General features: G+C 37.6%; 1 protein-coding gene across 2 annotated transcripts; it reads left to right on the forward strand.

The window, feature by feature from the left end:
- The first annotated feature begins 14,999 nt into the window (after nucleotides 1-14,999).
- Nucleotides 15,000-48,021, forward strand: LOC145672065 (uncharacterized). 2 transcript variants are annotated; one of them, XM_081741299.1, is made up of 6 exons: nucleotides 15,000-15,197; nucleotides 27,900-28,090; nucleotides 31,808-32,014; nucleotides 39,363-39,786; nucleotides 43,688-43,795; nucleotides 46,749-48,021. In XM_081741299.1, exons 2-6 carry the CDS (start codon nucleotides 27,905-27,907, stop codon nucleotides 47,030-47,032), a joined length of 1,209 nt encoding a protein of 402 aa, XP_081597425.1. In that variant the 5' UTR covers nucleotides 15,000-15,197; nucleotides 27,900-27,904; the 3' UTR covers nucleotides 47,033-48,021. The 2 variants fall into 2 exon arrangements, with proteins under 2 accessions (XP_081597425.1, XP_081597424.1); XM_081741298.1 differs by having other exon boundaries at nucleotides 15,001-15,255.
- Nucleotides 48,022-72,089: the final 24,068 nt, after the last annotated feature.

Below are 72,089 nucleotides of genomic sequence, written 5' to 3' on the forward strand. Positions count from 1 at the left end.
GAAGAACACGCAATATCACACGCATCACATTCAAGAATCAATTGCTTGTCAGGCAGGACGGTTTTGAGTACTACTTCCTCCTGGAAGATCTGCTTGATCCTGTCCATCGCTGCCTGATGTCCTGGTTCCCATTTGAACCTAACATTCTTCTTTAGCAGTTGGAACAACGGATGGAGAACTTCCGAGTACTTCCTACTAAAGCAACGATAGTACTGGCAGTAGCCAATGAAGGAACGCAGTTCCTTTACGTTCCGTGGTGTCCTAAAATCTAACACCGCCTTCACTTTCGCCGGATCTTTCCCGATACCGGATTGCGAAAGATGGAAACCAAGTATGTTCAAAGATTTTCTCGCAAAATTGCACTTTTTCAGCCTGAGAGTTAGGCCGCCCGCAGTGAGTAAACCCAACACTCTGTCGAGGTGTACTAAGTGATCATCGAAGCTCCTGTCGGCTAGAATTAAATCATCAACATAAGCGCCGCAGTACTCTCTAGCTTCTGATCCAATCAGCATATCTAATGCTCTTACGCAAGAAGCAAGGCTCTGTTTTGTTCCAAAGGGGAGTTTTTGAAAAACATACGAAATTCCTTCATGTAGGAACCCAAGATATTTCTGGTCACTTTCTTTCACTTTAATCTGTAAAAACATCTCGGTTGCATCTACGCAACTGAACCAAGAGTTGTCGCAGATGTCTTGGAGAACAGATAGGGGTGGCATAGGTCTGTCGGAGAGATCCCCTGAAATTTTGGCCAGAGCTCTTCCATCTATACAAACTCGAATGCGTCCGTCACTCTTCGGCGTCACTACCAGAGGGTTTATATAAGCTGTAGGCATCTTCTTAATCACACCCCAGGCTTCCCAACGCGAAATTTCATTCGATACTAAATTCCTGAATTTCTTTGGGTAAGGATACAATTTAGTTTTTATGGGACGTTCGTCCGTTACTCCAACCTCGTGCTCGTAGTTAGCTATGCAACCTGGCTTGATATCAAAAAGCGCCTGGTGCTTTAAAAGAACAGCTTTCAAACTCTCTCTTTGTGAGGCTGAGAGATCTGACAAGTAAACCTTACGTTTGGGTGAATCGAGTTGCTGACTGAGACACATATGAGAAAGTAGTACTAAATGTGGTCAGTATTTCAGTGAAGTTGTAGGTGCGAAGCTCCAGGGGTTTAGGAGATACAGCTACCAGAACATCACATAAAAGTACAGAATAGTCTTCATACAGTTGGAGGTAAAAGCCCTGTAAGACCTCTTGTAACAACAAAAGATGAATAACAAATATATGGGTACATATTAGAACTAGGGGGAAGTCATATAGTAAGGGTATACCTGACGGCGGCCATCTTGAAATCCGCCATTTTGAACTAAGGTTAAGTTTTTAAAATAGGAATAGAGTCATGTGATACATGATTTAAGGCGCAAATTTAATCAGAAGAACAATGGTGACGTTAATTTTGATTTACGCGCAGTTGGTAAAAAGTTACAGGGAAATTAAATATTGTTGCAGCATATGTATTAGTCCTTTACCTCACCTTGTAAATTTTGTGTTAATGATAATAATTAAATAAAAAGCAGGTGGATAAATATTAGGTCTATGGTAAGAGTTGCCTTGATGGCGGCCATGTTCAAATCCGCCATTTTGAATCAGACAAAGAGTTTTAAACAAAACGCATAACATTGACACCTTATTAATAGCAAATTTTACCCTAAATCCAACGGTATAACCATTTTTGCTTTATCATTAACCAGCATTTGTTATCGCATAAACAAGTTGCTAATTTAAGGAAAAATGACCAAAGTGGAATTGAGTCATAATTGAACTTGGGTCTTTCCTCCAGAAAAGTCCTCAATTAGTACAATCAATATGTAGTTCAGAAAAGACTGCATGACTTGCACAAATGCTCTGCTCACAGTGAGCACACCTGACAAAGTGAGCGAGTTACATTTGACACATTTGTCGTTAACAATTCCGTCAAAGCAGTAGTCGTAAGGAGCGATCCATTTAATTTTGTGCTGGTTAATGATAAAGCAAAAATGGTTATACCGTTGGAGTTATGGTAAAATTTGCTATTAATAAGGTGTCACTGTTATGCGTTTTGTTTAAAACTTTTGTCTGATTCAAAATGGTGGATTTGAACATGGCCGCCATCAAGGCAACTCTTACCATAGACCTAATATTTATCCACCTACTTTTTATTTAATTATCATTAACACAAAATTTACAAGGTGGGGTAAAGGACTAACACATATGCTGCAACAATATTTAATTTCCCTGTAACTTTTTACCAACTGCGCGTAAATCAAAATTAACGTCACCATTGTTCTTCTGGTTAAATTTGCGCCTTAAATCATGTATCACATGACCCTATTCCTATTTTAAAAACTTAACCTTAGTTCAAAATGGCGGATTTCAAGATGGCCGCCGTCAGGTATACCCTTACTATATGACTTCCCCTAGTTCTAATATGTACCCATATATTTGTTATTCACCTTTTGTTGTTACAAGAGGTCTTACAGAGCTTTTACCTCCAACTGTATGAAGACTATTCTGTACTTTTATGTGATGTTCTGGTAGCTGTATCTCCTAAACCCCTGGAGCTTCGCACCTACAACTTCACTGAAATACTAACCACATTTAGTACTACTTTCTCATATGTGTCTCAGTTAGCAACTCGATTCACCCAAACGTAAGGTTTACTTGTGAGTAGTTCGAGACAAAATCTTCTATATCTGAATGGGAGGCACGTGTGTTCACTTTCAACCACTCTTCTGGTGGGAATACATGAACTGCCATTTCTTGGGCACTTGGGAATCTACCATCATCCAAGTTCGGGGCACGAGCTGCCTTTTCTCTGCAGGTCTTATGCTCATTCTGTGCGCTAACCCGTATGGCCTTCCGTCCTTCATCTGACGGGAAAAAATTACACTCAACAGTATCTACTTCCTCTATGAAACTATATGGTTTCTCGCACTCACCATTCAATTCTAAACAACGAACTACTAGATCCTCAGTCTCGCAATCTACTGATCTAAACTTGACTTCTACATCATGAGGATGTTTGAGATGTAGAAGGCCGGTGTCATAGTCTAACACGGCACGAGATTCTGTAAAGAAGTTGGAACCTAAAATCAAAGATCTATTCAGACCTGAAATAATGATGCCTAATGTATGAAATTCCTTCCCATGTATCTGAATGACTAACAGCGTCTGGCCTATGATCGTCGCTGATTTACTTCCGAAAGCAGACGTAACCCGTATATTCTTAGCACTCAAAAATGCGGGTGTGGGGTGGCTATTTGAGACGGAGTCCCAAATTTCTTTAGAAATGGCGGAGCAGGCAGCCCCTGTATCTAATAAAGAATTAACTTCCTTTCCAAACAAAAGTACATTAATCTCTGGTAGTGAAATGACGTTATTACTGGGTAGTTCTTCATTACTTGAATCAAATAAATTCCTAAAAATGCCATTGGCCTCTTCATATACAGCCCTATCTAAATCGATGTGTTCTCCTGTCCTACTTAACAAGGTTAACTTATTTTTGAACATGCCTTCACTGAAATGCTTCTTTGCCTTAATTTCTAAACAAATTTTACAATTTTCTTCTTCTTTTCCTTCTACATTTTCAAAAATTTCCTTAACTGCGGTTTCACATGAATTTTCGTATAAGTGTATATTTTCTACATTCTCTTCTAAATTTCGCACATACTTGGAATTTACATTTGTCAACTCAGATGTACTCGTATTCTCCATAGTCATCTTACCGTTGTTCCAAGCACATGCGGACAATCCTCATTCTCTGGGAGCAGAAGAAGAGGATTGGTTACTCCTGGTAATGTTTTGGTTCTGGCTGGTAGGAGGAGGCGCCCGGTCATAATGTTCCAACAGCTGGATTTCCTGGTCCTCGTGACGGAAGGAATTTCCCTGCGGTCTATCCGTGTGGCGCATTCCTCCCCTCCTACCGCGGGCTCCACGAACGTTGTTGTTGTGAGAGGAGTGGGAGTTCCCCCCACGTGACCAGCCAGACGACCCACTTCCGCTGCTCTGGTGGCGAGGCGGGGATCGCTGGTGGTTGTTTTGATTCGTGTTCTGATGTCTCTTTCTCTGGTAAGGACGCTGGTTTTCTCTCGTTCTATTCTTCTTACGAGCAGCGTGCTTACCACTGTGGCCAGAGGGGTTATTGTCCTCATTTTCCACGCTCACTTGGAGCATGTTGACCCCTTTCCTCTGGTTACTCTGGAAAAACTGGTCGCGATTCGTCATCGACGACTGCAGTTCCTGTACTAGATTTAAAAGTTCTGCTATTGTCTTTGGGCGAGAAGAGACTATCGCCCTAAATAGCCAGTTCGGGAAATGACGCGGAAGTACCTTCAGTAATGTAGCATCAGACATTCTAGGCTCTAATATGCTATTTTTGTGTAACAAATCCAACAGATACTCTGTGGAGGATTTGTGTACACGATTGTCGAAGTGGGAGGTGAGAATTGTAGCCCGTAGGTTTGCCAGCCGCTCTTCGCTAAGGTAACACTGAAGTTTTTCACAAAATCTTCGTAGGTGTGGATTTTGTTCCGGTTAACTTGAAACCACTGGTAACAAGTATTCCGAATTGCTCGCGGTATGAAACTGAGTCTCATCTCGTCCGGTACTCCAGTGACCTCAAAGTACCGGTCGAGATCTTGGAGAAAGTTATAGGTTTCTGTCTCAGATTCATTTCCTGCATACACAGGTAAAGTAACATCCCTGTGTATGAGACCAAAAGCTGTTGCGAGATGCTGTCTCGTCTCATGATTACATGAGCGAGACGTCGACGGGACAGGTTCTGTCTCGCGGGAAGTAGCGAGGTTCCCAGGTTGAGAACCAGGCAGATCGCGACTCGAGATGTCGTTCGGAGATGGCGGTCTTTCTTGTGTGCCGGAGACAGAGATGTTAGCGAGTCTCCCCTCTATCACCTCGCTTGTCTCCTTCTGGATGGAGCTCTTCCACTCCTCCATTTTCTTCTCGAGTTGTGCACACACGTCATGAACGGTCTCTTGCATCTGTTGGATGCTACCGTTACATTCCGACCTGATCTCATCGAGTGGCGTTTCCTGCTCTAGTTCCCCCCGGATCCTGGCTAGTTGGGAAGCGAAATTCACTTCCACTCGCCTGACCTGATTATTCAGAGTAAGTGTGGTCTGTTCTACACGAGACGAGACCTGTCTAACACTCTCAGAAAGCTCTGAGTAATTCTCTTCTAATCTCTTAGTGGTTTCCGTGACACGAGAATTTAGATCTTCCCGAGCGCCTTCAATCTCCCCCCTCAGCTCTACGGTAGTAATTTCAAGTCGCTCTGTCAATTCCCGCTCACTCTGCTCCAGTCTTGACGTCATGGATTCTAACCGCATTTCAAGACGAGCATTGACCGACTCTATAGCCTTTTCTACACCCTGTGAGTTTTCCTCTAATTTCTTTTCTAACTTTCTTTCTAAACTTTGTGCATTTTCTACTAATTTACTTTCTAACGTTTTCACATTCTCCTCTTGTCTTCTCGTACTTTCTTCTAGTTTTGAGTTAAAATCTTCCCGTATACTTCTACTATTCTCATCAAATTTTGCTTCTAACCTTTTCTCTAATTTCCGCTGACCCTCCAAAAGCTCACTAAACATGGCTGCAATATCCAAATTACTCATGTTTACCATAGCACTACTTATGTTACCGGCTGGGCTAACACTTTGTTCTGTAGTTTCTGTGGATACTTCCCTGTCCTCCCGCAATGGTACTTCCGGATCCCTACTGGTGACTGGTGGAACTGTATCTACCGCATCAGCGTCTCCCACAACGCTGACTGAACGCTCGCTAGCGCTCTGCGCGTCATTAACACTATTCTCATCGGAGAGCTCCCCAGCTCTCTGAGCGAACTCTTCAAATACAAACTCTGTGTCCATATTTCTTACTCTTCGAGCCTGTGCTCGCGTTACCACCATTTACAAATACAAACGGAAATTAAAAAGTTTCTTCCCCCCAAAGTTCTAAAAAACAATTATCTTAACACAGTAATGGTTGTCAAAATATTCAAGACACAATTAAATTTCAAACACAAGACACCTACGTTCTTGGAAATTTTTTCGGGAAGAGAAACAAAACATATACCGAAATTTTAACACAAACTGTATGTTGACCAGCTAGTATATAACATATACTTCATGCCCTTTACGCTGATGGCGCCACTTTTATTTGTGGCGCAAAAGCGTGAAGTATCGTGCCCTGCAGCTGGGTAGCCACTTTTATTGTGAGGTGCTAGGTAGCCAGAGCCGAAACTACTGTTTACCTAAGAACACCAACACAAAATAAATAAAAAAAATAAAGGAGAGTGGCTGGGAATATTTTAATTAACTGAAATATTTTCATAGAATGCAAATACAAATTATGAAAAGATTTATTCCCTCTTGGAGATAAGTTTCTCTCCTGTAAGGGCCGCCACTCCCTTATGAAGTCGGTAGAGCAATATTATTTATGTTTTGTGGAACAGCAGATCTCAGGGCAATCTGCATAACAGCCATGCTCAAAGATGCTACAATAGTGAGTTAGTTATATATTTCAAATAAGGTTAAAAAAAAATTTTAACTTTTTAATTTTACAGGTAGCAGCCTGTATTTGAGCTCACTATCTCATGGCTGTTATTTGGTTCCTTGGGCAGAATTCTCTCTGAGCCCCATACAGAGAGGTGGTCAAACATACACAATCAAGGGGAAAATGCCTCCTTGAATCACACTCCTGAAACAAACATATCATTAGCACAGGTACTCACCATACAGCAAATTGAATAGACAGTCGTTCTGGTAAGAGCTGGCAGTTTTATTTTCCAACATGGAATCAGGAACATAAAATAGGATGGATGTGTTGATATCCAAACTTCAATACACTAATAATTATCACCATTTCGTAGTGCACTACACACACACTTTTTTAAAAATATAGATATACTTGATAATTTTAACACACTATTTCATGATTATAAAAATAACAAAAAGGAGAAGGTAGGATAAACCTGAAGTTATAAAGGTCTGTCTGACCTTTCAAAAAAGAAAAAAAATATATATATATATAGAGAGAGATATTTACAACATTCTTTTATCTCCTCATAATTTTGAGTTTCTTGTCTCTAACAGTTTTTAGAGGAGAGAGGTATTCCACTGAAACATATTTCAAGATATGTGTATATAAATACACAGATTGAAGATAAAAATAAACACAATTTAATATACTGGTTCACTGTTCCGCTATTTACTCGCTGTTCACAAGTTCTATGTTGTATGACACAGTGTCCTCCTAGATTCCCATTCCACTGAAATGTAAAATGTTCTGTAGGAGATATGATAAGCTGGATTTCACACGTTCAATGAAGGAACTTTAGTAGCTCCTATAACTAAGCAAAATAATTGCTGGAAGCCTTGTACTAAATGTCCAAGAACAGGCACGGCTTAGAGACGTTACCGGCCTAGGTTTTATATCCCTAACTGAGATATCGTAAAGTATGTATTTCTTCCATGTTTGAAAAACTGGGTTTTCCCATATTAAAATTGGGAGGTGCGACGAGATTCAAATTATGTTGTCTCTATTGAGCGTCCATAGCACTCAGAGAATGAACAATTATAAACTGTTGATCTCAAATTTTATCTTCCATTGTCACTATGTGTAATAAGCACCACTGATGACAAACTGCAGATATGTGTAGGTCTTACACATTTTTGTAATATGATTATAGCTTCATATAAAACAAACTGAGTTCTACACACTCGCGTATTCAGTTGTTCACAGGACAAATCCAGGGGAGCCGGAAAACAACTTGCTCACACCTCGTCCTGGGTATCAAACACTCTGTCAGAGAAGTCAAGTGACTTCCTTCGAACCGAAAAACTATATGTTGTTGCTTCACGAATCTGACTTGAACTACCTCGTTCTCTCAGGAAAACGAGTATATGTTTCTGGTAAAACCAAGGAAACGAAGAAACTCGCTTCCTCAAACAACCTTTGACAAAAGGTTCTCTGCCCTGAGGCGATTTGCGTGTGGTCCGACCTGCACAATGCACTTGTTCAGCTACCATCCGTAGCCAAATTCACCCTTTCTTGGCTGACACATGCTGCCCCCACTCTGAGGAACGGCCAACACTGAACTTTTTGCTCGCAGCAGAAACTATGAAAGTTTTTCGCACACTTGTTTTTCTTCACTCGTTACATACAAATAAAATTGAGAAACATATGATATTATACATCAAAAAAAAGTAAACATACAAAGAATACATATATATACAATTTATGAACTGTCATCTCTCTCAGAAGCAGCAGTGACCCAATTTCTGTGGCTGTCGTTCAAAACTGTCTGCTACTAATGCAGCCATGTTTGCGTGGAGAGAGATTGAAGGAAACATCTTTGTTAATCATTTATATTTCACAAATACAAGATCCAAGTGTCTTGTTCGATAAGGGAAACACGCTGTTACAATTAATCATAATTTTGTGCGGTATTTCCAAGAACGTGTTTAGCTTAGTACGTAAATATTAATATTAAACACAGAAAATAAGTCAAATCAGAGTATACATTTTCAAATTGGTGTTGCATTTCGGGAACTAACTAAAAGGCTCGCTGGCCAGGTTACTTGTCTCTGGTGAGAAGGGGGGGAGGAAATGACGCTTGAACTCGGTGCATAGGAAATCACACCTATAGAAAGCTAAAATTTCGCATGTAGAAGTGAAAAAGTTTATGGCTTTTGAAACAATACAAACGCTCTGCTTCAACACACTGTATCAAACTCAGTGTAGATTCACCAAGGAAGTTCATAGGCTACTTCCTGTGTATTGAGATACTTATTTAGCTCCTATTCTGGTAATTTCTTTCCATGTTGAGTTGTGAGAGACCTCACATCTTGTAGTATAGGCGACAGCAAGTCGGGAAAGAAAAAAAAAAAACTTCTCTCAGCGCTAGCTCTCTTCCAAGCGTTCTGAGAACTCATGTATGATTTCTATATAATCTTCTCATTTCCCATTTTAATTAATCCTTCATCTATGCTGGTAATATCATTCCTTCCATCATCCCCTGTAAACTATACATTATGCAACGACGCAGTAATTATATGCAACCCATTTATACACTATATAATACCTATAAATAAAATAAACACAAATGAAATAAATACAATATAATACAATATTGTATTAATATTTACGTACTATGCTGGTGTTTCACACTTCATTACTAATAAATCAAAATAATACTGAAATAATATGCACAGAATATGCTAATGTTAAGCAAATAATTATACCACAAAATTCATTATATTTACATATAAATATGCAAATGTGCCCCTCATCTGCATTTCGATATGCAGATGATGGAGAAGGGCATCGGCCTTCTACAGTACCGGGCTCGACCCCCTGATAGAGTTCTACAGTTTAGCTACAGTGACAGGATGAAAAGGTTGTGTATTATTGCATTCTTACCTTTCTAGTTTTGCTTAGATTTTTAGAGATGGCAGGAATTTTTCCATTCGATATTTTAACCCTTATTGAACTTGTGGAATGTACACCTTGCATATGGGATAAGATAACAGACTCTTTCAAGGACAGAATTGAAAAGCAAAAAAGCATGGCGAGAAGTTTATGCAAACCTTGTCCAGGATTTTGAGTTCATGGACAAAAAGAAACGAGAAACGAAGGTATGTGTGCAACAGCGCAAATCTGTCTTCAACATTGTGGAGACGAGTAAGATCGTTCCCATATTTTATATATATATATATATATATATATATATATATATATATATATATACAGTGGCGGATCCAAGAGGGGCTATAGGGGCTATACCCCCCCCTTGACGCTCAGATATACACTGGATAAAATGGGCTTCATTCCTGCTTTACACTGGATGAAACGGCAAAATATGGTTTAGCCCCTCCCTTGGTCATATCCTGGATCCGCCCCTGTATATATAGCGATGTTCAAAATATTTCTGTAGTCGAGAAACAATGCTGTGTGGGATCAGGGGAGCAGAGTTGTCTTCAACATTGGGAGGCGGGCAGATTTGAGGCTTATTCTGAGTGGACATTAATTTCATCTCACTTTCCTTTCTGGCGATCGGACACAAATAATCAAATTTCTCTCCCAAAAAACACATTTCAAATCGGATTATAGGGGGCAGGGAGAATCTCCCCAGTTCCAAGATTGGAGGGGACATGTCCCCTTCATCTCCCCGGGATTTGCGCCAGTTTATGTATGGAGCAATGTAAAACAGAATTACTAATTCGAATCTTATCATTTAATCTACTATGACAGTATTAATTGCATGGAAAACAAAATAATATACATACAATATGTAACAGTGTTTCAACAAAAATTAAAACTAATATAGTTTGCAATGTACCGCAGCATCAATTCTCATCGAAACGAAAATAATATATTTACAGCATCTATTTAAAACGACACTGTTAAATCTAAACATGTTTAGGCATAGGACTATTTTTTCTAAGTTTTGTACCGTCCTTCACACCTCTTTAGAACAGTTTTGTAGTCCTTGTTTTAAAAAATAATTTTCTCAATTATTATTATTTTTTATTTGTTTTCATATATGGAGAAGATTTTTGTGTGTGTGTCGCTTACTTCGCTCATCACCGGCAACAATATTGTCGGGGCTTTCACCGATATTGTCGGCGACGTGTGCAAAGTACGCCGACACCGACACTGATATTATCGGGCCTTCCTCCGATTTTGTCGGTATCCTGTGCAAACACGCTAAGACTTCGGTACATGTGGTCTGGGTTTAATTCCCAATGGGAGTGCATTTTGGTGTTCACCCAGTGTCGTGACCTAGTGCTCTCAAACGGGTCGGGTCGGGTTAATCGGGTCAGCTCGGGTCGGGTTGTCGGGTCAGGTCAATCAGGTCGGATCACGGTTCGAGTCAGTCGGGTCGGGTCGGGTCAGTCAATTCGGGCCACGAGTCGGGTCGGGTCGGTCTTCAACCCGATCCGACCCGACTCGTTGAGAGCACTAGTGCCGAGTGTTTCTGAATGAGTACTTTCTTCAAAATAATATTAAAAATTATAGAAAGATTTTCGAGACATTCGAGTCGAGTCGAGATTTTTACGAGCTATCTCGACTCGACTCGTGTCTCGACTCGAAAATTCGAGTCGAGAAATACGTTTGTCTCGACTCGTCTCGAATTTTACAAAGTGTGTCTCGACTGGAATCTCGACTCGCATTCGAGTCGAGTCGAGTCGAGATTCGAGACGTCTCGACTCGTGCGCATCCCTAATTGAATCACTGATTGGAAAAAGGGAATAAGTGCATCAGACCTAAGTTTTCAAAAACGCTAAAAAACCTTCCCGAGGCGTTGTTTGTGTTTGTTGCAAAAAGTGTATAATTGATTACTTGCAGCAAAACAACTAACAAACACTAAGACAAGAAGAAGAATCTTGTATTGCAGCACTGCAATTGGTTAGATAAGCTTAAAAATGGAAAAAATATTCCCTTTTTCCAATCAATTAGAGTTGGACGAAATTGCAATTGTGTGTAGGGCAAGTAGTGTGCAGTTTATGATAAAAAGCTATGAAAATATACATGCTGAATACAATGCTGTATGTTAATCTTGGATATATGTATTTTTTTTTTTTTTTTTAAGCACATGTTATTCGTACAGCAAGAAAAGTAATACAGTAGACAGCTGAAAAAATACGTAGCAAAATACGTTGTCAAAATAGAATGACTTTACATAGGGTCCTATCCGTCTGCATCTTCGTCTTCTACAGTTTCTTGGTCAGTGGTTTTCCATGAACAAATCATCCTATAAAACTTTTTGTATTGGTCATGTATGCATTTGATGATTTGTGAAGAATCGTTTATCTTTTTCTGATTGATCGGGGCTTGACAATGGTATGCCTTTGACGTTGGCAGTGGAACGTTCGTGACATTACTTTTGAGTAATCGAAAAATATCAGTTCTTAGTTCATTGATAAACTTATGAGCTTGCACATAAACTAGAGATTCTGCTTTATAAACATTGTCTTTATTTACGTACTTGGAATTTCACTGTTTTGTCCACAATGCTACCTGAAGATTTCTTGTAAAACGGTTACCACCAAAGTTTAAAATCTAACATTTCTTCATTGACAACTTCGTAAACCTGAAATGGAGTATCAGTATTTCTTGCATTCGTAGTCATGTGGTTATACTGTGCTGGTAAATAAATGCGATTGTGTCGTTTGAGTTCTCGTTTGATTATAACAAAATTTCGGTCACATGGTAAAAACTGTGACCTCTGACAGGCAAATATTGCTCTACAGTGGTAAAGCGTTATGACACGATCAGACTGAAAAGCATTAATGTCTTGTATGATTGCAGCTTTGGTATTGTATGATCGCCACTTGTATCACTGAAAACACGTAAATTTGTAACTGATTGGGGCAAATATTTCTCTATAGATTGTGCAATGCGAAGACAAGGCGAAGTATCGTAACGTCAGCAGAGGGCTCTAATGGTTGTCTACATACATACAGTCTCACAGTTGTGGTGGATCCTATAGTGATTGGAAGAAGGAAATAAGAAAAGTAGTTATTCCCTTTTTCTAATCAGCGAGATATTTTGTCTTCTACATTGGTCATATAGAGTTGCCCAAACATCCCTATTTTCTACTCAACGATGTAACTATCTCAAAGGAACACATCTGCTACCTCAGGTTAAAATCGCAAAAAAAATGTACTTATTCCCTTTTTCCAATCAGTGGTTCAATTGCAATGAATATCAAAAAATTACTCACTATTATATACTATTGTTATGACGTATCTGTGTTTGCATTCATTTAATTGTATAATGCGTGAAAGGTGCTTTTTAAACATATTGTTACATGATGTTTGAGTTACATATTTCATCTATACACACACTTACATCATGCTGTTTACATATTATTACTCTATCAACCAGTGTTTGTTGGTTGTACTGATAAAAAGGAATTCCTACGCATGTTTACCCGTGAACCGGAACATCAACAAATTCTGAGTGATTTCAGGAAAATTTTAAAACACATAAAGAGTGAAAAGTGAATGATTGGATCGGCATTCAAATCTGGGCATACCGTGCTAATGCGTTAACCATTACGCCATCCAGTTTACTTCCTGTGTCAACGACTTGAAGCGGTTAGACTACTAAATATTTTTCAAAAGCTAACATTTTTTCTTTTGCCAGTTTTTCTTAAGTGAAGAGAGATAATGAAATGTAACTTACCTCAATAATAGATAATGTTATTCTACACCCGAAAATACGAGTCCGAAGAATTTTCAGTGTTGCCATCCATAGCAATTACAGTGTGACCAAAATTTGAATTACCCAAAAATCTAAGTGTTATATGTACAAAATTTTTAATACATGCTGCAGTAGATAATTCAACAAGAACTTTGCATTTATCGTTAGGCTTACTAGATACGTCTAACTACATATGAACATTTTCATATACAAATAAGTTATATAGGTTATATAGTCATACTGCAAACAATTAGTTATCAAAATATACCAGTAGACATGTACTTTAATACAATTCTGTATTTCCACATATACTGATATTAACGAAAATGCAAATTAGCAGTAGGTGAAAGTAAACAAGAAAAACACGAAAGTAAACAAGAAAAAACAAACTTCCCGTTGCGTTCAGCTCACAAAAACCTCTACGCAATGACGCAAACCTGTACGGAATAATCTCCAAACTTCCGTTTTTACAACAAAAACCGCTAAGTAATCACGCTAGACCTGCTACTACTGCATACAGCTCTCAAACATTTGAAGAGCGTTCGAAGTGAAGAAAAACAAAATGTAAGAAGAACAACAAAGGCGAGGAAAGGTACGTTCTTTTTTATTTTCGTATCAGTCGATAAGTAAATGTAAGTGGGTTTGTTACCCCCTTTTTAAGTTCGTAAATACTCAATGAATAATCCCTAAAAGTATGAGCATCCAGCTCCTTCTGGAACTTTGACGGTCTTACGTATACTATATCCATAAATTATAACGCACACACACACACACACACACACATATATATATATATATATATATATATATATATATATATATATATATATATATATATATATATATATATATATATATATATAATAAGAACCAATACATTTTTATCTCTATAAAGGCTTCAAAAACTCAATATAAACAAGCACACACATTCTATATCATTATTTTTCTTCTTTTAACAACAATTTTACATTGCAATGATCTGGTACGTACAGTATTAATCCAATTAACACATCTTTCTAATCTCCCAACACTAAGTTATGGCACCGACTGGAAAAATGAACTCTACGGCAATTGATGACTTATCATACTGTCTGTGTTCTTTGTTAATTAGTTTTTAAATAATATTTGTATTTTAATTCTACTGTTTATTTAAAATTATTCATTTTGTACTCTTTATTACAAAATAAACACAAATAGTATTTAAAAACTAGTTAACAAGAAACGTAGACAGCATGATAAGTTATCAACCGTCGTTGAGTTCATTTTTCTACTCGCTGTCATAACCCAGATTTTTTTGTAATTCAAATTCTGGTCACACTGTCATTTCTATGGATGCCAACACTGAAAATTCTTCCGATTCGTATTTTTGGGTGTAGAATAACATTATCTATTATTGAGGTAAGTTACATTTCATTATCTCTTTTCATTTACGAAAAACTGAGAAAAGAAAAAAATTGTTAGTTTTGAAAAATATTTAGTAGTATTCCCCCTTAGTACTAAAATATTATGATTTCAAGAGCCTCATTCCGTATCGGTTAACTTCGAAACAACGCAAAATCTGAGTTTTAGTTTGCGATAATATGTAGAAGTAGTGATAATAAATTTTGCAAGTTTCGCGTTCGACTACACATTTTTTCCAAATGCTGGTACGGAATGAGCACATAGTCTGCATACACAGCTATACGCGAATGTTGCGAAAACCGTACGATTAGATGAGCTAACAAATACCTCTATTCTGAAGAGAAGGAGGTAAAAGTCAGTGTACATTTTATTGTGAAAAACGAAAACATCCTTTGATATGTCTGTTGCGTGAAAAGACGTTTATATTAGTCCACTGCATGTTTATCTGCAACTATTTTATAATTTTTGATCTTAAAATAACTACGAATTCGCGATCACGACAAGAAAAATAAAAAGAAAGGATATTTAAAATTGTGAGTCTCAGTGATTAGTGGTCGAGCATTGTCTATTATTCGTGCAGATTGTGAAGAGGTCGGTATACATATCTATATTGGGCATTTCTCTAGCAGACAATTATACCGAATTTTGACATTTCTTACATTTGCAGATTAGGTTAAAGCTTTGTATTTCTTTCAGCAGAGCATGCACTAAATGTGGAACTCCATTACTACTTGCAGTACATAAAACCAACTTGTGATGGATGGCCATTAAAAGCACGAATGCTAAGTGAATCAGGGCAGCAGCGCAACAGGGGGACCAGGAGGTGCGTCCATAGGGAGTAGACGCATCAGGGACGGCTGTGTACGCATAAACGAAGATAATGGAAGAACCCACTTACACACTTTTCATCAAAATTCATTTCAGTATGCTATGCACTGACAGTAATTATTTATATTCGCTCCTTCATGAAAAATGTTTGACCGTATTTTACCAATAAATTTTCTGTTTGGTACAGCCGTCTGCTCGAGTGGACTCCTATATTGTATACAACACAAAATGCTCCTCAGTACCTTTTAACAAAATTCACATTGTATTGAGAAATTTTCATTTTTAATAGGCCTATTACGTCTCTGTAGGAGTGAAAGAATTAGCGAAATCGGCTTAAAGTTAGAGGTGCCCCTCCAGTTTCCATTTCAAACTTACAAAAAAGCATTTAAAAAGCGTTAAGTTAGATGGAGAAACTGCACTTTGAACAGAACATCCTTAGAAAACGATTCACAATAAATAGCAATACGAGGAATTTCACTTCTTTTTTAGTACAAAATTGGTCCAAACTTCCTAAGCTAACCTTACCCTACCCTACTTATCCCTACCTTAACTTACGTGAACAATGGCACATCCTGTGACAAAATCACTTGTTTTGCTCAAAGTGCAATGTTATCTGTTAGATTATGTTGCCTTTCGTTTAGAGGTACAGTTTCAGACGTACAATAAAAGCACTTACAACATATAAAATTGTTAGGTTGCGTTACGTTATGTTACCTTTCACTTACCTTCAGAACTTCGGCTTGTACAGTTCCGCTACTTCCAGGTGGAAATTATGCACAACTGATGATAGAGCCTCCTCTCTTTAAACAAATATTCTGTCAAATAATCTTCGAAGGGCAGGGTTTTAGAGCATTGGTTCGAATACCAATTGAGTCGTAATAAAGAAAGGAATCAACTTAGATAATAACCCGCCTTCACTCACTGTCGCTTGCTCGGTATTACTATGAGAACTGAGTATTGAGCTTTGATAAAGAAAAGAACCGACCTGGTTACTAGACCCCTTCACCTATATGTGCGGAGCGAACTAGCATTCTAGAACCTTCCCCCTTAATATAGATCCTCCGTGTATAATATTCTACTAGCGTGCTTTCCCGGCGCTCTCTGAAAGCAAATTTAACTTTCCTGACTGTATTCACATTTCAAGACAAAAACATCTTTGAATAGTATGTTACATGTTTTCATAGTTATTTCTCTTCCCATTCACTGTGATAGTGGTAAATCCTTGGTTTCTTTGTTTGGTCATCCTGGAAGACTCCTTGCGACCAAAAACTCCTAAAACACTTGTGGGAATCACTGCCAAAACCTTAAGCAGCAGAGGAATAGTCTGCAACACTTGTGCATTGTAACGAAGTCAGCTCGACTGCTTGTGATGCAACTAATCTACTCATCACTTTTCGCCGGCATTTGTAGTCACATCGAATTCAGTCTTACGATTGAAAGCTTTTCGAGGTGTATCAATATTCTGGTTAAAAATTGATTTAAAAAAAAAAAAAAAGAACTGGTTTAAACCAAAAAACGAAAAATGTTCGTAAAATCTTGATAAACACACATTTGTGGGTTATCACGTCACTCCCGCATATTTTTCGTATCATATTCAGACCTAAATTCCCCATTCATTACTCAAACAGATTATACTACAAAAGCAACTTTTTTTATATAAGTTTATGAATATTTCTTTTGTGATTTTATTATAGTTTGTGAATAAAAAATAAGAAGAATGCATAATGTAATTAATTAATATTTAGAATAAAAGAAACAATTACGCATAAGTCGAATATACAAATATAATATTTGGTCTAGGAATTAATTCGTGCGGTTGGTACGCACACATTGAAGCTGTAGTACAAACACAAAATACATAAATACCTTAAGAAAAATATTGTCCATCGCTAGCCACCACTTTCGCCCATCTGTCAGGCAATGTACGGATTCCGTGGCGAAAGAAGTCCTCATCCTTGGAAGCGATCCAGTCAGAGACCCATGTTTCGATATCTTCTGAAGAAGTAAACCGCTGTCCAATCAAATCGTTGTTCATGCAATCGAACAAGTAGTAGTCCGAAGGAGCAACGTCTGGTGAATACGGCGGGTGGGGTAAAACTTCCCATCCGACATTTTCTAAATAGGTTTTGACCGGTTTTGCGACATGTGGGCGAGAGTTATCATGTTGAACAATAAGTTTATCATGTCTGTTCTCCCATTCTGGTCGTGTTCTGGCCAGAGCTTGCTTCAAACGCATTAATTGTCGTCGATAACGTTCTCCATTCATAGTTTCACCCGGTTGCAGCAGCTCATAGTACACCACACCTTTCATATCCCACCATATGCACAGCATAACCTTTGCACAGTGAATATCTCGTTTTGGTTGTGATGGACCTGGTTCACCTGGTTTCACCCAGGCCTTTTTTCGTTTAGGGTTCTCGTAATGGATCCACTTCTCATCACTCGTAATAATTCGATGCAGAAACCCCTTTCTGCTCTGTCGTTGAAGCAGCAATTCGCAAATGGTTTTTCGTCTTTCAACGTCTCTGTCTTTCAATTCATGTGGAACCCAATGTGACATCTTTTGAATCATTCCCATGGCTTTCAAGCGTTTGGAGACTGTTGTTTGATCAACGCCTAATGCTGCTGCAAGTTGTTCCTGCGTTTGACACGAATCCTGCTCGAGCAATGCTGTCAATTCTTCGTCTTGAAATTTTTTGGCTGTCCAGCTCGCTCTTGGTCTGCCAAGCCGAAATCACCACTTCTAAACCGTGCAAACCACTTCTGACACGTTCGCTCAGCTAGAGCATGGTCACCATACACTTCCACCAAAATACGATGACTTTCAGTCGCACTTTTCTGCATGTTAAAGTAATGCAGCAGGACACCCCGCAAAAACACTTTATCAGGCACAAATTGCGCCATGTTCACTTAACTACAAACTGGTGTTGTTGACGCTTTAATCCACTGCCCTATACTACGAACGATACGCGATGACAGGGGTTTGCAACACATGTGTGGATACACGTAACTGTGGGACGCTCCGTTCGTTGCGCCATCTCTTGTCCACCCGCACGAATTAATTCCTAGACCAAATACTAAAAAAAGAAGCATATAATAATTACAAAAATATGTAAATTGCTAATAGATAACTTTAACTTGTCATACTATACATTAGTTATACTTTTTTTTTTTTTTTTTTTTTTTTTTTTTTAGTTTAGTTTATACTTAATGTCCTGATGACAGCTTCTTAGAGACTTTATGTTGAAGCTTTGAACGGAACGAAGTGAATCCGAAATGGTGGAGGCCGAATGAATGATTGTTGAATGATTCCGAATGAATGATCCTTGGTCTATAAAATTGATTTTTTTATACCTGTAAATGTCCTTGTCACAACTAGTTGACACTTTATTTGAATCTTAAAATGTCCAAATTATAGTTTTTTGCAGGGTGGAAAAAAATCATGATTTTTTTCAAAAAAATCATTTTTGTTGATTTTTTTTATTTAAATCGATTTTTTTGATTTAAATCAAATCTTTTTCTTCGTATAAGTCGCGAACTGAAGAAAAAACATTAGGAAATAGTATTAAATGTTAATTATGTCATTTAAGTGAAAGTATTGGGTTTTAATTTTAAATTAATTCCCAATCGTTAACCTATTTCAATCCCAAACAATGTTTCTTAAGCATTAAGGAAAAAGTACAGCAATGTTTATCAACATAACACTTTTCTTTTCACGAAAGTTACTGATATTTGGCAGGGGCATATTTTTAAACAATTGGAACTAGCTAGCGGCACGAAATACATATAAAGTACATAAATTTCGCCTAAAATTAACTAACTCACTCTATGACCTATGGAACCCGGAGGTTCAACGCCATGTTCACAAAAGCTCTCCTGACTTCTATCCTTAGTCAACTGAATCCAGTTTCTATTTTGTATTCTTATTTCTGCGAGATCCATCTTAATATTGCCCTCCCATGTGCGACTAGGTCTTCCTAATGGTCGTTTTCCGATTGGACTTCCAGTTAAAACTTTGAAAGCGTTCCTACTTTTTTCTATTCTAGCTACATGTCCTGCCCACCTGAGCCTCCAAGATTTGATGACCCTAACAATGTTTGGTGAATGGTATAAATTATGCAGTTTCTCATCATGAAGTTTTCGTCATTTCTCATTTCCGTTCCTTTTGGTTCCGAATATTCGCTTCAGGATTTTGTTCTCAAATACTTTCAGTCTGCCTTCTTCCCTCAGCGTAAGCGATCATGTTTCACAATCATACAGCACAACAGGCATAATTACCGTTTTATATATTTTAAGCTTCAAATTCCTCGACAGAATTCGCGACGACAAGAGATTTTGAACTGAATAATAACACGAATTCCTGCTGGAATTTTCTGCAGGAATTCCAAAATAAAAAAATTCAAGATGATCAGTTCCAGAAGAACAAACATTTGTGATTGTTAAAAATATGCTTTATGTGACGTGAAAAACAGTTCAAATGCGAGTTGTCCGTGCATTTAAGACATCTATACATAGCAGGCACGTTTTTATACTTTTCTGTTGGCTATTTTATTTCCTCTGACATTTTTTCCTGTACAGGCGCGGCAAATTTTCTGCGATCACATCGCAGATCGCGGCATGTTCTGCAATGGGGTCAAGTATCCACTTTATCAAAAGTATTATTCGATATTTTAACGCATCCAAAATTTGTCGTATTACGATCCCGAGGAACTTAATTTCGCCCAAAATTTTAAAATTATTATTATTATTATTATTATTTGTTTTGGAAAGGGGATCGGACCCCTCTAAATACGCCCCTATTATCTGGAAACAAAAAAATAGACGTGGACACAAAAGAGTTTTCATCTTAAATGTCCATGGTGATTTCCCCATTGCAATAAAAATTTTAAAACCCTGTGTTACAAAGAGAAGAAAGCAGGGTTCACCTGTAACCCGTTCAAATGGGATTTTCCCTGATCGTTCCCTATATGATACTCGTTTTCATACTGTGCTTGCATACATTTGAGTGTCATTGTATTATGATTATTATCTTCCATAATCAAAATAACAGAAGAGAAACGGGATTTTACTTACTTTCACTTTCAATTAATTCATTTCGGAATTTGATTTAAATCAACGATTTTTATTTTAAAAATCAAGTGATTTAAATCTTGATTAAAATCGTGATTTAAATCAGACTGATTTAAATCAATCCACCCTGGTTTTTTGATAAATATTATTGTTATGTATACAAATATAAAGTATTGATTATTTTTGTTTTTTTGTTCAGTTTCGGAAAATCCGTGTATTTGTCCACCAAAACATTACCAGATATTTTGTTTTTAACTTTTTTTGCAAACTAGATTAGATTACAGATGCACATATTGAGGTTGTGGGAAAGTTTATTTTTTAGTTTACACAACCTTGACCTCATGTTATTTTTTATTTTTGGATGCTTTGACTATTCTCTCACCTTCCGCGTACCAAATATTCGCACTGAAAAAATATTATTTTAATTGTCCATTCTGTTTCATGTTAATAATAATAATAAAAAAACTTTATGCACTAGTAAGTGATAATTCACATATTATATAATAGTTATTATTGCTATGCAACTGCAACCAAAGAAAAATTCTAAATATTGTTTTGTTTTAATAATGTTTACTATTGATAGCATATATATTGAAATACCGTACTTTGGAAGGGGGGGAGGTCATGCAAACCTCACGAAAGGCATTTACTGAAATCAGAAGTATCTTTGGTATCTATTTATGTGTAAATGAGTCAGAGCCAAAGTGGACTCAAATAATTCTTATCTTTATTCACTTTTCTTACTGATATGCAAATTAAGTCGTCGTATTCTCTAACTTGGATTAGTAAAAGTCATGGTGAACTTACTTGAACTTAAGTAGTTCTTCTGTACTTTGTAGTATTTGGAAATTGTCTGTATGTAATTCTGTATAATGGTTTCACTTGTGCAACTGCTTGTCGTTTTGAACTGACACTTGACAATTATATTAACAAGTATGTAAAGATCAGTACAACGTATCAGGAGTCCTTCGTTGAGTTGAGTTGATTTTGAGTTTATCGTCCCGTTCAACAGCGAGGCTATATGAGACGTGGACCTACTGATTAACGTGGAATCCGAACCACATGAGCTCCCACCGGAAATCGAACCCGGGTGTCCTGCGTCAATGGCGCGTACGCTAACCGCTTAGCCACGGATGAGCTCAAAAAGAGTCCTTCGTAAGTGAATCGAGAGACTATCGCATTTGTGGCCAATTAGTCCCGGTTTCGAGTTCAAGTGGAGAACAGTTTGTTTCGGATGTAAGTCTAGAAACGATTTGAACTTCGCTTTAAGCTTATGTGACCCTTCCAGCATAACCTGGTTGTTGCATAATAACACCAAGGCTAAACGAACTCATTTCTGTCCATATCTGATATAAATACATAGAACAAATAATTTAAACAAAAAAAAAAAAAAAAAAAAACAGGTTTAAACCCAAAAAAAAACTTTTTTTTAAAAAATAAAAACCACGGTTTTTGCCAACTCTGTCACTAACCCCCTACAGAGAATAACAGTGATCGATATAAGAATATGACGCAAACCACTGCCGATCGAGTAGTTAGCTGTCGACGTGATAACACCTGTGAGCATGCTAAAGAAAATCAGCATAAAATTAGTGCTTTTTCGGAAAATACTACAATCTTGACCATGCTTTCTTTTCTCAGAAAATTTTGCCTGAGCAGAAGGGGGAAAATCAAGATGGTAAGGGACTGCACTGGAACATTATGTGATAAAGGACATACCTTGTGACATGTAATCGCGCGTTAATTTCTTAGTTCCGTAAAGGAAAGGAGAATTACGATAACCCGTCTGGACAAAAGCACCCAGTGAGTAGCTGATTTCACAGCTGGGACAGCGAAAATGTGGAGGTCCCTGGGAGGTCTAGTGAATTGCAAACTGAAGGGGTGGTTCAGAGAGTAAGCGACGCATAATGTGTGATTGGCATGTGGCTGTGGATGATTTACCGAATGTGACAGGTTTGGGAAAAAGCAACGAGCCTTTGCATTGTAACTAACACAGGATTTCAAGATGAAGAAAGTGTGCGCGCGTTGGGTGGTATATTAACTAACCATCGAACAGAAACGTGTGCGTGTACAGTGTTGCACACACTTATTAGTAGAGACCGAATGTTTAGGCACTAAAACCTGGAAAATAGGCACTAAAATGTAACTCGAAATAATGAAGATAAATACTCAATACCATTAAAAAATAAATTCAAGTCATAGATAATGTTCAAAGAATATAGAAACATACTTGTTTGCTAAATAATATTTTCTTTTACTGTATATACAGAAACGAGGCATGTTATGCATTGCACATACTGAGTGAATCTGAAAGATGTGCACATACTTCGGGAGGTGATTCGTGACATGAAAAGAAGACAAAAAGTGCTGTTGCATGTTGTCGAATTCTGCGTCGTGTTCGAGTGACAGGGGTGCCAAATTGGAGTCGAAATCGAATCCTGACAATTGGAACGGGACACAAAGGTGCGCACATACTTCAAATGATGATTCGTGAAATTCAAGAGGAGTTTTATCTTCTTTTCATGTCACGAATCACCTCCCGAAGTATGTGAACATCTTTGAAGTTCATCCTGTATATATATTGTAACGTGCCGCGAGCTTGTGTTTACAAACACATTATATAAGTAAATATGTGTGTATTATGTTACGTAAATTATGTATTTTCCCAATGAAGGCTTATTTGAAGAAAATGCATAGAATAGGCAATATTAGGCAATAAAGCAATTATTTAGGCAGTAAAGGCCGAAATAGGCAAAATAAAGTTAGCTTAAATCGAAACTATAATCCCCAATATAAATTTTAAAACGTTACTTTTGATCACATCTTTAACCCTTAATGGCACTACTCTTTTCTTATCGTAGTTTGCACTTTCCGGGCCTGCGAGGCCCACGTACACTGTAGTGTGAACATATGAACATAATTTAATGGAGATTGCTCTGAAAATGTACATTATTCAGATATTTGCAGCATTCCACTTTGGTTTTCCTGTCTCTAGAACTAGGGCACAAGTGGCATCGTTTCCTCTTCTTTTCTTCAGGCCTTGGTGGCTTATCAATCTTGATACCACATCTTAACAAATTCTCTCTTACAGACCTTTTCAAAGTAGATGACTCAACTCTTCTCAACATTAGGAGTGTAATCAAATCACAAGCTAGCTCCTTGATGAAAATCCTTTGCTTATGCTCCTTTTGGATATTCCAATTCGGATTATGATATTTGAAGACAAGATAAGAGTTTAATACTGCTACGTCTAACATAGTCATAAAAAAACCAAAGGCCATCTTCGAATTTGTCCTTTGCACGAATATTCTCGCAGTTTTTGATCCATCAAATCGAGGCCTCCTTTATTTTTATTACAGTAGTTGATTTCCGGCTTCCTTTTTTGGTGATTATCATCGATCATCGAATCATGATGCATGCTGCTAATGAGAATCACACTTTTGTTCTTTTTAGGAACATAACTGACCATTGTTACATCATTACAAAAAACAAATTCGGAAGAATAAACACTTCTTTTATGATTAGACCTCATGATGGGAGGGATGCTCCTGTTGTGAGTCCTAACTGTTCTAACCATTGTTATGTTTTTTATGAGAAGGTATTCGGCTAAAGGAACGCTTGTGAAATAATTGTCTGTTGTTATGTTACGTCCTTGGTATTGACTAAGGGAAGACACCAAACGCTTGACAACTTCTGCTGCAAGACCTTTTTGAACTGGTTCACCACTTTTTCTGCCACAATAGAAATATCCGTCAAAAGCATAGCCAGATTTAGCATAGCACATCCAAAACACTTTCATTCCATATTTTGCGGTTTCTTTTAGGCATATATTGAGTAAAAGGATATCTTCCTCTAAATGAAATCAACTGTTCGTTAATTGTTAGTGATTTGCTAGGGATAACAACTTGTTTACACTTTCTTTAGAAACAGTTCCACACATAGGACACGTGCGCATCTTTTTTCAGTCTTTTTACGAAACTCTCGTGTTCTCTTATTATCCAGGCGTAAACAGCTTAAAATACATTTAAATCTGTTGACAGACATTGTAGCGTTGTGATGCGGATTTGAGTCGGAACTTTGAAACTGTTCTCTGACTGATACATTCCAATTTTTCTCGATCCAGCCAAAAGTAGAAGTCCTAAAAACGCTAACATTTCTTCCTTGTCTACTTCTCTCCATTTCTTACGAACCTCAGTTGCTGCTCATCTTCCTTGCAAATTAGAACACAACACAATTTCTTCCAAAATGTCATGTGTAATGAATAAATCAAACGCCGCGCGAGGAGAATTAGTAAATGTTCCCTGCCGTGGTCCAGGAGCTGGACGTATAATATTGTGAGATCTAGTCTGAGATTGTTTGCCAGGAGAACTTGACCAAGAAAGTCCGTCTTTTGAACGCAATTTTGCACTTATAATATTCGATATTCCGTTACTTGCCTTTGCATCAGACTCATTTTCATAGGCAGTTTCATTTGTATCATTTTCACCAACCTTATGCAGTAAAGCTACATTTGGAAAGATGTAACTCTTTTTTATTTTGAAAACTACTCAGGATTTCATCGGAAAATATTCTCAAAATCTTTGCAGGATCTATGTTCAAACATATAAAGATATTAACTGCTAGTTTCGTGCGTAAAAGAAGTAGTGTATTTATTTTCTAAATATTAGAGTATTATAATATCAAACAATAACTTTCGTTATCAACAAATTGTGAAAGAAATGTAATGCCATCTAGTAGTTAGAAGTAAAACTATGATATAGTATATTTACTTCAACAATTTGAAGGAAATGAAGAAAGGCAGAGCATGTACACAAAATAATGAATAATTTGAGTTGGGTCTACAAGGCCCGGATTGTGCAAAAGCGGGGTATATAAGGAAAATATGTTTAAGTTCAAAAAGTTAAAATTACAAAACGCAAAGGATATCACCATAACAGATTTGAATATTCAACTGCTGATGTCAAGAAGACTTAGCCTCATACATATATATTTATGAGACTCATAGCCGAAAATAATATCTTCCGGGCCTCCCAGGCCCGGATTGTGCCAATAAGGGTTAATATTAAAGAATAGGCATTTTGCCTAACATCCGGTCTCTAATTATTAGCCTTACGTAAAGCAAATCCAGAACAGTTGTTTTCTCGTTTGGGGATGCAGGACGAGTCTTTTGTTCGGCTGCAAAATTAAATAAATAAATAAAGTGGAATTAAAATATAATCAATTCAATGGAAGTTTGCGAGAACTCCACGGCCCAAGAAAACATTACCATCACCATCATGTGCAAAACACGGATGCAATCCTGCTCGGCGACTACTTTCACTGCCTGTCAGATTAAACAGTGAAACAGTGACATATATTGTGAACTCCTTCCCCAACTGCAACGAGTACGAAGATTGATTCATTTATATTGAGCCGAAGTCAATGTGCAAGTGTACTGCGCATACGCAACCCATCACCGTGAGTTGCCACGAAGCAAGCTACAGTATCTCGTTAGACAGTAGAATAATGTGGTCGAGTGTAGTCTGAAGCCGCCGAAACCAAAAAAAATTCTGGGAGGGGTTCATTGTGATCCTCTTCAACGCTCAGTTCACTACGTCACGCATCGTAGAAATGTGTAAAGTGCCACTGATCTGTTATTGTGTAGTAATTTTCGTGTAGATCGTGCTATTGTGAATTGTGTTATACGGAAATATGCGGCACAGAGTTCTGAGCCCACCACATCGACGTGAGCAGCTAGACACCAGCCTCCCATAAAGAAAATCCTTCCCTATTGCATGTGGTTCAACGTATGGCTCAGTTCGGCAAAAGTCGTCATCGTGTGATGACCAGCATATGCCGCACATCGCAGGCGACAATCAAACATACTATTCACAAGGATTAACACCTCACGGTCGTTCACAAGAGCAATATGCACGCCCTGAAACCGTGTCATATAGCTGAGCGAAAAAGGAACTGCAGGTGGCTATATGACCATCATCTTGCGGGTAATCGGTGGAAGTTTATTTTTACCCTTGATTAGGTGTTGATTTACCTCACAGACTGTAGTACAGTTCGTGTCATTACATACAAATCTGTTGACGCCAAGGACCGATGCACGATTTCCCACCAGTGTGTAGAGAGTTTTCCAAGAAAATTCATAATTGTGGGCGGCTTCTCGTATAGGGGCGAATTGCGTCTTCCGAAAGATGGAGTGAAACGTCAAGATCAGTGCTTCATACTACCAGACTCATGTACTGACTGAAATGTACCAACATTGTACGGCCAGGACGTGAACCAGCCACCAAGATAAATCATCCAACCATACTGCGAAAACACTGCCGGAATTCTTTCGCCGTATGGAACAAGAAACCGGATTTGCGGCATTTCTCTTCTCTGCCATTCCTGTCAAGAGTCCAGATGCCGGCCCAATAGACTATTGTTCCTTCAGATTCCTCAAGCGGCGCCTGTCCCATCGTTGAGTCTCCCGCTCTGTGAATAGTCTGTAAAGAGGAATGGAATGCAATACCCATAGTCTAGCTGCAAGGCAGTCCCGCAATGGAGATTTCAATGCTGGACAATAGTCAGGAGGGGTGATTTGCAGATCGAACACAATCGGTGGTGGAAACACGGCATTTCGTAGGTAAGTGGCACATCCAAATCCGCGCCACCTTAAATGAAACAACCTCTAAACTCAGCAATGACAACTAGGGAAATGGTCTGAATACATCCTTCTTTTATACGATAATACAAGGCTTCACGCTTCCACGTACAACAAGAACTCCTCAGGAATTGGAATTTACGGTGTTGCAATATACACCATACTCCCCTGATTTAACATCTTCGGATTACACACCCATTGACAATATGAAACACGTCTGCGAGGACAGTCCTTTCCCAATACTGTTGGCCACAAGTGGGGCTGCAGCCCTGAAATTGTGGTTCAACCAGGCAGTCAAAAAATTCCCACAACGATGGTGACTGTGTATCCAGGCTTTTTTTTTTTTTTTCCCTAACATTCGCAATGAGATTAGTCTTTAATCAATACAAAACACCCAAGTAATAAGCCTACACACTACTGACGAAAGGTAGTCATGCATTCTAGCCGAAACATAGAAGTTCGTACCAAAAAATCTTGTAGTTATAGCATGAATATATGTTAGGGTTTAGTGGATTGGTGTGTAGTGATTTATTTGTGCATGTTTCAGTGTCAGTTGCCATATAAAGAGCAAGTATAACTTGTTTGGATTAACTATATGTATTAAATTTTACATTACTGTTGTAAAATTGCGGAACATTCATTGCTATAAGGTTTTTAACATTACTTTTAATGTTGTTTTTCTTACAACTGTTTATTTCAGGTACAATGAGCAGTGAAACGGAGTTTTGTTTACGATGGAATAATTTTTATTCCAACGTATCGACTGCTATCGCTAATCTTCGTGACAATGAACAGTTTTGTGACGTCACGATAGCTAGTGCTGGACGTGTTTTTAAAGCACACAAAAATATATTATCTGCTTGCAGCTCGTACTTATGGAAAATTTTAAAGGTACGTATAGTGGAAGGGACGGATATATATGCAAAATAAGTAAATAAAATAGACTAAAGTATGAAAGACTAATACTATGAAAATCTCTCTTTGTCTTGAAACAAATACAAGATTACTTAATAATTAGGCTCATTAGGTGGGGAAAATCTTCGTTATATTTACAACATGCGTCAATTCTACTGTTTGGTCTGTTATTGAAGTAGAACTTTATTAAAGTTTTTTACTTTTTATCCCAGTACTTCCTGAGAGCAACTATAGTTGCATCATAGTTGAAAACATATTACGGGAAAATATAGAGTACATTTTTAAAATTTAACTACAAAAATAACTTCATTAAATTGTGGTTTTTCTGTTGTAATCTTCAATTGCGTTGTAACTTTTCTTTGTTAAGAGAGTTTTTAATGTTTATTCTGCTATCTGTTCCTCACTTCGTTGGTAATGGTAGGTATTCGTGATTACGTGCATAAATTTCATAATATATTTAGTTGTAAGTCGGGCAATTGCTGGTAATCAAAAAGAAAATTATTTTTCTTGAATCCTTTTGAAGTCATTGTTAGGTCAACGGTGTGTTTATTCTGTTTAAAATCTGTGTGCAACTGTAATTGGACGGTGTTATGCAACAACCACTCAACCCACAAATTAAAAAAAAAAAAAAAAGAAAAAGAAAAAAAAAGAACTCTGCTAGAGGGTTCGAACATATGTAGGGAACATACTAAAAAAAAATCCTGGTAACGTGTTTGCCATCGGTCTGCCATCTATGAAGAGGAAAGTCAACCCACATACGGTAATATCTTATGAGGCCGAGAAACCTATAACTGCGATTTCCTCAAAACTGACTCGTTGTGGGTTGAATGCTTGTTTCATAACACCACCCAATTGCATTCAGGAACTGGCAACAACGCTGAGAGTATACTGCACTATTATAATGTTCATTTGTCATTTCAGTACGTAGTTTAGTGCACATTACAATGAAAGACTTGTTTTCATCATGTTGAGCCATATTAAGAATTTAAGTGCCCATGAAATACTAAATTTACTTGAATCTGGGGATGATGATGGAATGAAAATTGGTGTTTCTCCACCAATGCTTTGTCAGATAGGGGACTCCAATTTGAGTGATTCTGCAGCTGACGGTAATTAGGATAGAGTTCCAAGGCGAGTATTGATGTAATGTGATGTGAATAGAACAGATTTCAAGAGCCAATGCCAGGACTTGTAGGCGAGTATAGTGGGGAAGAAATGGAGTGGAGTGGGGTGGACCTTTCAGACCAGTTTCAGCAAACGTTTCTAATATACCAACTATTAGAACTAAAAAATAGTGGTGTTCCTTTTTCTCTTGGACACGTACAATTTCGGTTGTAAGTGGATGGTTATTATACTGAAGAATCTGATACAAAATAGATGAGTTCAATTTTAAAAGACAGTGCACCCTACAATTGCTTTCACATGGAACCCCACCGAAACCCAAAGGTGTTCGTGCGACTACTCCCTTTTGAGATGTTCATGACGCAATAAGGTTTGATAGAAAGGACCACTGAATTGTTGGCGAATCGAAGTACAAAATTTTTAAAATCTGCTCAGGCGAACTCAGTATCTGTGTGAAAAGTGTGATTGTTCTTCAAAACATTTCATACCACGTGAATATATCTTACATGTAGGACATTGTACTGGTCTTACAAATGCGGATGTCAGTGATAAAAATTAATTTAGAACTGTAATATTACTATTATTTATGTTACGATTGCTCATCTATTTGTTAGATTAATTTTGCATGCAGTATGTAACATTTTGTGCGATAATATATTAGGAACACAGCAGAAAAAAAAGAGTGTAAACAAACATTGCGTACTCATTGAAGTAAGTAGTTATTCATGGTATATCTTGCTTCCGAGTGCAACTATAGTTGCATGCATGGAATTATGGGTATGAGTAGAAATTTGAAAGTTCAGTATTTCTTTCTTTTTCTTAAAAGCAGAAGTAGATAAACAAAAATTGTATATTTGTATCATAAATATAATAAAATTATGAGTACTAATGGGTTAATATGACCGTAGAGCTGTAAACTCGAAATTATAACTTAGGGAAGGGGCGGGGGGCAACACTGTGAATCCATATAGACGGTCACTTTTGGTGCAGCGGATACGTGGTTCGCTCCAGGGTCATGTATAACATTGTGTCCCTCGGTTTTCTCATGGTTTTACCGTTTTTCTCCTCGTTATTCTATTAGTTATTTCGTAAACATTGACTTCCATCTTTCCTTTAGCCCAAAGGACATAATTGTGGTGTATTAAATTAAAGATTTTTATTTTTTTAAAGTTATAACCGTTTCATTATAAGTCAGTAAATTGAACCTCTTTGTAGGATATCTCTATTTCTTTTGTAACAATAACAATAAACACTAAAAGGAATGAGTAGACATAGGGAATAATGAGTACAGTAATAGAGTACATATATCAGTATATATGAGTAGGAGGAAGAAATTGAAATCTCGTGTCAGTTTGTCTATTAAATCATGGGTTATAACATGTCCTTAAACAATGCCAAAAGACTATGCAGCAGATTAATGCATATGAGTGATTGAGAGGTGATTTTGGTTATTCTAGTTGGGAAAGGTACGTCTCATCGTACTATTTAATACCATTTAGTAGTGTACCGCTCCTCGCATCTTGAGATCTGAAAGGTATATATTCCTTATAGTGCAGCGTTAGAGGAGAAATTTTGCTTTTGGAATTGTAAATATTTTAGGTACGTATATTGTGACTGGAGGACTGTGACAGATGGTGATAGAAGTGACAGACCAGCAACGTCCATCACCGACAGGAATGTTTGTGACGTCCACTTGCAAATCCGTTGCACCACATATACACTTGTTTCTGTAACATAACACTCTCTCTACAGATCTCCATCATCCTCGATACATGTCAGATGGTTTTGGTCCTTTTTCCCTTTAAAAACTTAATAACACCACGCACCTCCTTGTTGGAGTAATGTTAAAGTCGATAAACCATCTTTAAATTGCACTATGTACCACGCGGGTTTACGTACAAGGCTGTAATTGCATCCAAAGTTTTCTCACCTTGGTATCTGTAATATAGAATAGTAATATACTCAAAAAAAAGTCGGGTTTTAGAGACAAATTCACTTTTTTTTCTCTCTCTCTCTACACCTTTGTATACATCAATCAGTTGCTGACTCTGTGGCTCAGAATCAAGTGTAGTTAAAATGGAAACGATGATTTAGTCCGAGGAGAATTGATAGATGTTCGACGTGAGTATTGAGAAGCTCGTTGACTGTAAAAATCGAAGGTCTTTTTGCGGAGCACTTACAAGTAAAACTTTATAAGAGTCATATAAAGAATCTTTGTACTGGGAGTTTCTTTCGTAAACTGTAACAAGTAGAATACTACACCACAGTGAGAAACTCGGCACAAAAGTAAGAAATCTACTAGTAGAAAAGTAAACCTCACCATCAGAAAAATAACCTCTGCCCAGAAAGCTGATCATCATACAAGTAGACCTATCGTTTTCCCTCGTCAAGCTTTAACTTCTATGTATAAATTATGCCAAATATCACTCCAAATTGCATGTAATATGTGAAATTTTGCTCCAGAATTCATTTTTGCCTCTAAAAATTGGATACGGATAGGTCTCACAACAAATAAAAATGGTTCTAATCCAAAACTATTTTTAAAACTTTTTTTTTTCTTCTTTCTTTCAGGACATCCCGGCACAACAACATGCTGTTTTGATATTCAATGACATTAGCTCTGATGATACCGGATGTTTGTTGGAGTACATGTACACAGGGGAAACGAATGTTCGGGAGAATCATCTACCCAAGTTTTTGGAAATCGCTGAGAAATTTATGATACGAGGGTTGTGTGATAAACCCAAAGACCCAGCACCACAAACCAATGACAGTAAGGTATTTCTCTTTATATTCTTTATATGGCACAGTCATGTTTAAATTAATTTGGCCATTTACATGCAGGGCCGGATACAGGATTTTCTGAGGGAAGGGGGATGTACTAAATAACTGCCAGTATATTTGAATTAAATTGAGGTTTTTTTTTTCTAAAATGCCATTAGGCATCTGTGGTGTGAATGAGTATTTGCCCTGGAATTGCTGATTTTCTGCTCTCAGTGAATCTCTTTCCTTCAACCTTCAGAAGATTGACTGAAACTGAAAAAGATTGACTGATTTTTTGCAAAACTCACTGCCAGCTTCTCACTTTAGGTAGTGCGTATTTACAACAAACGGATGCACCTTTGCACCTCTCCTAAATCCGGCCCAGCTTTCATGCCTCTCTAAGAAAACCCTCCATACTTGTTCATAAGAGCACTATTATAAAAATATTATTTTATGTCGAAGGCTTTTCTTGAAATCATAATTGCAAATTTAAAAGGACAAAGTGGCTCAGTGATAGAGCCTGGTTCGATCTCCGGCTAAGTAAGTTTGTGGCTGACAACATCGTTTCTGTGGGTTCGCTTGGGCTACTCCCGTTTCCTCCCACTTTCTCATTCCACCAATTCTTTCATCATCATTCACCTGTTTTAATAATCGCTTCCTTTAGCCTGTAGGACATAATTGTGGGATCTGGAACCGAAAGATTTCATTTCTGCAACCACAATTACATTTTGAAAAATCTATATATAATTTCTTGCCCAAACGGATTTTTGGTGTATATAGCTTACAGTGTGTCTATGTCGCTTTGGATAATCGTATTTAAGGCTGGTTTAAAGGGACAAGTTTTGCCGATAGCCACTACAGTCTTCGTATCTCTCTCATGTATTTTTTACCTTTCACGAAAATTCACGATTTCTCTTACATATTTCAACCTAGAGACTTCAAATTTTTAGAGAAGGAACTTCATAACCTAACGAAGGCAACAATCCGTGCCGATTTTTTATTTAGAATTTTCTTCATTGTTGGAATGGCTTGATTGATGAAATGGATATTCAAACCTTTAACAATATAACTGATTCAACAATGAAGAAAATTCTAAATAAAAAATCGGCACGGATTGTTGTCTTCAATAAGTTATGGAGTTCCTTCTCTAAAAATTTGAAGTCTCTAGGCTGAAATTTGTAACAGAAATCGTGAATTTTCGTGAAAGGTAAAAAAATACATAAGAGAGATACGAAGACTGTAGTGACATCTACCGGCAAAACTTGTCCCTTTACATCAACCTTAAATGAAATTAGCCACATTTAAAAAAAAATATATATTTACTATACCTCATAGACACTGACTGTGGGCCTCACGAGTGGTGATGCAAATATCAAGACGATGTTCCCATTCGCGCCACATACGCTCCAACACATCTGATGAAATGGACTGGATGGCAACACTGATACGAACTTGCGACGATCCACAAAATCACGGTACCATTTCAAAATTGACGTGTATGTAGGAGCCTGATGTTGAAACGTTCACCTAAAGGCACACTAAATCTGCACCAAACTTCGCGTGCTGTGATACTTCAAAACACACCAACTTCATTCCTGTGGGATCACCATAACTCCTTAGAACTTATTCTTCAATAATACCACAACACAACGAAAGGAAATAAATTTACGTTAGAACATTAAACATAACAGTACAGAAACATAAAAGCTTCCCAAGTGAACCGATATCGACTTATCACAAAGTGAACATGAATGAATTTACTTTTTCTGTGTTTGATCCCATCCATTGTTGACATGCACAAAACTATTTGAGTTTTTCTTTCAAATGTGACAAATTGCATTTAAATACGATTATCTAAAGTGACGTAATACCTCTTTAAACTATGATAGTGTATAAAGTATGGGCATTATTAATCGTCAACATAGTTGTCAATCGTCATACGAATTCTGTTAAAAGAAATTTTCATATTTTTAATTACTATTATATAGTTCTTTGTTAATTGCGGTGTTTTCTATTTTTCAATCTTCTTTTTTTTCCTATATATATTAATTTTTCTCTTTATTTATTGTTCTTTCACTTTCCTGCACTCTTACCAGCCTAAAAGTCCCCTTAGTTCAATGTGCTTCACTAACTTTATTTATTTTATTAGCCTGCTTACACGATTGCATGACTATGTGACCTTGTATTCTAACATTGCGCCCACCTTGGATGCTTCAGTCGTGTTTTTTTTCCCTTATGTCTTTCATTGATTATCTGATGAAGGGTTTTAGCGAAAGGGCGTACTGTTGTGTTTTTTTTTTTAGATTAAACGAAGCTGCTTTATATTAGGGATGGCCAGAACCGGTTCCTACTGGAACCGGTTTTCGGGTCTGAACGGATCCGGTTCCGGAACCGGTTTTTCGGATCCAGATCTGGAACCGGTTTTTAGAATCCAGGTCTAGAACCAGTTCTTCGGATCCAGGTCTGGAACCGGTTCTTCGGATCCAAGTCTGGAACCGGTTCTAAAAACCAGATCTCCAAGAACCGGTTCCGCTGAAACCGAAACTGTGACCATCTCTACTCTAAACCCGAGCTCCTGGCAGGCTGTGAACAGTGTGCTAGATTAAATGGTGGAAGTGACAGGCAGGCGCCCAGGCGGCGGCCGCTTGTCTCATTTGGCTAAATAAACTGGGCAACTGGCAAACTGATTGGCTAAACAAGCAAACTGGCCAACTCATTTGGCTAAACACCCACTGGTGGACCAACATTTTTTTTCTGGGGGCACAAGCGGGTTTGGGCGGGAAGGGCACAAGCGCATGGTCCTTTTTGCAGTGTTTTGAAGGTGAACTTTGTGCCTCCTTTACGGGTCTTTGGGGTCTTTCGGATCCAGGTCTGGAACCGCTTCTTAAGATCCTGTTCTGAAACCGGGTTTTCAGATCCAGATCTGGAACCGGTTCCTAAGATCCGGTTCTGGAACCGGGTTTTCGGATCCATGTCGGGAACCGGTTCTCCGAAAACCGGTTCCGCCGGAACCGGAATTTGTGGCCATCCATACTTTATATATTTACCCTGTCTGTCCACGTGTCAGTGAGACAAGAACTCTTCAGAAATACTTGATGGATCACCGTTAATTTTCACCAGGATGTAGAGGGTCGAAAGTCAGAAATCAGTTCCTTAATGGATGTATTATTCAAATCAGAAGTGGTAGAAATAAATCATTTCCGGTTTCAACGTTGATCAGTATATAGCGAAACAGGAAATAGAGCAGTTCTCTGCATCGATTGAGCTTCCCAAGAATACATTTCAGCTACATTCTTAGGTGTCTACTGAAACCGGAAGTGATAGAAATCCACTATAACTTCCGGTTTCAATATTGATCTGCATAGAGGATAAATGATAAGAGATAGCAAGAATTGATTTAGCGTTCTAAGAATAAGGACCATCTTCTCTCTTAACTCCCTATTCAAATCGGATGGGAGGCATGGTGACTCAGTCAGTGGTAGTATGCTTTTCTCTGGTGCATGGGGTCCCTAGTTCGATCCCCGGTTAAGTAAGTTTGCGGTGAACAACAACATGTCCGTGGGTTTTCTCGGGATACTCCCGTTCCCTCCTTCCACTTTCTCATTCCACCAATTCTTCCATCATCATCATCATCATTCACTTGCTTTAATTATCGTCTTCCTTAACCTAAAAGGCATATACGTGGGAGGTGAAACTGAAACTGACTTCCTATTCAAAACGGAAGTGATCACATTAATCATATTAATCACTTATGATCACTATAAAGCAGTGTTTCTCAAAGTGTGGGTCGCGACCCATTGGTGGGTCCCGGCCCGCCTTTTGATGAGTCCCGTGAAGCTTCTACTTTTATTTATGAAATTTTATTTTGATGCAGAAACATATGTTGTGAAGTACTATTCAGAAACTGAAAATTGGAAGCGTTTGTTAATTAAGTGAAGAGTTACTCAGACCCTGCTTTGTTGTACAGTTAGTAGATATGTTGGGTTACTATAGAAAGGAAGTCAAAACCTATCAACTGGTAGGACATTGCGTTGGGAGTAGTGTTAGCTCTGTGTTATCTTTCTAAGGAAACACTTTAACCCTCTTTTCGCTTGCGGTCAATTTCATATAACAGATGCAGTTGTTGAGAAAGAAATTTACATTACACTTGCTCGATCTACCGACTAATATTTTTGTACCGACAGGGTCACTATATACATAAATTTACATTACAATTTAGTTTGGAATTGAGATATTTACGATAGGCATAAAAAAAATCAACTAAATTTTGATTTATTAAAATTTAAGCATCGAGCTCTACTTTGTAACATTCGTGGTTACTCAGGGTGTTCACAACATCCCCAAATACACCTAAATTTCGTGTTAATCACTTGCACGGATTGTTATTAAACGAATTGGAATTAGAGACATGATATACAAAATTTAATTGCTTTGAAAAACACCACCATTACGTAGAATGCCAATGTGTATTTGAATAAAAGTCGGTGGGCCACAAAACACTTTATTACTTAATGTGGGTCGCAATAACAAGAAGTTTGAGAACCATTGCTATAGAGTAAAAACGGTAATAGATGTGGAGAAACTGTTTTCTGCAGTCAATTAAGGATCCCATCTTCACTCTTATCTCTCCACTAAAACCGGAAATAGCAGAAATCTACCACCTCTTATCTCTCCACTAAAACCGGAAATAGTAGAAATCTACCATCTCTTATCTCTCCACTAAAACCAGAAATAGTAGAAATCTACCACCTCTTATCTCTCCACTAAAACCGGAAATAGTAGAACTCTACAACCACTTTCCGCTTCAGTATGAATATTAGACAAAATCATGGCAGATAAACCAAACTCGTTCACGTAGTGTACACGTAACTCTGCTACTTATTATTATTATTATTATTATTATTATTATTATTATTATTATTATTATTATTATTATTATTATTATTATTATTATTATTATTATTATTATTATTATGTGTAATTATGTTTTCTGTATTTTCTGGTAATCTTATGGATATAAAGCACAATATTATTTCTTTGTCTGTCCTCTGTGCACATCCACTTGTTGGTATGGCATTCTTCTACATAATTGTAGAGAAGAGACCAGGTCATTTGGGTAGAATTAAAATTCTCGTATATAATGTTCATTTACTATACAAAGCGACACCGTTGAACCGTTTGAAATGAATTCTGGAACAGAGTTAGTACCTATCTTAAAGTATATTTTCATCATCTCATTTGATTAAAATGCGTCTTCTAAGTAGAAGAGAGCGATATCGAAATTTATGCTAAAAAGATAATATCTCAGGAGCCCCTCACGTTACGGAGATGAAACCCGATGTATAAACTCTTCATTGAAAGTAATTCGATTCATGTCACAGCGTTTACGAAGATTTCTCTTCTAACGAGGCAATTTGTAGAACATTTTAATTTCTAAGTTGTTTGTATTAATAAAATGACAAAAATAAAAAGCAAACGGCTGCACCGTTCTAAATTAATTTTCAAACATATTTTAGCACTTGGGTTGAGCTGCGGTTTTGTCATTTCATTTCGATTGAAATACGCATTCTAATGGGAAAAGTGAGTTCAAATATTTGTTTTAATTCACTTCCCTCCCATAAATCTGTTTTTCCGTGCGAAGAACAGGCATTTCAACTACCTAAGCTTGGCATACTTCTAGGTAACTTTAGGGAAGACACTTTTAGTTAGCCCGGCGGGAGCTCATGTGGTTCGGATTCCACGTTAATCAGTAGGTCCACGTCTCATATAGCCCTCGCTGCTGAACGGGACGTAAAACTCAAAGTCAAGTCAACTCAACTCAACTCAACACTTTTAGGTAGCTACTTTCCGTTTCTAGTTTCTCGCGATTTTCTCGGAAACGGTTCCAAGAAAATAAACTCGATATATCGAAATTGAATTCTATTGTATTTGAATTGAGTTGATTTTCAGTTTTACGTTCCTTTCAGCAGCGAGGCTATATGAGACATGGATCTACTGATTAACGTGGAATCCGAACCACATGAGTTCCTGCCGGGAATCGAAGCCGGGTTTCTCACTTCAAAGGCGCGTAGGCTAACCGCTTAGCCACCAAGGAGCTCTAGACTCTATTGTATTTGAGTTTAGCGTTCCGCTCTGCTGCGAGGCTATATGAAACGTGGACCAGCAGCTTAACGTAGGATCCGAACCATATGAGCTGCATCCGGGCATCAAACCCAGGTTTCCCACACCAAAGGCGCGTACTGTATCCACAAAAACAGGACGGATCTCGACTTTATCGAAATAAAATCTATATATATAAAAGAGAACGTACAAAATCCTTTGTCCGCTCATCACGCTAATACGGCTGAACCAATTTCTTTCATTTTTGGGGGGTTATTAGGATTTGGACCCTAGATGGTTTTTATCATATCACTTTAATTTTTAATTACCAGTGTCTTGAGATAATTGACCATTCAAGTGTCCATAACGTACAAATCCTTTGTTATTAGTTCATCATAGGTAAAAATAAACGTATTTATATGCAACCCGCATGACCGTGTCACTCGGCGGGTTAACATAAATGACAGGCGATATACAGCGGAAAATAGCTTGAATCTTCTGTTTAAAATTTTTTAATTGATTTGCTTATTTTTACAGACACTTTTACAATATGCCAGCACCGGGATGACCGCAGCGAAGCGGGGCGGGTTAACATAAATGACAGGCGATATAATGTTAAGATTTACTGCAATCTTCTATGGTTTTTATCATATCACTTGAAAGCGAAAAAGTAAAAATTATCTAAGTAACAAAGTTTATTGCGTTCCGGGGTGACCGCAGCGAAGCGGGGTGAACGCTGCTAGTTGTAAAATGTAGCGCAATTGTGCGGAAAGTTCACTACTAGGTTCAGCTGTAAGTTGATGTCAGACCTGATCCGTTGCGACTCATATACCCTGCCTGACATTTTGGACACGAACGGCATCTTGTGCACAAAATGTCAAATATGTTTTTAAACTATCTAATTTATAAAATGATTTTAATGGTAGGTTTTGTAAGATTGGTTCCTTGGTTATCGAGTTATATGTTGTGTAACCAACAATTCTTTTCCACCTAATAAGAGGTTAAATCATGAATGCTTTAAGCTGTATCATATGTCATTGCAAGTGATCATTCCTTTCTTAAAAAAGTTATTGACTACAGGCTTAGTAGTACATCTTTTATAAAATCGTGCTTCTGTATGTGTTGCCAGAAGAATTAGAAATACTTTGAGCATGTCAGGACCCTGTGGCCTTGTGTACGTCCCACAGTTACCGGGTCTATATTTCCACAACTGTGTATGTGATATATTGATCTGATTTTAGAATGTTTTTTCATTTTATTACAGAGGGATAGCAACCAACATGTGACAGATGACGATACAGTGTCCCGTAAAAGAGTTCGAAACGAAGCAGGGAGTAGTTTTGAAGGTGTTCCTGCTGACAGTCTACATTCTAGTTCAACTCCTTTACAAAGGAACATTTCCTTTCCTACACACAATAACAGTGTACTTTCTAGTTCAGCTCCGTTACAAAGAAGTGTTTCCTTTCCTACACGCAATGATGTAAACCAGCAGTCAGTCAAGCAGGAGCCTCATAATGACGATGATGATGATGACGAACCCGTGATTTGCGATCTTGATGCTAGTCCAGCCCCCTACCCAACAAGAATGTCTAGTAATTTAACCACTGGAAGTCAAGAGCCAAGGCGTGAAGAGTTAAACCCATTAATGATGAATTCACTGATAAATAACCAAGAACCTATACTTGAAGGTAATGTATTTAATCTTCAGATAACATGCTAATGTTCTCGGGGGTTTTAACAATAATCTTTATTTTTATTTTATTATTATTATTATTATTATTATTATTATTATTATTATTATTATTATTATTATTATTATTATTATTATTATTATTATTATTATTATTATTATTATTATTATTATTATTGAGACAGCCGTGTATTTTCTAAACTAATAGATAAAAAAGGCTGAAAATTTATACAAAAGAAATATCCACAAGGAGAAACCTTATGACATACTCTGCAATACGAACACATGAACAGTGTTGCCAGCTATATTATACATTTTTAAACGACGCCAGGTCAGTCTATTACATATTGTAAATCTACATGTTATTCAAAATCATACAATACCACATTTATCATTTCCGAGTTGCCAACTAAAGACACTAGAGTATCATATATTTTTATATCTTAGAGAAGTCTTTATCACACTAACAGCATAACTAAGACGGTCTGGGCAGTGAACATCCAAAGTACTGTAGGTTACATACCATGGGTATGATACGATGTTTTTTTGAAATAGATGGAAACAAAATCACAAGGGGTTGAAAATTTAACTTCTTTTCGAAATGCTTTATTTCGAAGAAAATGCTTAGATAAGTTTCATATCAAAGAGTTTTTTAACATTTCCAATAAACGAACTAATCATTTTATCATTTACAGTAATTTGGTATCTGAAATCGTTCCGGAGATGTCATAAACATTTATAAAGTTTGCAACACTGCTTAAATTTATATATAGCAACTTTATGTTGGGTAGCAACCAGGGTTGGCTGGTTTAAACCAAGGTGGTTTAGACCAGCTGGTGGTTTCACGCGATAACCCAAAAACGAAAAATGTTCGTAAAAGTGTAAATGTTCATAAAATCTTGCTGAACACACATTTGTGGGTTATCGCGTGTCACTCCCGTATATTATTCGTATTATATTCAGACCTAAATTCCCCATTCATTACTCAAAGAGATTATACTACAAAAGCAACTTTTTTTATAAGTTTCTTTTGTGATTTTTTAATAATTATTATTGTTATGCAATTGCAATCAAAGAAAAAGTGTAAATATTGTTTCGGTTTAATAATGTTTACTATTGATAAAATACATCGAGATGCCGTACTTTTTTTTTTTTTTTTTTTTTTTAAGGGGGAAGGGTCTTACAAACCCCACGAGAGGCATTTACTGAAATCAGAAGTATCTTTGGTATCTATTTATGTATAAATGGGTCAAAGCCAAAGTGGACTCAAATAATCCTTATCTTTATTCACTTTCCTTAGTGATATGCAAATTAAATCATTGAATTTCTTTAACTTGGACTAATAAAAGTCGTAGTGAACTAACTTGGACTTAATTAGATCTTCTGTACTCTCCAGTATTTTGAAATTGTCCATATGTAATTCTGTATAATGGTTTCACTTGTACAACTGTTTTATCTTTTTGTCCTTCTGAAATGACTATTGGCAATTATATTGACAAGTATGTAAAGATTAGTACAACGCATTTTTACCAGAAGTCCTTCGTGAGTGAGTCGTTAGATATATTCCATTTGTGGCCAATTAGTCCCGGTTTCGAGTTCAAATGGAGGACAATTTGTTTCAGATGTAAGTCGACAAACGGTTTGGACTCTGCTTTAAGCTTATATGACTCCTTCCAGCATAACCCGGTTGTTGCATAATAACAAGGTGAAACAAACTTATTTCTGTCCATATCTGATATAGATACATAGAGCAAATTATTTAAACAAAACAAAAAAAAAAAAAAAAAAAACTGGTTTAAACAAAAAAAAATCTTTTTTTTTCTTCTTTTTGTTTTCATCCTCCATCGATGTTTGCTTCGTACAAAATTTCAGCTTTTTTTATTGATTGATTTAGAAGTTACACGGTTGTCTCAAATTTTAAAAACTGATCTGTATATTGTGGAATGATTGAATATATTAATTATACAATACATATCAAAACAGCACATCAAGTATTTATTCCTGTGTATCATTGTATTTGAGTAGAATACGGAATAAATTATACTTTTGCGTGGAGTCAACTTTTCGATTATATTTTGTGTGTGTATGTTAATATAAGCTATTGATCTACAATATTTTAACTATTTTTAAAGAGAACAATTATAATGAAATGAATAAACTCCAGATATACTGGGTATTTCAAAACAACACTGACTTCGTTTAGAAGGTGATTCCTGACACCAAGATAAGACAAAAAATATAGACCAACCTGGGTGCACAAATGTGTCCCTTTGGAGTTATAGGCTGCCGAAAACATGAGAAAATGAACTTTAAAGGTTCATAGCTCCAAACTGTGGGACCTACCGTAGTCGGGTCAAAACTTTACTTAGGAAATAATATATGCCCTCTCCAAAAATGTGTGTTTCAGTTTCCTAAGGTACTCACGCAACATTTTTTATAGAAATAGTTTGGCTGCGGGCATATAATTTGAAATACTCACCTCTATAAAAATAGTTGCGGAAGTACCGCAGGATTCTGAAACTTGCATATTTGGATAGAGTACATACTATTTCCTAAGTAAAGTCTTGAACCAACTACGGTATGTATTATACTTTTGGAGCTATGGACAATCATTTTTTCATGTTTTCGGCTGCCTATAACTCCGAAAGGAAGCATTTGTGCACCCAAGTTGGTCTATACTTTTTGTCTTACCTTGGTGTCAGGAATCACCTCCCAAACGTTGTCGGTGTCGTTTTGAAACACCCTGTATATTAATAATTATTACATACTATTTATGGGTTTGTTTCGTGAATTTAGCAGAATAACTGTTTTCTGTCGTAGTCGAATATAATTTAGAAAACGTATGAATTGCTATGATTTTTTGTCTCATTTTCCTATTAAAAAATGCAAACATTACTACTCCATTTACGTCTCAGTCAATGGATATTTGTGGAAGATACTTCCATCAAATTTAGTTGCTGAAGAACATGTGCATGAGATTGATGGCTAGTGAGTTGAGTTGAGTTGCTTTTTAAGTTTAACGTTCCGTTAAACAGCGAGGGCTATATGAAACGTGGAGCTACTTATTAACATGGAATCCGAACCACATGAGCTCCCGCTGGGAATTAAATCGAGGTCTCTCATGTCAAACGCGCCTACACTAACCACTTAGTCACGAAGGAGCTCACTAGTGAGTTGATAACAATTACTTAACCCGAAAAAGCCCACGCGAATTTTACCCTTAAAAGGCCCACGGGGTGCCTCTGAGGCTCCCTGCTGCATATACAAGCTACCTGAACTCCCCGCGACCATTTGTATTTTCCGTCATTAATAGGAAAGGCTAGTCACTACTTTGCTATGAAATCATTTGTCAATGGTAATAAACAATGAACAGTATCAAATAATTAGAAAAGTACATACTTCAATAGGAGCCTCAGAGGCACCCCTTGGGCCTTTGCGTTAGTATAAAAAATAACGCTATTTTTTTCTGAGGTAAAGTAAAAAAAAACGCTTAGGAAACACAATCAAAGGGGGTATTTCAAAGAGATAGAAGAATTCTAGAGCGCAGGTCACGGGACGAAATATCTATTAAGAATAATGGCATTAAAAATTGACCAGGGTGCCTCCGAGGCACCCCTTGGGCCTTTACGTCAATATAAAAAATAACCCTATTTTTTTCTGAAGTAAGATAAGAAAACGTATGAACAACTCAGTCAGGGGGCATATTCCAAAGAGATAGGAGAATTCTAAACCGGAAGACACGCGACGAAAGATGTATTAAGAGTAATTGCATTGAAAGTGGACCAGGGTGCCTCTGAGGCACTCCCTGAGCTTTCTTGGGTTAAACATTTCCTTAAACAATTACTTACGAAAGTTGTTTCCAAATATGTGTTAGCAGTTATAGCATACTTTGTTTCCAGCTTCATCCGTGTGCAAAATCGAGACAAGAGGAGTGCCTGCATCTGAAGATCAAAGTTTTCCAAGGTCTCTGAAGGACTTCGACCCTACTCAGTATCTTGAAGAAGGAAGTAAGTCATCTTTTTGTTTCTTTTTTAATGTAAATTCTACAGAAGGTTGTTCAGTTTACATCGGACCGATTTTGGAGGATGCTCATCTTGGGAGAAACCTTGCCGCCATCATCGATGATATTCTGTTGAGCCCCTAATACTATGGACTACTTCCTGACATCGAACTTCCCATTGAGTAAACTCCGGCGAATTATGGACAAGGGAAGTCAATCCCATTCCTCTCAGCAAAGCTTTCCAGAAACTAACAAACGTGTATGGACACCGATTTGAGACGTCTTTTCAACAGGCCAGAGCCACAGAAATTCACTGAACTAGCGTCAGGGCTCTTTACAAGAATATCTTGAAACTCAATGATATGAATTCCTGATTCCCATGCCATTTCTTAATAAAAATGTAAATATGTTCTGGCAGTATGACGTGAAACCTTGTCCCTATTTATCTGCACCGTGCAATTGTGGGATGTCAACCCGACAGATAAGTGTCTTAACGAATTCTTGAAAGTATCTTGCATTTACTTGAACTGAAAACTTTTCCCGGGAGTGGCAAACAAAGTTAATGTGTACTTCATCTGTTCTGACGACTGCTTGCGATGTGGACCCCCGCGGGTGTTTTCCGTACATCTTTCTGCAGTACGTTTTTCATTCTCAATATAGCACGGGAGCAGAGGGTATACACGGGCTTTTACTGGTGCACCTCGTTCGGAGCCCTTACAAATGGTTATGTTCATAGTTTCAAAGCTGCCAAATTAAATCTCTGGCGTATGGCACGTAGGATTTGTAGATTGGCACGCCAATCGGCGGATCACCTGCAGCACGATGATGTCATTTTCCTAGCAACCCTTTTCATGGGCAATTGTTTCGTGACGGGCTCCTTGGTTTATGTAACGGATCACAGTAGTTACTGCGAATGTAAACCCATTCTGGCATTTTTAGTAGAATCAGAGCATTTACGTAGTGACTTAACCTTCCCACTTACTGTTTAATTTAGGCACCATTTGACAGCATTCATGTACTTAGAACTTCAGAAATACTATTCCTCACGAGAGCAAACGCGCCGTTCTAGCGTAATTCCCAGCAGACGCTAGCGTTGTTCGATATAATAAAAACCGAACAACTTTATTATTTTTATCATAATCTTCAAATTAGTATGCTTGTATGTGGTATTCCTGTGTTGTATTTGCATCAATTCTGTAACGCATCTAGTTGTAGTAGCGGGTCGTGCATGCGTACCGCTGAACGTTATTTTAATAATAATAATTGTATTTTGTTACTGTTGTTACAAATAGTTGTGTAAATCATTATCAGAACAAACAGCAGTACTTTCTCTTTCAGGACATTTTATCCCAGCGTGGAATGGGTTTGCATTTCCAACCTGATAACTAGAAAACAATCTGCACATTCGATGCACATTATGAATTCAATATGGCTTAAATAACTTGTTACGATGTGAAGGAAAATATGACTTGTGCGAAGATGTATACATTTCAGAAGTTGTAACATCCAATCATTTGTTACAAAACTCACTCGTATCTGACTGAAACATCACACATACCCATAGAATGAATAACTTAATTTAATGGAGATGTTTAGTTCGGCAGACTGGTATTTCAGATCATAGGCGCTGATTACATGGGTGCTGCGGGGAGATTTTTTAATAAGTACTCGGCACCCAATGAAATTTAGCATTGGAATTAAGTGTTATGCCGTGAAGAAAGCTATGTTGCTGTCTGTATATATGAATTTTCAGTTGTACAAGATGTTAACGTGATGGGGGAAACAACTACTGTATTCACATTTTCGTGATCTGCATTCGAAGAAAGAAAAAAAAAAGTGCCCGAAGAAAATTTTCTACGGAGGGACCCATCTCCATGGTTGTTATATTAACGTATACATTTTCGTGAGCCAGGGAAGCCCGGGCTCCACCTTGCCCTCCCCTTGGGCGCCCATGGAAAAAGCGTTCGAAACAGTCATGCAAGCCTGAGTGCTGAACTATATAGTGTTAGCCACAACCCACAAGAATTAGCACGGGAGGGTAAGCTATGTCGTGAATCTTCTGTCGTACTGGCCGGAACTGTCCGCAAGGATATGAACAGGGTTTGTTTATTTATTTAGGGTGTTGATGGCTTCAGTAATAGTTTGTGATTTCTTGAGACAGTTCCCAACATAGCCAGATTACTTAATTACGAGGTAGGATCAGAAACTAAGGTTACAGGCCGATATTTTTGGAGTTTCGTCTGTTTTAGAGGAATGAGGAGTGTGCGGTAATTTTACTACATGGAGTTGGCAACTGTGCAGAGTTTCTGCCACCCGCCATCTACGGCGCTAGTTGTAGGTAAACGCAAATGGCGACTTGTTTCGAAAACTAGTCTCGCGAAGAAGTCCGGTCAGTTATTTGATTTCTGTAGGCGAAATATGTAATTATAGCTGAAATTCACCGTCAGATGGTAGAGGTTTACGGAGCGACTGTAATGTCTTATCACCATGTTGCAGAATGTTATCGAAAGTTTGCAGCTGATAGAAAACACGTCACAATTGAAGCAATTTCGCTGGCACATCATCAACCACCCTCCCTACAGCCCGGACTTCGCTCCAAGCGACTTTCATCTTTTCCCGCGCTTGAAGGAGCACTTAGGAGGTCGTCACTTCGCTTCAGACGAGTAGGTGAAACATTTTGTAACAAAGCGGTTGAACACGCAAGGACAGGACTTTTACCAGAAGGAAATGTTCAAACTCATCGTACGATAGGACAAATGCCTCTACCAATATGGAGATTGTGTCGAAAAGTAACCTAATGTATGTACTATCTGTGGGCTGTATTGATTGTATGAAGTAATATATACAAGTTTCACTGTAGGCTTTGTAACCTCACTTTTTGATCACCTTCGTAGTAAGAATTAGACATAATTGCTTTTTCGCTGTTGTTTATAATATCCTTCTTAATGTATCATCCACAGGTTCAGCTGCGGGCAGCTACAGAACGTGCCCAGTGTGTTTGAAACAAGTGACTTCAACCAATTTGAAGAGACACTATTTAGCCTTACATACTCGGATGGAGGCAGCTAGTTGTCCTGCGTGTGGAAAGGTGTTCAAAAATAAATTCAGTTTGAAAACACACATCAAAGTAAGGCACGGAGGATCAATAGCGGAAAAATATGACCAAGGTACTGTGTATGATAATGAAGAAGACACACAAACAATGAGAGTAAATACTGATGACACACAATCAGTTGTTGAATAAATGTATAACATAAGGTGAAGAGGAAGTACAAATGTTTTTCTTCGAAAGTTACATATTATTTTATGTGGATATCTATTGATCCCACTTGTTTTGTGCAACAAACACTTTTAAAAATGTATGTGATGCACATTATGAAATGTTATAAACAGAATAGTTGGTAAATGATTGTGTTAGACAAACATGAAGAAGATTCTTATTTTCTTAAAATATTCTTTAAGGTTAGTGTAAAGGGACAAGTTTTGCCGATAGATGTCACTACAGTCTTCGTATCTCTCTCATGTATTTTTTACCTTTCACGAAAATTCACGATTTTTCTTACAAATTTCAAACAAGAGACTTCAAATTTTTAGAGAAGGAACTTCATAACATATCGAAGGCAAGAATCCTTGCCGATTTTTTATTTAGAATTTTCTTCATTGTTGAAATGAATATCCAGACCTTTAACAATATAACTGTTTCAAGGATGAAGAAAATTCTAAATAAAAAAATCGGCACGGATTGTTGCCTTCGATAAGTTATGAAGTTCTTTCTCTAAAAATTTGAAGTTTCTAGGTTGAAATCTGTAAGAGAAATCGTGAATTTTCGTGAAAGGTAAAAAATACATGAGAGATATACGAAGACTGTAGTGACATCTATCGACAAAACTTGTCCCTTTAAACCATCCTTAAGTAAAGTTCAAATTGTCAGCTCAAGTTGATAAAAGTTTTAAATGAATTTAAAGTGAAGAAAATAGTACGAGTATTCGTGGTGTATCCTGAGGAAAATCCAATCCGTTTTAACATTTTCTCAAACCGTTGTAAGCGATTGGGAAGATATTCATAAAAATATTGTAAGTAGTCTTGCAGATGCCCGTACGATGATAGTTTTGTGTGGAAATGTATCAGCAGTGTATTGGATTGTCAAACATGTATAGACAGACGTTTATGATCATACAAGTTTCTAGTCGTGTAATGTTCTAAAGTATAAATAAAGTCCTGTGGTAATTATTATTATTATTATTATTTTATTATTTGTGTTTTGCATGAAATGTAGCAACTTAAAATGTTTGTTTTAAAATGGGTTCTACCCAAGAAAATGAAATGAAATCTTTGAGTTTAGCGGTCACGATTATGCCTCTTAGAGTAAGGGAGACAATGATTAAAGCAAGTGAATGATGATCGAAGACTTGGTGGAATGAGAAAGTGGGAGGAAACAGGAATACTCCGAGAAAACTCACGAGCACGATGACACAAACTTGACCGGTGATCGAACCAAAGATCCCACGCACCAGAGGTAAGCACTTTACCACTGCACCACCATGCCCCTAGATTCTACCTAAGAATTCTCGAATAGTTAACATACATGTCTTTGTTTGGATTTTAGCGTTCCTCTTTAGCACTGAGGCTTTATACAATGTGGACCCACAATTTAAGATGAAATCCTAATTATATGTTTCACCAGTAATCGAAACCGGATCTTCTGACTCAAAGATAAGAACATTAGCCTCTGGTCCATAAAGAAGCTCACTGCCTCTACTTGGCAAGCGTAATCCTATTGTTTGAATTCTCACTGAGACCAAGGAAGACAATTGAAAATGAAATTTTTGAGTTTTTCGTCCCACGGTTATGTCGGTTAGGCTAAAGGAGACGATGATGATGAAAGATGAATGAAAATGGTGAGATGGAGAAAGTGGGAGGAAACGTGAGAACCCAAAGAAAACCCACTCACACGGTATTTGTCTCCACAAAGTTCACTTGGCGGGAGCAGGGTTTGAACCCGAGACCCCAAGCACCAGAGAGGAAGACAATTGGATTAACAGGAATGATGAATATGAAACAATTAGCGGAATGGGAATGTTGGAGAAACAAGAGAGCCCCGAGGAAACTCACGGACACGAAGGTGTCTATTACAAACTCATATGTCCAAAGATAGAGCTATGGATTCCTCGCACTAAAGGTGCGTTGTTCGTTTTATATTTTTGACGGGTACTCACCTCAAAAGCCATACCGCGCCGCCACCACTGATAATGTTCTTTTGAACCCCCCCCCCCCCTGTATTGCAGACTATCACACGGCACCGCAGTTTCCATTACAGCAAGCTCCTGCGCAGGATAGACATGGAACTTGTGTCCCACTGCTTTCCGCACGATTCCCATAGACCATCCACGGCACGCGCGCAGCGATGCTGAAGACATCGTTTCTACAGACTAAATGCGCAAAAATTCATTGGACTGGCATCTGGGCTTTCAAAGAAATGTCTTCACACGGAATGCGTACTTCCTCTGCAATTTCCTGCTAAAAACATGATGTTTTGGTGGTATGACTAGATGTGTTGTCAATATGGATCATCACTTGGTTCGCGTTCATTCCATATGATTGTGGGATGTCTCTCCAATAGATAGGTGTCAGAATGGGTTCTTAGAAATATCTTGCATTCATCTTCACGCTTTTGTCCACTTTGCGTGTCATCAACTTACCCTCATATCCGAATAACGTAACAATCATAAAGTTACGAGGGAAACTTACCCTGCACTGACGAACAAAGTTGCTGCCCTTGCCGTCAATGTTACGGTATGTGATCTCCCGAAGTGAGATGGACATATGATTTATCCACTGGAGTACCTGGACTTCAGTCAAACCTGAAAACTGGCATCAAAGCGCGTGTTTTTTTCTCTCTCTCTCCTCGAAAGAAAGGTCCATTTATCTTTTGTGTCTTTTTATGCTCTCTGATACATATTGTAGTTTGCAGATGCAAATAAATTCCGTTCATTACCTTTTTGCTCCAATACATGCAAACTAATGTAAGCTTTTTTTTTCTGTACGGGACAACTTTCCACATTTACACTACCCTGTCGCGACAAAACGCTGTAACTTTGGCGGAGCAGTTTTGCGAAAAAGAGCCGTAAAGTCGCTACAGACCGCCTAATTTCCTACTTACATCGAAATTCTTTTTGGCATATTTTCAAAAGTATTTGACAGCCCAATGCTGGCCCTGGTGAACATAAATATCGGTGGCGGGAAATTCAAAAATTCTTATAGCGTCAAAACAATGTAACTCAAGTTACAGCGTTTTGTCTCGACACGGTAGTACAGAGACCAGTGAGGGGATTTGGTATTCACTGGAAATGACAACTCTGTAGATGTAGCAATTCGACAGAATTCGGATTCTTCCCCCTCAAGCTTTTCTTTGGAAAAGTCATTTAACTGTTGCTTCACGAGAGGAGATAAACCACTGTTCTTTTCCGAGGCGTTGTTGTTTCAAGTTTTTAATAGCTGTAGACTCGGGTTCCCTATTTGGAGACCCAGGATTAAAAAAAAAAAAAAAAAAAAAAACCTACGAATCAGAATGCCAATCAAGCAGAAAGGAGTCACTAAAGATGTATCGAAAATAAGAAAATAATAATAACTGTTTTACAAGTTGTGCCATGGTATACTGTACGTACTTACGTTTAGAATCTACGTTTGGCCCCGTGGTTTTACCCCCGTAAGAAGAATGTCTTCATGGCTTTTCCCTTTAAAACTAGTTTTGCTCAATGGAACAAAATCAATATTCAGATATTAGGTTGGAAAAAAAAGTACAAATTATGTTCATCTCTAAAATTACGTAACAAGACAGAAAATGACGCCACGCAATCAGGGGCGGATCCAGGACCGACTTCTGGGGGGGGGCGGTTGGTTGTCATACTGCTACTTTTAAGGGCTCCAAACTTTGGGATGGGTTTTATTTATATATGTAAAATGAGAAAGTTTCCTCTTCTGGGGGGGGGCGATTGCCCCCCCCCCTGAATCCGCCCCTGCACGCAATCAACAGAGAATAGACTATGCACTACGAACAGAAGTAATAAATAAGAATAGATTGCGATCTTCGCCAATAATTAGTTTTTGGATCAGGGGCTACAAAATTTTTGAGCGGCCCCTAAATCGATTTTTTTTTTTAATTTTTTTATACGTAATAAGCACATAATGCTGAGTTAAGTGATAGTTTGGGTTTGGCTACAGTATATGTAGTTCTACAGATATAAGGCCTACAAGAAAATTTTTGATCAAAAATATAATTTCTCTCTTATTTCAAATATAATGTGTAAAATATATAGCTGTTTATCTAATATATATATATATATACAGTGTGCGAATTAGATAATCTATATTGGGGGGGATAAAATTAGGCCAAAGGACATAGTCTGAAGGTTCAAATTTCAAAATGAGACAATAAATGCCTTACCCCCATATATATATATATATATATATATATATATATATATATATATATATATATATATATATATATATATATATATATATATATATATGTGTGTGTGTGTGTGCGTGACATCTGTAATAAATAAGAGATTTATTAATTTAATAAATCTACTGATAATAACTATGCACATATATATTGTCTGACATACACCCCCACCTCTAAACCTTTCTGAACGTGTTTTAATGTTGTACTCACTCTTGTCCCCGTAGCTCTCTAAGGTTTATTTAGTTAATAATTCGGCTTGAGCGATAGCCATGATCACAAGCATATGTTAATTTTTCCACTCACATTGAAAGCTTCCACTTTGCATTAATACATACAGGTTGCGAAAAGAAACCTACTTCAGTCTTGTGGAAACCACTAAAATTATCAGTTAAACCGGACATTTTTTTAAAAAAGAAAATCTAGATATTAGCCTATCAAATAAGAAATGGATTGTTGCTGGACCCGATTTCTCACATCAAGGTCAAATCGAAGGCCAAATATTTAAAATCTCTCAATTCAAATTTCGAGCTTGTGCTTCTACTTCCCGCTAAAGCTGTGCTCATCACGACTTTTTTTCTCCAAATATCGATACCGTGATGGGCACGGAAAGTCAACACTTAAATATTACTTTACTGTTAGGTTGAAGATGAGTTGATTCACTATGGGCTACGTTATTCAAATAAAGTAAAACATTACACTGAAGTTTTTCAGACAACATTAATTGCGTGGACAGCAAACTGTACAGCGAAAAGATGGAAAAATGAAGGGTTAACTTTAAAAAAACCCGCTCCAGTTGAAATGCTTATACAGACACGGACAATGACACGGAGAACCAGTCGTATTAACAAATGCTGAAACAAATCTTGAATTATTCGCTTATTCACCTAAAAATCACCTTCATTAACAAGTCTGCTCACTAGGAGCGTATCCCCCAGCGTGTACGTTAACATATACTTACGAGAGAATACCTATATCTCAGATTTTGAGTACAGTTTCAAAAGTTCATTTCCGTAAAATGTAAAAGCAGTGATTACTATGCTAATTATCACAAATTAAATGCAACTTTTGAGTTGCATACACACAACCTACTAGGGAATGAAGACCATGTGCTAACAAAGCGTACACTGGAAAATGAAATAACATAACAAAAATTAAAATAAGATGATAATCGATACAAATGTAGAGGATGAATATGACGTGTCCGAACTTCGCCAAGTATGGCAGAAGAAGCTATTTGTTTACTTCTTCTTGGCCAACCGCTAAGAACATTTATAAATCTATATGTGGCTTTGTTATACGCAATTAGTACATTCAAATTCACAAACGATGACGAACTGAAGGGTACGAAGGTACAGTTGCAAGTAACAACCGTAGTCATAATAATATATAGTTCTACTAAACAACGTTGAAAATAGTGGGTAATTAGGTGGTAAGTAGAAATGACCAAAACTGAACAGCTTACAGCTAGAAGATTAAATTTACAAGAAATAACAAAAATCAGTGAAATTTGGAGTTATACTAAGCATAGTTTGAGGGGGAAAGCGATCATCCCCAGTGGGGATACTTCAGCTGACTTCTTTGGGGGGGAACAAAATGTGATTGAGGGGGAAAATCCCCCTCATCCCCCCCGGTAATTCGCACTCTGTATATATATATATATATATATATATATATATATATATATATATATATATATACATAACAGATACACGATTGTTTTCTATTATGAAATATAGCCTTGCTTTAGTTGAAGATTACGAAAAAATGAATTCAAATAACTTTCCATCTTTATTGTTCTTGTTTCCGATTCAGATAGAGATAAGAATTTTTCACCTTTATAGACTCTGATTCATGACTCAAGGGAACAGCCACAAGCAGAAAATCATTAAGAGCAAATGCTAAGTACCAGGTTCAAAAGTTTTTTCAACATTCAAAGTAGATATACTATAGCATGTAGATAAAATAATTAAAAGCCCATATGAAAGTGTTAAAGCAAGAAGGATATATATACAGGGGCCGGACAAAAAAATCTAAAAGCACTTCATACAGGACACGTAAGTTTGGCACTCCACTGTACAACACGTGTCGCGTTTGGCGGTCTTTTTTATTTTATTTTATTTTATTTTATTTTTTTATTTTTTTTTATTTTATTTTTTTTGTTGTTGTTGTTGTTTTCAATGTGTCATGTGGACCTTCCTCTTCCGTCAGCAGTAACCAGTTCACCTGTGAGTGCCGTGGTGTGAAAGTGGTGCGATAAAATGGGCGACCTGACAGACTTCCAAAGAGGCATGATCGTTGGTGCCCGTCTGGTTGGAGCTTCAGTGGCAACAGTGGCGAACATTGTGGGGGAATCGAAAGGCGTGTCCAATGTCACGAGGGCATTCACAATTCATGGGCAAACGACATCTGCAAAGCACAACAGTGGTCGAAAGACAATCCTGTCAGATAGGGACCGGAGGGCATTAAAACGGATTGTAGCAGCTAAAAAGAAGACCAGTGCAATGAAGATTACGTCTGAACTCAATTCCGGCCTACAGAAGCCGGTTTCATCGAAAACAGTGCGACGGGAACTTCATAAAATGAAAATTCCTGACAGGGTCGCTATCGCCAAACCCCTGGTCACAGCAATAAATGCGAAGAGGTGTATCCAGTGGTGTAAGGACCACAAGGCGTGGACTCGTAAGCAGTGGAAACACGTAATGTGGTCTGATGAATCGACCTTCACCTTGTTTCCAACAACCGGTCGTGTTTACATATGGAGAACACCGTCGCAGGCCTATGACACAGACTGTCTGCTCCCAACTGTAGCGCATGGGGGTGGTTCTGTTACAGTATGGGCAGTGATATCGTGCTTTGCTGCGGGTCCCATCATAGCCCTACATGGAATGATGAATGCTAAGGTGTATGAGGCCAGTTTGGGGGACCAGGTTCTACCCATGGCCCAAATATTGTTCCCTGATGGTGATGGCTTCTACCAAGATGATTTGGCACCCTGTCACGCTGCAAAAACGGTAAAATCCTGGTTTGAGGAGCATCACCAGGAGCTATCACACCTCCCCTGGGTCCGACAATCACCAGATCTGAACATCATTGAGCCATTGTGGTCTGAGTTAGAAAGGCGTGTTCGGTCTCATTACCCTCCACCAGCATTCCTTAAGTAACTGGAGCATGTTTTGGAGGAACACTGGTACAAAATTCCATACACCACGATTCAGGAGCTGTATACGTCCATTCCACGTCGGATCCAAGCTGTTTTGGACGCAAAAGGAGACCTCACACCATACTAGGTATGATTTTCACATTTTTGCAACCGTTTTAGATTTTTTTTTTTTTTTTTTTTTTTTTTTTTTTTTGTCCAACCCCTGTATAAGAAATATGACTGGGTTGTGTAATTGTAAGACTACAAATACAGCTTCTGAGAAAGAAGTCATAATTCTAAGATTCAGTGTACTTTAACTATAGTAAAAAGTCGTGTGAATTAAAGGCAGATGAGAATTCAATAAAATAATTCTACCTCAAAAGTATTTTGTATGTATGTATCTTCAAATTGCTGCAATAATGTAAAGGGATATGTCTATCATGTAATCATATAATCATTCCTGATGGAGGCCCCAGGCAGGAACGTAGCCAAGGGAGGGGTCTGGACTCCCCTTCGAAACCAGAAATGAAAACAATATTAAGGAAGGATGAAACAAAAAGAAGAATAAGCGTTAAAAATAAGAAAGCTCCAACAAGCGTTTGCTAACTCTTACAAGGAGCTTTGTATGAAGGAAACGTAGGATTAAGTTAAAAACGGTGTTGTAACGGAGCATTCTGATTCTATCTAGTTCCGTTATGTGGAAAGAAAGTTGTGTTAACATTTGATTCAACAGAGGGAGGATATTGTAAAATATTTTACAAGTCATGATTGGATATGTAGGCCTACTTTTTATAATAGTGGATATGTGCTTTTTATTAGTTCAGGTCATAATGAAAGGAAAATTGTTATATTTGAATGAACAAAGGAAGGAACGTAGATATTATAAAATCTTTCTCTATATTCTTTTACTCGAGATTTCTTCATAGTTTGTTATTAAAATACTTACTAACAAATCATCATTTCATTGTCCTCATAAACCAATATATGTTGCCAGTAAAATAGTTCAGATTGATCGAGCTCCTGGCGTGATAACCACAGTATTCCATGTTATGCCACTCTCCCATTACCAAACCCTGGCTAAACGAACTAATACATGTTGCCAGTAAAACATGATCGAGCCCCTGACGTGATAACCATAGTATTTCTTGTTACGGACTCCCACCCCCCATTACGAATCCTGGCTACATGCCTGCCCCAATGGTGAAATCCTCCCAAGCTCAACCTTAAATCCGAACCTGTTCAACCGTGTCATATTTGTAGCCGTAAATAGAGGATTGTATTTGGCTTGCCTCCCTGTCTTTCGCCAAATGATGCCTCTGTATCTACGATTACTATATACTGTATATAAGAAATACTAATGGACTTTTCGGAAATCATTAATCCTCTCTGATTGAAGAAGTTGGTGTACCTTGGAAATTGCACCTGCGACATTGGGATCCAGAAAAAGAACAAAGTGCTCGATGTCACTGGCGTCTCTGGCATGTAAAATTTGGGGAAGGGGGGGGGGAGCATCAAAGAAAGTGATTTAAATGGTACTACTTATAATGGTACTACCTAGCCGAACCTGTTTACTATCTTCAGTTCCATTTGTTACCATTCTGCTTACTTTTACAGACCCCTCTAAGGTATATCAAGAACTCTGCTATAATAGTTTCACGGCCTGAATATTATTTTCCAAATATATATAATTTTTATTATTTATATATTATTCTGTCGTTAGTAAATAAATTAGAATAAAATATTGAATATTTTTGTACTTCAAAATATTGGGGGGACTCGTCCCACCCCCACCCCGCCAGAGACGCCCATGCTTGATATTGTCAAGATTGTCGTACAGAAAATAGCACACTCAATCTAGAAAATTTAGAATAAAATTTTAAAAATTAATAATAAAGGAAAAAGGAAGGAGTGAAGAGGGTTTTAGTAGCAGACGAAGGCAATAAAGGACCCAAAAAGGGGGAAGAAGTAATGAATTCTGAACTGGAAGCAACAGTTGACATGCGGTTACTTTCAGAGAGGTTGTTTTTGGTCTCAAAGAAAAAAATGCACATCTAAAAATGCTAATCCTACTTATACACTGACGACACTAGAGGGAGCAAGAGGACGAGTCCCTCCCCTCGATTGTTTCGGTCGGCCCCCTAAGATATATTGTAATGTAGATCAAGTAATATAACACTAATAGACCCAGTTTTCGGCACACATAGAAACAGCTGCTCCTCAAAAGAATTCTCTACCCCTCTCCTTGCCCCTTTCCCTCAAGAAATTAAAGTTGGCTTCGTCACTGCTTCGAACAGACCTTAATCTTAAGTACACGAAAAACAGAAACGATTAGCTTTTAGTTGAAACACATACTGAAGAAGCCAGATAAAGTTTTTTTTTTTTTTTTTTTTTTTTTTTTTTTTTTTTTTTAGGCGTAGAACTTTATGTTGAAATAAAATACAGAAAAAGTTTTTAATATTCATGAAATTGGCTTTATTTGACAGCCCCTTTGATGGCATTAATGTTTGAGCATGATTTCGGGCATGTGGCCACTGCGGCTGGCGCGTTCATGGCATAATCTGGAGGATCAATTTTCACACACTGTTTGCAGTAAATCAGGCTGTATTTCGGCAATAACGCGTCGAATATTGGCTCCACTCAACTCAACTGTTACTGGTTTCTCGGCGTAGACATGTGACTTTACATATCCCCAGAGCAAATAATATAATGGCGTCAAATCGCACGAAAGAGGTGGCCAGTTAACAGGTCCATTTCTTCAATTGTTATTTTCAATAAAGTAATTGTGGCGCGTGCTGTGTGACATGTGGCGCCGTCCTGCTGAAAAGGACATGTCTGCAACATTAATGTCTTTCAATTGGGCAATGAAAAAGTTAGTAATCATGTCCCTGTTTCGCTTACCGTTGACTGTAACGTTCTGACTAACATTACGCTGCACACCATCAATCACATGTTGTATCCTCACTATATGACGTCTTACGGGATACGTCGTTCAGAGTAAACGTATTGTGAAAACGATCCATAGTTTCTTGAATTAATTGCTCTGATGGATGTGCATTATATGCACATGATGTCCGTTGAGTTTGTGGAATTGAACCATGGTTTTCAAAATAAATTTGCACAATTTGCAAACGTTGCTCTGGCATGAGGGCCATTCATGATGAATTGCTAAACCGAACTAGCCTCAAAACAACCGAGAACTGTGATATGCTGTCACAGAAAGCAGTGTTGCCAGTTTAAAGTTTTCCGCATATTAAAAAAAAAAAACACTATACATCTATCAAGAAGCCAAATATATTCTATATTATCATACCAGATTTTTAAATTTGACATTTCCAAAATTTAAAACGCGGCCTTATGCACCCCTCCCGAACTTGGAGAGAGTTGGACTAACGTACCCATTGCCAAAATTTAGAGGAATAGTGCTATATAGCCTTGGGCCAGTTACCATAGCCCCTGTGAGCAACGAACCCAGAGGTAGAAAATAGGGATGGCCAGAACCGGTTCCTGGTGGAACCGGTTTTCGGGTCTGAACGGACCCGGTTCTTCGGATCCATGTCTAGAACCAGGTTTTCAGATCCAGGTCTAGAACAGGTTCCGGAACCGGTTCTGAGAACCGGATCTTGAAGAACCGGTTCTTCACGGAACCGGTTCCGCTGGAACCGGAATGTTGTGGCCATCCCTACGCTAAACCTGAGCTGCTGGCAGGCTGTGAACAGTGAGCTAGATGAAATGGTGGAAGCGACAAGCAGGCGCCCAGGCGGCGGCCGCTTGTCTCATTTGGCTAAACAAACTAGGTAACTGGCAAACTCATTTAGCTAAACACCCACCGGTAGACCAAAATTATTATTTTGGAGGGCACAAGCGGGTCTGGGCGGGGAGGGCACAAGCGCATGGTACTCTTTGCAGTGTTTTGAACGTAAACTTTGTGCATAATTTACAGGTCTTTGGGGGCTTTCGGATTAAGGTCTGGAACCGGTTCCTAAGATCCGGTTCTGGAACCAGGTATTCTGATCCAGAACTGGTTCTGGAAACCGGATCTCCGAGAACTGGTTCCGTCGGAACCGGAACTTTATGGCCATCCCTAGTAGAAAAGTGAGACCATCTGTTGCAATTATTACTGTGCTTACATTTTTAGCACAATTTCGGCAGGGGGACGAAATGAAGGGTGATATGTAAAATATTGAAACGACCAATATTAGTATCTAATCCAACGTACCTCAACCTTTTTTTTTTTTTTTTTTTCTTTGGAGCACACCAAAGTACGTTTCAAACTTTCGCAACATCCCTGCGTGTGCTTGTTTTCCTAGATACAAAAAAAGCAAACATAAAAAATGTAATTGCAAATTAAGCCATTTTAAAAATTACAGAAATAAGCAGAAATGTGTTTGGTACGGGCGTTTGGTATGATATTCGTGACTTTAATCGGGAAGAAAACACCAAGAATCGTATTATTAAAATTAGTACTTTTCTGTGTCCAGTGTTTCTTTCCAAAGAAAAATCAACAGTCTTAAAACAAAATTTTCAGCTTTAAACTTGGAAGACAAATGTGAAATCAAGTCGATTAGCGATATTAAAAAAAAAAAAAAAAATCTTCTAAAGACAATTTCTTTGCGGAAGAGCTTAGAAAACATTAAAAATCTCACGACACGGCGGTTGAGAAACGCTGGTCTAAACTATAGTTTATGAGATGAATAGTGTTATTCTTGATACTGTTTCGGCCCAAATTCATCGCCCATCAGCAGGAGGATGGGAAATGAAGATAGGTAGGGGTTGGACATGTAAAAAGAAATCGAAAACAATTAATAGTCTATTAGTGTCCCATTTTTAGTTTTCAGAGTCCGCTAAAATAATCACCGTTGCCGTTAAAGTCGAAATTCTTACACACACCTATGCGTTTCTCAGATACTTTCTATAATCCTAGCTCCCCGTGCGAAAAACGGACATTTCTGTTAGTGCTGTATAAACGTATCTTGATTAGTATCACATTGCGTATATCCTATTTATTTCTAGAGAAAAAGGAAATATTGCTGAATTCGGTAGAATCAATAACAATGCAAGCACAATGTGCAAGAGATTCGCTACCAATGAGATTTTGTTTGTGAATGAATCTACTAACATCGAAATACGAATCTCGACTCAAAAAAAGCAAATTCGACCGAGTGCAAGACCACAAACCACCAAATCTTGACGCTGCGGAGTTTTCAGAGTGACGTCATCTATGACGTAGAAACACAACCTGGTCTGTATCCCGCGGAATTTGTCGATATTCTTGTAGTATATACCTTTAGCGTGTGTGCACGAATGACTGCATTGTGCAGTTAATATTGAGTGCAGGGCGGGATGAGAACCACAAATAGTTTTGTTTTAAATAATTAGTTGGGAGAAAGATGACCATTCATTAACTGAATGAAGGGTGAGTTTTATAATTTTCTTTCTCTTATTATTATTATTATTATTATTATTTTAAAAAGATAATATCTAACGAAGTCATAAATTCATAAAGATAAAAACACAAAGAAATGTTACTGCTGTGAGATGAAAACATAATTATCGATTAGTAATGACTAGTTCTTAATGAATTTACTGTTGGTTATCCTATTACCAAAATTCCATATTCAACCGATAAGACAATTTTACATTAGAAAGAACCAGTGGCGTATGTAGAGTTTGGTTTCGGGGAAACTATTCACAACACGTGAATAAACATTTAGGCTATATTTTTTCCCCTTTTCAGTGCCGACAAATTCTTAATGAAATTCATTTTCCTTCCAAACTTATAAATTTATTTCGGGGGGCTTGAGGCCAAAAATCACCCTTAAATACGCTACTGGAAACAATTATGAAGGATAAAAGAAAATTTTACGAAGGAGGCCAGCCAGGGTCTACAGTTGGAGGTACCATACTGGCATTCACCAGTTGAGATTAATCAAAAGTCCTAATCAAGATTAGCATCCATGGGACCAATATTTTAATATTAACATAATATTCTAAAGATATATTCTAAGAGGTTACTTCTTGTTTAGCAGAATGCCTTATCAGTGTGTAACGTTGCCAATTTTACCCATTCCTGTTTCGCATAATCGCAAAGAAAAGTTTGGTAGTACCACAATATTAGAAATATTTGGCGAAAGGAACAACACCCAACATAAATCTAAAGAGGTGTGGCTCGCAATAGTCTCGTCACACAAGTGCAATCGTGATTTACTGCAACAAAAACAAATTACAAACACAGGCACAAATTAAAAAAAAAAATGTATTGAACAAATAATAGTAAGAACCATAATAAATTAAGTATACAATTCTGACTCTTAATATCATCTTGACTTGATTGGAATGTAATTTCAACTATCGAAATGAATACAATGAGATAGATACTGCATTAAAGTACGGAATAAGGCCTAAACCTACTCGTAATAACCCGAGTACGACTGTCTAAACATCTCCACAATTTTCTCCGCGTCTAAACATCTTCCAGCAGCCGCATTCTTGGACTGTTCTTGCTTCAGAAGTAGACTGAATTTGTACTCTATACAGGAATGATATATGTGTATTTTCTATTTAACTTGAAATGCTAAACCTCAGCATTGTTCGTACTTTTTTTGCTGCTGTTATCAAATTTGTTTCTTATTGACCTAAAACATTAATAAAAATATAATTAGTACAACATAAGGAGTCAAATAACAATTCAATAAAAAAAAAAGTAAACTTTCAAATATTGCTGTATTTACGGGTGGAAGTTTGCATTCAGTTCAACATAGGTGTCCGCCAAGTAGTCTAGCAAAACCTGTTCCTCCGGAATGTCTGGTGCATCGCCTTGTATAGAAATGCATCAGGAATGCCTTCAAAAAGAACAAATGGAAGTGGTCTGCTCTCCTATCCCATTTTCTTATATGATTATCACCCTTGTTAAGTAGAGCTAACCCATTATCTTGTACAGTAAGGGACACTTCTAGATGGTACAACGATACGGAAATTTACGGCAAAAGTACACCATCCAGAAGTGTCCCTTACTGTACCTTTCACCATATAGATTGGGTAAAATGAAACAAAAAATGCATAATGCCGCTTGCTGCAATGTTTCTCTTGTAGCGTTTATTGCCGCTTGTTCAAAGTTAGTCGTAAATTCTTGCACACAAAACTGGAAGCAACGATCTTCAGCTTTATTCTTGATTTGCTGAAGCATGGATGTGTAGAATGACTAATTTTTGCTTTGCAGTGCTGATATACCAGCCATCTTGATTTTCTCAGTAATTTATGAAATAATTTGTTTGTTACAATTTATATGTGATTACAATATTGCAATGGAATACATTTCTCAACATGTAATACAGATAATGGCGTACAGGTTTTCCTCAAACTTATGTGGAAAAATAAAATCTATCATTCTACGAAACAGGAACACACACACATTGGATTATTTTGCTGTTCATCCAAACATAGCAACACTGAGCATTGAAAACCAGTTTGAACTAGGGATGGGCAAAACCGGTTTTTATAAAACCGAAAACCGGTTTCTATAAAAACCGAAACCCGAAAACCGACATTTCGGTTTTCTTCAAAACCGGTTCGGTTTTTCGCCGAAACCGGTTCGGTTCTCTCCAAAACCGGTTCGGTTTTCATCGAAACTGGTTTCGGTGAAAACTTTTCGAAAACACATAAAACTATTTCTGTGGAAATGGATTCGATTTCCGGAGAAGAACGAAACACCATTCTGGTCAGAAATAGAACAAATTTTGGAAAAAACCGGAATCGGTTTTGAAGAAAACCGAAACTGGATCAGGTGAAAAACCGAACAGGTTTTGAAGAAAACCGATAACCAGTTTCGGAGAAAACCGAACCGGTTTTGAAGAAAACCGAAACCGTTTTTTTTAATTTTTCAAAAACCAGTTTCGGTTTTTCTAAAAACCGAAAACCGAAAAACCGGTTTTTGTGCCCACCACTAGTTTGAACCCCTTTCTGCTAAACAGAAACACACGATTCCAATAATATCAATGTAAGCATTCGAATATTTTTTCGAACAATTATTCTACAATAAAAATTGGGACAAATTATTGGAATATCAATTATTTGAAAAAATCAAATTTTTCGAATAAGTACATAAGATTGGTCCAACAATTTATTCCAACAAATAATAATGTAAGGACAGGTAAGATTGAGTGGTCCAATAAGTTTGCTCACGGTTATTCTTCTGAGAGTGCAGCACCTATAGGTCTACGTACATTCTTCCATTTATGTGTGATGAAATCATTTTATAGCGAAAACATTCAACGAAACCACCTAAATTTTCGTGTTTAAAAGGAAATAAAGTGTTCATATATCATTTGCTGCTTAGTCTTTCGCGTTTCAAAATAAGCATTATATTGACCTAAAAATAAACAAACAAACAAACAAACAAAGTGTAGAACTCATAACTATAGACTATAGAACTCAGTCTTATTTGTGTCCTTAAAGAGAGAGAGAGAGAGAGAAACAATCCTTGTATTCTGCTGCACTTTAATGTATGTAAAGAAGTGAACTTTGTGGTGGACAAACACCGTGTGCGTGGGTTTTCTCGTGGTTCTTTCGTTTCCTCACACTTTCTTCATTCCACCATTTCATTCATTACTCATCATCACCATCTCCTTTAGCCTAACCGGCATAACCATGGGATGTAAAACTCAAAGATTTCATTTCATTTTGCAAAGAAATAGGTTAAGTTTTTAACTTGAAAGTGCAAAATACCTGGAAAAAAGAGCATCAGATGGGAATATGTTCGAAATAAAATGTTAATATTTTGGAGGTCCAAATTCACCTGTAATAAAAAATTAGTCCGCTCCCCTTGGGGATGAGATGAAGTAACTGAATGCTCAAATAGGGACTGATTTCTATTGCAGATTCGGATTCTACAAGGAAACATAAGTAAATTTTATTTGAAATATTTACTTCATTTGGTGATAGATGGCGCTGTAATCAGTGAAAATTAGCTTCCCTAAGATTTCTTCAATTAGGTAGAATAAACAACGCCGAAGGCCTTGCATTGTTCCCCTCTTAATTCCAGGTCCAGCTAGCGAGGGGTGGATCCAGAACGGACTTCTGAGGGGGGGGGGCGATGGGTTGTAATACTGCTTCTTAGAGCTACTTTTAAGAACTCCAAACTCTGGGATGGGTTTTATTTATACAAGGTGTTTCAAAACAACACCGACATCGTTTGAGAGGTGATTCCTGACACCAAGATAAGACAAAAACTATAGACCAATCTGGGTGCACAAATGCTTCCTTTCGGAGTTATAGGCTGCCAAAAATAAATAAATAAATAAATAAATAAAAATAAAATAAAATAAAATAAATAACTTTAAAGGTCCATAGCTCCAAAACTATGGGTCCTACCTTAGTCGGGTCACACTGAGAAAAATCCGTTCTCCGGACAGCGGTATATTGTACAAATATACGGTATCCTCTTGCTTACTATAGAAATCAATACGGAGCATACGTTATCCGTATGATACATAGGCACTGCCGTTTGATGTTACATCATGCCGTTGCAGGATGTATGACATCTAACAGTTTTCCGTATATCACATGTATATACTTATGTTACCTTCGTCAGCTATATGCTATATACGTCCATTTGTATGTGAGATCCTGACCGCCTACATTGTTTCATACAGAAAGTACGTATAGATGGAACACTTATACAGAAAGTATTATAAAACATGCGTTTTCAGTTATACGTCTGGTGTACGTTAAGTCCAAAAACTACAGGAATTACGCATGTAACCTATCTTTTTAAGTATGCCACCTACAATTTTTTTTCTCAGTGCAAGACTACTTTGGAACTAATATGTGCCCTATCCAAATATCCAAGTTTCAGAACCCTGCTGTACTTCCAAAACAATTTTTATAGATGCAGTTGGTGGGTACTTCAAATTATATGCCTGTAGCCAAACTTCCTCTATAAAACTTGTTACGGAAGTACCTCAGGATTTTGAAACATAGATATTTGGATAGGGCACATATTAATTTCTAAGTAAAGTCTTGACCCGACTAAGGTAAGCCCCATGGTTTTGGAGAAATGGACCTTTAGGGCCTTATGCAGAGTCATTTTGACGTATGATTAGCGTCATACTAAAGACCTGACTACTGCAGGAAACATATGTTAGTCGAACTCTTTAGTATAGCACTAATAACGCGTCAAAACGACTCTGCATAAGGCCCTTAAAGTTCATTTTTTCATGTTTTCGGCAGCCTATAACTCCGAAATGAAGCATTTGTGCACCCAGGTTGGTCTATACTTTTTGTCTTATCTTGGTGTCAGGAATCACCCCCCGAACGTAGTCGGTGTTGTTATGAAACAGCCTGTATATAAAATAAGAAAGTTTCCTTTTCTGGGGCCGATCGCCCCCCTGGATCTGCCCCTGCTAGCTAAGCTTTGGCTTAACTGTCATCAGGAATGCCACGAATCAGTTTAAAGACCCCAAAAACTATGTATTCAGCGCTAATCTCGGTCATTTTGGAAAATTTATTTTTCACTTCTCACCCCATGCAAATATGGGATTAACTTGGACTTTAGTGGCATTGAGTGTGTCACTATTCACCTCAGCGATCCCGATAACTATGGCTTTGACATTAATGTCTGTTGTTCTCCATTATGTTTACGTCACATCCTTCCTATTCCCCTCGGTCCTAGAGGTGTCTTACCCACATAGTATTTCTCTCCAGATTGTAAGTCTTATCTGTATGCGTATATCCACTAGTTTTTCAAAAATGTGTTTACAAACCGAGTTTCATCATCCTAACATGAGGAATTTGTGAGACACTTTCTTTTTCTTTTTAGGTAAATTTTAAACCACCTTTTCCCCTATAAAGCCCCTTCCGCCCTCTTAGGGTACGAACCCAAAAGTTATACAGGGTGGCAACGAGCTGACTGACACATTTCAAGCTTGAATATAGCGCAGGCGTAATAACTTCTATTGGTTGGTGGGGTGGAAACCGAAAGAGGAAAGGACGCCACGTTATATGGTCAGTCGCAATGGAGCATAAGCAATGAGAATTTGCACTCTAATTGATAACATGAATTTTTATCAAGTATGTGCAAATTCTCATTGCTGATCATTAATTAACCTAAAACACAACTGTTGCAGTAATTTTATGACAACAGTGTTGCTAGGGGCAGCATTTCTGACAAAAGACACTCATTTTACGGACTTGCATTAAATAGCCTTTTTATATGGCAACACTGCATCAACTTTGTCGCATTTTCGCAACAATGGATAAATGTTGATACATACTATGCATATACACAGGCATTCACCCGCAGGAAATCAGTTTTCTGCAACTGAAGATTAATTTTCTTCATTTTGCACTTTTTTTTTTTTTTTTTTAACACTTACGTTAGTTTCTTTCGTTCCTACACAAAAACGTTACAAGTACCAGCATTGGCCTGATCTCGAAAAACTCAACATAGAACATACTTACATTTGTTTCAAGTCTCAGGTTTTTATCATTCTTAGATCAAAAGATATACGCAATCAAACTTTTGGTTCCGCGACTTTACGGATACACTATATATATATATATATATATATATATACAGGGTGGGCCATTTTAATTAATCCACGGAAATATCTGAAAAATGATAAAACATAGAAGAAATTTTTGAATTACACGTTATATATTGCTAAGGGGGAAAACCAATTCCGCCAAAAGTACCCCTCCCTGCCCCCCCTAAATGGGGGTAACGGGGGGTAACTTTGAAATGTCAAATGGGAACATGGGTCGAGTAATACCTCGTTCGAAAGGTCTTGGAAAACTAAGTAACACTGTACCAAAAGATGTTTCATATTGTGCACCAGTTTCAAAATGGCCGCCATGATATGGTTCGGAAACTCCAGTACCCGTAGTATGAAAACCATGGAAGGTAAATGAATGGAACAAAATTGAAATACATAAATATCATAGGGCATATCGAATGATGTAATCCCTGTGATCCCAGTGGCCTAACTGAAGGGGTCTTGTGGGCTAACTTCAAAATTTCAATGTCCGACCGGACCACGGTTCGGGCGTACGCTTGACCTACCCAATGCTGTTTGGAAGGCAGACTTCATGCATAGAGAATTGGTGCACTAAGTTAACGCGGATGGCCACAGTTACATTTTGATTAACTATTAGCATTCATGTCATATTGTGAGCTTGAGGGACGAAACGGTGTGTAGGTATATCCCCGAAATGCTTTCTGAATAACCAGCACGCATTGCATAAAAGTTTCTCTTTTTTTAGTCACTACAGCGTCATCCTTACAAACAAATGTTTCACCATACCTATTTGTAAGGTTAGCCTTAATTTACGAATTAAAGTAGAGTTCTCGTTTGAACTTTCACTTTACTTTCCACCCCACTCACATACAGAGCGCAGGGAGAGATTATTTTGCAGGACTTGGATTTCTCTCTATACATTATGGCAATTTTACTCTAATATTTTTATCTCTGTTGTGTTATTCTCGACCCTTGGACGCCTCCGTGGTTTTCCTATTTAATTTTCGTTATTTTCATTTATGTCTAAACGTATTCATACTATGGGCACTAGACGTTTTCTTAGACACAGTCACCATGTCTTTGCGATCATTTTGAAAACGGTGTCTCATGTCGAAAATTTTCTTACAGAAGCTGTTTGATATTAATTTATCTATGTAACGTGATGTTACTCGCTTCAAGCTGCTATTTGAAATTTTCAAGTTGGCCCCGGATACCTTTCAGTTGGCCCTTGGAGTCACCCCGACAACACCTCTCGATGTGCCTTACGTCAGTTAGCTACTCCAGTTTTTCTTTTGTTGATTTATCTCCAATCGCTTTCATACTACGGGTACTAAACGTTTTCTCTGACACGGATACTATGTTTCGGCGGCCTTTTGAGAACACTGCCATTTCACATCAATCGTTTTCTCCTGATATGTTAGATTTATAAAACGAGGTACCACTCGATTCATGTTACTATTTGAAATTTTGAAGTTAGCCCCCAAGACCCCTTTAGGGAGGCCACTGGGATCACAGGGACCACACCGTTCGATATGACCTATGATATTTACGTATTTCAATTTTGTTCCATTCATTTACCTTCCATCGTTTTCACACTACGGGTACTGGAGTTTCCGAACCATATCATGGCGGCCATTTTGAAACCGGTGCACAATATGGAGCATCTTTTGGTACAGCTTTACTTAGTTTTCCAAGACCTTTCGAACGAGGTATTACTCGACCCATGTTCCCATTTGACATTTCAAAGTTACCCCCCGTTACCCCCATTTAGGGGGGGCAGGGAGGGGTACTTTTGGCGGAATTGGTTTTCCCCCTTAGCAATATATAACGTGTAATTCAAAAATTTCTTCTATGTTTTATCATTTTTCAGATATTTACGTGGATTAATTAAAATGGCCCACCCTGTATATATATATATATATATATATATATATATATATATATATGTGTGTGTGTGTGTGTGTGTGTGTGTGTGTGTGTGTGTATTTCGATGTTTTTTTATGCATACGCCACTGGATATATTAAAGAAATTATGAAACTTTATTTACTGGTAGGTTTGTTTCGTGATGCGTATCGAAATCAGCAAAATTATGTGGAAAGAAACTTCTGCTGTGTTGAAACAGAGTCCTATCTGTATAACCCAGATGTCATCATTGAAAATCAGATTGCCCCATAGCTTGTTATTCATAACTAAGACTCGGATTTCTATTACATATATTTTTAACCTGGCATCTTTATATATGTGTAATTTCGGACTCTTGTAATATACACAAAAATACAGTTTATATTGATCATATAAATACATATTTGAACCATTTTTTTATCCTTAAACGATAAGTTATTTGGGCACGAAATGATAAACAAGTATGTTTTTGATGATGTTTCATGCAAATTTCACTTATTGCTCAGAAATATATTCGACAATACTGGCAACGAGGAGAGGGTCATTCAGCTTTTGTTTTGTGGGGTCACGAGCTCACTCGAGGTGCTAAGCGCCCTTGTCATGGGAGACTCGGGCTCGATTTCCGGCGGGAGTTCATTTAGTTTGGATTCAACGTTAAGATGTAGCTCCACGTCTCTTATAGCTTCGCTGGTGGAAGGGGTGATAAACTAAAACTCAAATCTTTGTGGGGCCAGCAATGGGCTATGGTCAATGCTTCAGAGCTTAAAGATATTTATTCACGACAAAATAACTTTGTAAACTTCTTAATGAATCGATTAAACATTAATTCATATTTTGTGAATAATTCTGTGATATTTTTGCCATTTTAAGGCTTTTTTTTAAAGTTTTTAAGTCATAGAACTCCAAGCCCTACTCATAACACTTGGAATAATCCTGAATATTTAATAAGGACAAACGAAAAGCCGAAACTGCTTTAGCTTCTACTGAATCAAAAGTCAGATCTATTATGAACAGCGATGCCAGATCTAGCATAATTTGCATCTCTTTAGCATCTAGCATCTTGCTTTTAGCATCCTGCCCAAATCTAGCATAATTTCAGCAAGCTTATCAAAAAGCCGCAAAACCTGGAGATAAAAAAGAACTGCAGAAATGTATCCTCTCCCATTGATTTATACAGTCCAAGGATCTTATAAAATAGAGGAACTGTCCTTACAACAAATTCTTAAGCCATACGTCACAGTTTCGCCACCTTTACTCTGCCCACTCCGCCCAATAGGATCACAATGTTTTGAGCCAAGAATCATGGCGGAAACGAAAGTAGCCAATCAGACGATGGCAGAAACGAAAGTAGCCAATCAGACGTGCCGATGCTTGGTTGCTTTTTGGCTTCACCGATTTAATAGGATGAAGATACATATGGGCAGATCCTCTATTTATAACATCCTTGATACAGTCGGTAAAACATACAGGTAGTCTTATTGTACGAAGCAAGTTTGAAACGGCGAGAGGCCATCCCTTTACCGATGCCTTTAGGGAAGGGGTGTGGGAGGAAAAAGAATTTAGTGTTTCTGAAAATGAGTTTTATTGGAGACAGCAGCTTCTTGAAGATGAAACATATTCCACATAAATGCAGGTGACCGAAAGGCCTTTCGCCATGTGTTTGACTCAGTCAACCCCAGAGATGCTTTTTTCCCGTAGATCCACCCAGGGTTTTCTAATCCTTTGGCTGCGGGATCATTTTCTTTCAAAATATATAAAGAAACACTTTGCACTCATTTATATGAAATATTCTTTTTCTTTATTCTTCTTAGAAGCCAAGCTAACAACAACAACAACAACAAAAATAGAAAGACTTTCCTACATCCTGAATTGTTATTTTAATTTTAGGTTTGTTTTATATAAAAACTCGTGAATTAGTAATTATGAGGATCTAGCATAATTTCGATCAGGTTTTGGAATAATTCCGAGCTTTGAGTCTGGAACCCTGATTATGAAGAAATCTAATCATTATCAACGATGAGAAGGTGAACCCATGGGTGAACCACAATTGCGAAAATTTCTTCTCTTCTCAGATATTCTGTAGGGTTTCAGAGATAGCATGAATCACTGGGTCACAACTTTCGTCCGAGTCACCCGAGTCTCTATCAATATTTTGAATTTAAATTGCAATATTTAAATTGTAATACAACATTAAGGGGGAGACGAGGGTAAAACGGATCAGTGGGAAATGGGGATTCCCAAGTTTCTCTAAAACTAAATATACAGACTCGTTTCTAACAATAACGTTTCTTTCTGTTCTCTGGCAATAATAACATTAAATACTGTAGCTAATGACGCCATTCTGTCAATTAAATGGACAGAAGTTATTGAAGATTATTGTTTTTTTCATCAGTATAGTACAAATTTATAGTTTCTTCTAGATTTTATATCAAACACCTTTATTCCTTCACATTTTCAGTTATAATTTTTCGATATTGTGCTTGGTTTACTTTCTATTAAGTGTTGTATCATTATTCTCGCTCCTTTATTTACGCACAAAATTCCCCATTTTCTGGAAGTCTATTTTGGGGTAATGGCAATCAAATTGATCACATCGATAAATTGATTTCTGACTGTACGTTTTCAAATTAATAAATTTTTAAGAATTAAAATGAGATGGACAACATTATTTGGTTTAACAATTGTATTTAATACAGGATGTCAGAAGGAGAATGTAACTTTTCAAAAATATTCTCGGATTCCCTAATGTGATATTAGAATTCTTTATATATCAAAAGCAGGATAATATATCAAGATATTTTTATCTACCTTACAAAGATTCAATATTAGAGCCCTTCGTGACACAGCAGATATTTAGTCGATAGTCCATTTCCTCCCAAGCTCGAATCAACATGCCTCTCACAACGGCAGCAAAGGCTTCTGTGATCTGTCAGATCTCAAAGCAAATGTGGGGCAAAGACACGGTCTTTGACAAAGCCCTTTAAAATTAAGTTTCATGGTGTCATGTCTTGAGATTTCAGAGGCCATTTCAAGTATGCTTCATCATCAGGACAAGTGCGACCTACCCACGCTGTGGGAGATGTTCATTCAGATATCCTCTTACGTCACTATGGAAGTGGGGTGGAGCTTCATTCTGTTGGAAAATGAAATCTCGGGAATCCGCTTCAAGTTGTTGGTACACTTACAAAGAACGTCCCAGACTCCGAGCGGAGCAATGATAAGTCACCGCCCGTTTTCCGAACTTACTTCTTGGTGCTACTTTGGAAGGATTGCCTAACTCTTAACTCTATCCACTGTCTCCTCTGAATGCGAAGGACGGCCGGTGCTTTTGCCTTTATAGGCAACCTTTCTCGATGAGCTGGGTATGCGAACGCTTAATGGAGTTGTTGTCAGGTAGATCGACCCCAAACTGTCGCACTGTTATATCAGACGTTACAACACAAAATGCCTTCTGTTGTTGTGTGGGCGCCTGAAAATGTGAAAATTCTGCAAGATATTTCATATACTTTAAGTAAGATTTCGAGGGGGCTTAAGCCCGGAAGCCACCCCTAAATACGCCACTGTGTACAAGGAAATCAGTAAAGGTTACAAAGATGTAGATATATTTAATTGTTCTGAAAAGTCGTTTAAAACACTAAGTATTTTGTAAACAAAAAGTTTTCAAGGAAAATGGATTATTTTAATTTAATATCAGTATTATTATAATTTAATATTTTGTGTTCAACTACTAATGTCATTATAATTTAACATTATATATCCAAGTAACATATGTAGAGACTATAATTGGGCAGTGAGGCTTGTTGTGTCAGTAAACACACTCAATTCGGGCTGTTAATAAATTTCATAGCCTGAAAAAGTTACTGATTTAATATTTGTATTATTATTTATCTGTATTATAAACAAGTGAGTGCAACGTGCGCTATGGTATGTCTGTATCATTTTTAAATAATAATAATAATAATAAAAACAATAGAAAAAATCCACCGTGGATACTTCGAGAATCAAGTATCAAACGTGGTTCGGGATCCATGTAGGGTATTTGCAAGAGATTTGCAAGTGAAGTTACTCTGAGTTCGTGAATTCCACAAAATTTGAGAATGTTCTTAATTTCTGTTTTGACTGATCTCCCTCGTGACTAAGCGGTTAGCGTACGCGCCTGTGGCGTGGAGGATTCGGATTCGATTCTCGGAGGTAGCTCATGTGGTTCGGATCCCACGTTATCCTCCTCTGTAGATGTTTGCTTTATCTTTCGCTAACATAATAGATTATTATTTAAAGGGA

This window comes from Thermobia domestica, chromosome 15 (genome assembly GCF_964235325.1).
Source record: "Thermobia domestica chromosome 15, izTheDome1.hap1.1, whole genome shotgun sequence".
Classification (NCBI taxonomy): Eukaryota; Metazoa; Arthropoda; class Insecta; order Zygentoma; family Lepismatidae; genus Thermobia; species Thermobia domestica.

Coding starts and splice junctions, on each gene's coding strand:
- LOC145672065 (XM_081741299.1), top strand. CDS start 27,905: ATGAGCAGTGAAACGGAGTTTTGTTTACGATGGAATAATTTTTATTCC. Junction 32,015..39,362: donor CACAAACCAATGACAGTAAG/GTATTTCTCTTT, acceptor ATTTTATTACAG/AGGGATAGCAACCAACATGT. Junction 43,796..46,748: donor TCAGTATCTTGAAGAAGGAA/GTAAGTCATCTT, acceptor TATCATCCACAG/GTTCAGCTGCGGGCAGCTAC.